At 48.0% G+C, this 67,646-nt stretch overlaps 14 protein-coding genes across 14 annotated transcripts; 8 read left to right on the forward strand and 6 right to left on the reverse strand.

The window, feature by feature from the left end:
• The first annotated feature begins 1,027 nt into the window (after positions 1–1,027).
• Positions 1,028–4,320, forward strand: F4813DRAFT_177232 (AAA ATPase). Its single transcript, XM_049239275.1, has 5 exons — positions 1,028–1,348; positions 1,412–1,495; positions 1,550–1,799; positions 1,859–3,350; positions 3,406–4,320. The coding sequence occupies exons 1-5, from the start codon at positions 1,308–1,310 to the stop codon at positions 3,990–3,992; spliced, it is 2,454 nt and encodes an 817-aa protein (XP_049103902.1). The 5' UTR covers positions 1,028–1,307; the 3' UTR covers positions 3,993–4,320.
• A 749-nt stretch (positions 4,321–5,069) lies between these two features.
• F4813DRAFT_177273 (uncharacterized protein) lies at positions 5,070–6,186 on the reverse strand. The gene is made up of 3 exons (XM_049239276.1): positions 6,177–6,186; positions 5,729–6,123; positions 5,070–5,582 (listed from the first exon to the last, which is right to left on the reverse strand). Exons 2-3 carry the CDS (start codon positions 5,845–5,847, stop codon positions 5,183–5,185), a joined length of 519 nt encoding a protein of 172 aa, XP_049103903.1. The 5' UTR covers positions 5,848–6,123; positions 6,177–6,186; the 3' UTR covers positions 5,070–5,182.
• A 10,774-nt stretch (positions 6,187–16,960) lies between these two features.
• F4813DRAFT_378799 (uncharacterized protein) lies at positions 16,961–19,625 on the forward strand (the record flags this gene model as incomplete). The annotated part of the gene is made up of 2 exons (XM_049245375.1): positions 16,961–17,350; positions 17,448–19,625. The coding sequence occupies 2 exons, from the start codon at positions 16,961–16,963 to the stop codon at positions 19,623–19,625; spliced, it is 2,568 nt and encodes an 855-aa protein (XP_049103904.1).
• A 2,193-nt stretch (positions 19,626–21,818) lies between these two features.
• Positions 21,819–22,495, forward strand: F4813DRAFT_177514 (uncharacterized protein). Its single transcript, XM_049239277.1, has one exon. The coding sequence runs from the start codon at positions 22,052–22,054 to the stop codon at positions 22,448–22,450; it is 399 nt and encodes a 132-aa protein (XP_049103905.1). The 5' UTR covers positions 21,819–22,051; the 3' UTR covers positions 22,451–22,495.
• A 301-nt stretch (positions 22,496–22,796) lies between these two features.
• On the reverse strand, positions 22,797–25,702 carry F4813DRAFT_346312 (longevity assurance proteins LAG1/LAC1). Its single transcript, XM_049241836.1, has 3 exons — positions 25,423–25,702; positions 24,057–25,314; positions 22,797–23,984 (listed from the first exon to the last, which is right to left on the reverse strand). Exons 2-3 carry the CDS (start codon positions 24,990–24,992, stop codon positions 23,508–23,510), a joined length of 1,413 nt encoding a protein of 470 aa, XP_049103906.1. The 5' UTR covers positions 24,993–25,314; positions 25,423–25,702; the 3' UTR covers positions 22,797–23,507.
• Positions 25,703–25,927: 225 nt separating this feature from the next.
• Positions 25,928–29,167, reverse strand: F4813DRAFT_346313 (pH-response regulator protein palH/rim-21). The gene has a single exon (XM_049241837.1). The coding sequence runs from the start codon at positions 28,656–28,658 to the stop codon at positions 26,376–26,378; it is 2,283 nt and encodes a 760-aa protein (XP_049103907.1). The 5' UTR covers positions 28,659–29,167; the 3' UTR covers positions 25,928–26,375.
• Positions 29,168–32,992: 3,825 nt separating this feature from the next.
• On the reverse strand, positions 32,993–35,781 carry F4813DRAFT_398395 (uncharacterized protein; the record flags this gene model as incomplete). The annotated part of the gene is made up of 2 exons (XM_049248046.1): positions 32,993–35,649; positions 35,739–35,781. 2 exons carry the CDS (start codon positions 35,779–35,781, stop codon positions 32,993–32,995), a joined length of 2,700 nt encoding a protein of 899 aa, XP_049103908.1.
• A 316-nt stretch (positions 35,782–36,097) lies between these two features.
• Positions 36,098–37,428, reverse strand: F4813DRAFT_346321 (ATP synthase delta chain). Its single transcript, XM_049241838.1, has 5 exons — positions 37,054–37,428; positions 36,964–36,993; positions 36,691–36,844; positions 36,454–36,632; positions 36,098–36,383 (listed from the first exon to the last, which is right to left on the reverse strand). Exons 1-5 carry the CDS (start codon positions 37,162–37,164, stop codon positions 36,351–36,353), a joined length of 507 nt encoding a protein of 168 aa, XP_049103909.1. The 5' UTR covers positions 37,165–37,428; the 3' UTR covers positions 36,098–36,350.
• Positions 37,429–41,996: 4,568 nt separating this feature from the next.
• Positions 41,997–44,826, forward strand: F4813DRAFT_177596 (uncharacterized protein). Its single transcript, XM_049239278.1, has 2 exons — positions 41,997–42,269; positions 42,330–44,826. The coding sequence occupies exon 2, from the start codon at positions 42,392–42,394 to the stop codon at positions 44,666–44,668; it is 2,277 nt and encodes a 758-aa protein (XP_049103910.1). The 5' UTR covers positions 41,997–42,269; positions 42,330–42,391; the 3' UTR covers positions 44,669–44,826.
• A 956-nt stretch (positions 44,827–45,782) lies between these two features.
• On the forward strand, positions 45,783–47,161 carry F4813DRAFT_398398 (GTP-binding protein-like protein; the record flags this gene model as incomplete). The annotated part of the gene is made up of 6 exons (XM_049248047.1): positions 45,783–45,801; positions 45,893–45,996; positions 46,137–46,176; positions 46,242–46,307; positions 46,369–46,668; positions 46,730–47,161. The coding sequence occupies 6 exons, from the start codon at positions 45,783–45,785 to the stop codon at positions 46,768–46,770; spliced, it is 570 nt and encodes a 189-aa protein (XP_049103911.1). The 3' UTR covers positions 46,771–47,161.
• An 831-nt stretch (positions 47,162–47,992) lies between these two features.
• F4813DRAFT_346341 (patatin-like phospholipase domain-containing protein) lies at positions 47,993–51,210 on the forward strand. Its single transcript, XM_049241839.1, has 3 exons — positions 47,993–48,060; positions 48,134–49,477; positions 49,556–51,210. The coding sequence occupies exons 2-3, from the start codon at positions 48,481–48,483 to the stop codon at positions 50,869–50,871; spliced, it is 2,313 nt and encodes a 770-aa protein (XP_049103912.1). The 5' UTR covers positions 47,993–48,060; positions 48,134–48,480; the 3' UTR covers positions 50,872–51,210.
• Positions 51,211–52,254: 1,044 nt separating this feature from the next.
• F4813DRAFT_385619 (aromatic compound dioxygenase) lies at positions 52,255–53,237 on the forward strand (the record flags this gene model as incomplete). Its single annotated transcript, XM_049246280.1, has 2 exons — positions 52,255–52,464; positions 52,521–53,237. 2 exons carry the CDS (start codon positions 52,255–52,257, stop codon positions 53,235–53,237), a joined length of 927 nt encoding a protein of 308 aa, XP_049103913.1.
• A 539-nt stretch (positions 53,238–53,776) lies between these two features.
• On the forward strand, positions 53,777–56,177 carry F4813DRAFT_177666 (uncharacterized protein). The gene is made up of 2 exons (XM_049239279.1): positions 53,777–54,207; positions 54,276–56,177. Exons 1-2 carry the CDS (start codon positions 54,070–54,072, stop codon positions 55,941–55,943), a joined length of 1,806 nt encoding a protein of 601 aa, XP_049103914.1. The 5' UTR covers positions 53,777–54,069; the 3' UTR covers positions 55,944–56,177.
• Positions 56,178–57,256: 1,079 nt separating this feature from the next.
• On the reverse strand, positions 57,257–58,822 carry F4813DRAFT_398403 (uncharacterized protein; the record flags this gene model as incomplete). Its single annotated transcript, XM_049248048.1, has 1 exon — positions 57,257–58,822. The coding sequence occupies exon 1, from the start codon at positions 58,283–58,285 to the stop codon at positions 57,257–57,259; it is 1,029 nt and encodes a 342-aa protein (XP_049103915.1). The 5' UTR covers positions 58,286–58,822.
• Between the last annotated feature and the right edge of the window lie 8,824 nt (positions 58,823–67,646).

Raw genomic sequence — 67,646 nt, forward strand, 5'->3', positions numbered from 1 at the left:
TTTCCGGTGTCACTAAATACTAGCGTTGATCTGAGGGCTTATTAACTAACGTAAGGGGGTATTTGCAACTCGACTAACATATACCTTTCAAGTGTCGATCGGTCGTCCTCGTTTCTATTGACGAGTATTAGCGTCTAACGGGCTGAACGTGCTCTATTGTGCTTTACGAGGCTCTTTGATATCCATGCATAGCACTTTGGTAAATAGACATCTTAAGCGTTTGAGAGACTTATATTGAAACAATTAACTATATAAATGGACCATACTACTCCAAGATGATTCAACCATGTATAGATGGCGGAACACTGGTTGGCTCGAATATGTCTGTGGTCGACTGCCCCTCTTAGACAATGCTGCGTTCTGTTGTGTTCCAACTTATAGTCTTATATATACATAAGCTGAAAAGGCTACGTTATCCGTTGAAAATTTGATCAGTACATAGTCATCCTGCTCCTCCGAGAGGCGAAAGATGTATGTACTATATACGAAGGTAAGACGAGGGGGGAACTTTTACCGAAAGGATAGGACTTGTGAGGCTCTACTATGTTAGGTACCTAATGCAAGGAAAAGAGTTACAAGCCTTGCAAAATACTTTGCATTTTTGAGAATACCAACCTCGCGTGGCTTGAATGAAGAATGCATGCACATTCTTTATTTAGGTGTTTACAATTAGGTTGTCTTATACAATTAAGTATACATTAGTAAATAACTATGCAAATCAAAAATCCATGCTGGAATATTCTACAGTTAGGATGTACATGTAACTACCTAGGAGAACTCCTAAAAAGCCGTGAATTAAGTGAATTAGGTAAGTCAAAAAGACCTCTAAGGTCGCCCACGTATGCAGGTACAGTGCCTGATTGCTTGATTGCGTAGCGAGTTGTCTGCCTGTCGATAAGTTATCAGTTAGTAAGCCCCAGGCAAGCAATCTGGCTTGTTCAACAAGTCAGGCTGTGGAAGTGATTGGAAGATGTGGCGGCCCTAGGTTATGCCCCACTTGGTCCGAGCTCCTTCCACCTCTCGTCATCACCAGCTCAAACAACAACTACGACCGTAAGAACATCCAAACTCCGAACTTGATCATCTTCTTCTATTTTCACCATCTCAGGTCATCTCGTAACCCTTTTCCAACTTAGAGATAGCTACCATCTCTAATAATTCTCGCTAAGGATCGAGTTTCCTCTGCGAATTTCTCTGCATAAAAAACCCCCCACTACCTTTCTTTCCGTTTGGTTCTTCCCACAACTTCCTCCAACCCACCCGAATCCCGACCTTTACCAAATACCTTCATTTGTTCATCAAACATCATGGCACCCGAGCCTGAGCACAAGAAAAAGGCCAACTTGGCGTAAGTGTTCCAACAATGAGAAAAATCACCGCAAACTGGTATCTAAACTAACTTTACTACTAGCGACGTCTCCGGCGCCGAGCCTAAAGAGGAGAATGACACCTCGACGGCTATCCTCAAGAAGAAGAAGAAGCCCAACCAGCTGATGTATGTATTCCCCAACTGAATAGTCTAGCTAGTACTATTAACTAATTTGTCTAGGGTTACTGATGCCGTCAACGATGACAACTCTATCATCGCACTTTCGAACAACACTATGGAACAACTCCAACTGTTCCGTGGAGATACAGTCCTCGTTCGAGGCAAGAAGAGAAAAGACACCGTCTTGATCGTCCTTGCCGATGATGACCTTGATGATGGCAATGCCAGACTCAACCGAGTTGTCCGTCACAACTTGCGGGTGAAGCACAGCGATATTGTCACTATCCACGCGTGTCCTGACATCAAATATGTGCGTAGCTTGTGCCCGATGAAATCCTGATCAGATAACCAATTACTGACGATCAATAGGCCAAGAGAATTGCGGTGCTTCCTATCGCCGACACAGTTGAAGGTCTGACTGGTTCGCTCTTCGACGTCTTCCTTGCCCCATACTTCCGAGAAGCCTACCGACCCGTTCGTCAAGGCGACCTGTTCATCGTCCGAGGTGGTATGAGACAGGTGGAGTTCAAGGTAGTTGAGGTTGATCCTCCTGAGTATGGAATTGTTGCGCAAGATACTGTGATTCATTGCGAGGGTGAACCTATTCAGCGAGAAGAGGAAGAAAACAATCTCAACGAAGTTGGCTACGATGACATTGGTGGCTGCCGCAAGCAGATGGCTCAGATCCGAGAGATGGTTGAGCTGCCGCTGCGTCATCCTCAGCTCTTCAAGTCTATCGGTATTAAGCCACCTCGTGGTGTCCTGCTTTACGGTCCCCCAGGTACTGGTAAAACCCTCATGGCTCGTGCCGTCGCCAACGAGACCGGTGCCTTTTTCTTCCTGATCAATGGTCCCGAGATCATGTCCAAGATGGCCGGTGAATCGGAGTCGAATCTTCGAAAAGCATTTGAGGAAGCGGAGAAGAATTCCCCAGCTATCATTTTCATCGACGAGATCGACTCTATCGCTCCTAAGCGAGATAAGACAAACGGTGAGGTTGAGCGACGTGTGGTTTCTCAGCTCCTTACCCTCATGGACGGCATGAAGGCTCGATCCAACGTTGTCGTCATGGCAGCCACCAACCGACCTAACTCTATTGACCCTGCCTTGAGACGTTTCGGCCGTTTCGATCGCGAAGTCGACATCGGCATTCCCGACCCCACTGGTCGTCTTGAGATTCTCCAGATTCACACCAAGAACATGAAGCTCGGCGACGACGTCGATCTCGAGCAGATTGCAGCGGAAACTCACGGTTACGTTGGTTCGGATGTTGCTGCCCTTTGCTCCGAGGCCGCTATGCAGCAAATCCGAGAGAAGATGGATCTCATCGATCTTGACGAGGATACTATCGATGCCGAAGTATTGGATTCTCTAGGCGTCACTATGGAGAACTTCAGATTCGCCTTGGGTGTGTCGAACCCGTCTGCCCTCCGCGAAGTCGCAGTTGTCGAGGTTCCCAATGTCCGCTGGGAAGACATTGGAGGTCTGGAGGAGGTCAAGCAGGATCTCAAGGAAAGCGTCCAGTACCCTGTCGACCACCCCGAAAAATTCCTCAAGTTTGGTCTTTCTCCGTCCCGTGGTGTCCTATTTTACGGCCCGCCCGGTACGGGTAAAACCATGTTGGCTAAGGCCGTTGCCAATGAATGTGCGGCCAATTTCATCTCAGTGAAGGGTCCCGAGTTACTGAGCATGTGGTTTGGTGAATCCGAAAGCAACATCCGAGATATTTTCGACAAGGCTCGTGCGGCTGCTCCTTGTGTCGTCTTCCTGGATGAGTTGGATTCGATTGCCAAGGCTCGTGGTGGATCTGTTGGTGACGCTGGCGGTGCTTCGGACCGTGTTGTCAACCAACTTCTAACAGGTAAGCTTCCCTAAAAGGTTTCTTTAAAAGTTGTACTGCTAACATCAACAAATAGAAATGGATGGTATGACCTCGAAGAAGAACGTCTTCGTCATCGGAGCTACGAACAGACCTGAGCAATTAGATCCGGCCTTGTGCCGTCCAGGTCGTCTCGACTCGCTAATCTATGTACCGTTGCCCGACGAGGCTGGTCGTCTCAGCATCCTCACGGCCCAGCTTCGCAAGACCCCGGTGGCTGCCGATGTCGACCTCAACTATATCGCATCCAAGACCCACGGGTTCTCTGGTGCTGATCTCGGATTTATTACCCAGCGAGCAGTCAAGATTGCCATCAAGGAATCCATCACTATCGACATTGAGCGACAACGTGCTCGCGAGGCTGAAGGAGCCGGTGACATGGACGTCGATGAAGATGTTGAGGACCCTGTTCCTGAGTTGACGAAACGCCACTTCGAGGAGGCTATGCAAATGGCCCGAAGATCTGTCAACGACGTCGAGATCCGCCGATACGAGGCTTTTGCGCAACAGATGAAGAATGCCGGACCCGGTGCCTTCTTCCAGTTCCCTGCTGCCAATGCTGGTGCCACGGGCTCTGGAGATAACTTCGGCCAGGCTGGTGACGATGATGGTCTTTACGACTAAGTCGTCGGCTATCCAGTGGTTGGATACCATCTCCTCATACCGACCCTGTACTCTAATTCCTTTGCTTGCGATGCGTCTCAACATTAATGACAACACAACGCAACACTAAGGATGTCGACTTCAAACCGATATCACTTTGATTGTTCGTTGAAGGAATTCGCATATCTGATAGATTTAATCCCGTCAGAGTGCTAGTAACGGGATGCGGCTGCTTTTCTTTGCGCGATCAGAAGCATGGCTTTTTTGTCTCTTGCTTTGCTAGAGATGCTTCATTCCGGCTGGGATGAAACATAGTAGCCATACGCATACCGCGCTGCGGTAAGCAGATTAGTTTTACGATAGATCCACAAATTGATTTTGCACTGCCCTCAATTGGCCCTTGGTTGTGCCTATACTCTTAAATAATAGTGTAAATATGTGTTTAACTATATGACATGATGAGACCTCAAGGTCCATAGCAGCAACCATGACTCAGGAGTTTCTATTCGATGGTTATAAGCCAGTTCTTTAACTTGGCTCGTACGCGAATAATAGCTACATTAATGGCACAGCATTCACAACACGTAATTCTCGCTAAAGCGCTGGGCAAGTACAGGAAGAGGTCTGGTTAAAAATGGTTGAGTAGTAACTATCATTGCTGCGGATCAGAGCATCAAATGTGCCCCAGATATGCCTTGCTCCCCTCCTTCGTACACTTGATTATAAACCAAACCCGAGTTGCTAACGCCAATGCTCCCTTTCCGGCCCCCCCATGCCCTGTTCTGATAAATTTGCAAAGTAATAGACGTGTAGCAAGAAGAAAATCACCCCTCCCCTATCCCCCCTACTCCTACTCTTACTCCGACCCCTGGGATCTTTCTATTCGGACACGCATATGGACACGGCCTCGGGGCGAGGAGTGTGTGTGTGTGTATGTATATGTGTGCGTATGTGTATATTACAGCTCCTTCGTACTAAGCGGGTAGTACAACGATACGGTACGATGCGATACGATACCTCCACCCCCATTGACTACCGAGGTTATCAGGCATCGATCAAGGTATCGGGGGCGTCGTTATTCATTCGCCTGTTTATTTATTTATTTATTTTTGGCTCGTTCTTTTCGTTCGTCCCATGGCGGCTTCCATCGCCGTCGCCGCCGCTACTACCTTCCTAGACTCGGCGCACGTCCTCGATCGCAGCCGCGTCTCCTAGCCGGCTGTCGACCCGTCGTCGACTTCGCACACGGTATCGAGGCACTCGCGGGCGACTTTGAGGACGGCGTCGACGACGGCTTGGGGTATGGCTAGGGTGCCGTCGGTGGTGTTGGTGTTGGTGGTGCTTGCGCCGTTGGTCTTGCTGCTCCCGTTGGTGGTGGTGGTGGTGGTGGTGGTGCTGCTGTTGTTGCTGGAGTTGGAGTTGGTAGTGGTGGTAGGGGTGCCGTCGCTAGCCGCGGCGGTGTCGTGCCGCACGTCCTCGAGAACCCGCCGGACGAGCGCGGGGAACGTCGTCACGTCGCCGCTGCGCAGGAGGGCCAGCGCGTGCGACTGTACGGCCGACGGCCAGTTGGAGGGGTGCGCGTTGAGGGAGTGCAGGAAGTGCTCTTGGATTCTGCGGGTGGGCGAGGTGCCGTCTGTTAGCGAGCTAGTTTCCTCGTTTATTTGCGGCGGGGGAGGGGAAGGGAAGGGAAGGGAGAAAGAGAGAGTGAGAGTGAAGATCGGGGGCGGGTGAGCGGGCGAGCAGGCGGGCGTGCGTACTTGTTTATGTGGCCTTCCCGTATGAGGAGCGCGTTGATTTGCGATCGCAGGTCTTGGTCCTGCGTAGCAGGCGTGTATGCAGCCGCCGACGCGGGAACCTTTACGGGCGTCTGCGACATGGTTGCGTATGTGCGTATGTGTGTGTGTGTATATATGTCTGCCTATCTGTGTGTCCGAGTGGGCGGGGCGGAAAAGGGCCTTTTGTAGATAGTTTCCCCTTTGAGGTAACCAGCAGGCAGGAGTTCCGAAAGAGGAAAGACGACAGGTAAATAAATAAGGCGTCGGGGTCGCTCGGACATGCGATACCTAATACGACGGTTCCCGAAGCTTTGTGGCGGTTTCTTTTTTTTTTTTTTTTTTTTTTGGAGGGATGGACAGACGGACGGGTCGAGGCGCTGCGGCGTATGTGAGTGAGTAGTTCTGTATAACGTATAGTTAGAGCTCCTACGTCGTGCCGTCTTTAGCAGCGCTGGTGCGGGCCGACGAGGTATGGTATACGGTATGCAGGAATTCGTCGCGAGGGACTGATACCTGGTTGGAATTGGAAGATCGAATGGCGAGGCTGACAATTATCCGGAAAGTTTGTTTGCCTGGGCGAGGCTGAATGAAATATGTACATACATAGCTTCGTAAATAAGTGGATAGCTCTAAAGGTATGTGGGGCGCTAGACTTGGTTTGCCAGGGACCTCCCCGTTGTAAGCCGGGGTAAGACTCGCCGTTGGTTGGTCAGTCTATTCGAAGAGATGTGGCTGGTGCGTTACTATCTAGGGCTAGAAGCCGCCTTACATAGTAGAGCCTCCTCGATTATATTCGAATCCGGTATTGATCGGAACCTTAGTCTTAACTTTAAAACTCGTGCTTATATTGGTAGATCTATTGTTACTGTTTGCGGTTTTAAGGCTTTGTTGAAGTTTAAACATAAATGTTATAGGTTAACTACTTAGTTGGCTAGAAATAATCAACCACCTACCTACCTATATACAGTTGCTTAAACAAGTAGTTGGTCTTTATTTACAAGTAACTACTAGGTTAACTACTACCTAGGTTAGTTACTTATACTAAGCTGACGCTATACTACCTATAATATTTAACTTGGGCTTATGTACTCATATTCAGTACATATTTCACCCCTATTATGACACATATTTATGTTGCTATCCTTTAATATTTAGTTGTAGGCAACGCAGCGACGGCGGTAGAAGAAATTTTTATTTGGTTTTGATACCTACCATTGTGAAGCCTAATTGATACATTGCTAGTCTGCGTTAGTCTGTGTTGAAATGAGAGATATGAGATTGTTCTATGCGAGTTTAATTTAACCAGAGTGAGCCTACCCTCTTCTTGATCAGGCCGAGACGATATTTCGATCGATCAAACCGATTTGTCTATTTCTATCTACGCGCGATTTCCGAATCAAGAATATGTACGTATTTGGAAATGATGAAATAGGCAAGGTGAGCGCAGGCCGCGCTTGTGCCAAGGTCCTTTCTTGTCCTTGACACTTTCAGTGACTTCGATTGACTTCGATCCCAAGTACCATCAATGTATTCGAATAATACCAAGAAAATATCTCAGCTGCATGCGAGGCCGACTCAACGTTCAGTGCCGTAGTGCCCAACGGTGTTGCGACGTTATAAAACGCATTCGGGTGCAGATTCGCCGGTATGTTGGCATGCCGGTCGGTATATAAGCGATATAAGTGATATATTGTGATGAACAAATCCCACAGTAACAGCTCATATCCACCATCTACTTGAATCTCAAATCCCGAGGCTTCAGGTTGGGTCGCCGTTCAGGCTGGAGTCAGCAAACTCGAAATGAACATGTCGCAATTACTCATGAGTTACTCATGGCCAATTCGATTTTGTTGGCATCGAGTCAACGAATGCTTTCGGGACGTGGCCTCGATTTTGAGCTGGTAGATAATCTTCTACACCGACTATTACCTGTGTTGTCTATTATACGATGCAGTGCAAATATCCTTGCATCTACTCGGTGTATGGGCAGCGAATCAGAACAAGCCGGATCAGCCGCGAGTTCGATGTTATTCGCTAATCTTGCTTGAGATAGGTTTCTCGCCGTGGCCACGCTAAGGGGGGCGTGGGGAAGCTCAAATGACCGATTCCCTGCCGCGTTGGGCTCAATCCCCGTAAAAAATGATAAGTGATCTAGGTAGCGTACCTGTCCATCCTAGTCAACATGCCGGTTTTGTGATGCGCGCCATCAACGACGCGCCGGTAGATGGCAGGATGGTCGACATCAATACTGGAACAGTCGGTCTAGGCACTCCTAGCGACTGCGGTTACAGTTGTATATGGCCTTCTGGGATATCTCGAAGACGATTGGTCGTCCAGATAGGCTCCTCGCAGCCCCATCGATTTCTGTGATCTGCGCTAATCCATTAGTGTATCCATCCTACCGTTGTTACGACAAACGTTTCCAAGTATAATGGCCTTCCTATCTAAGACACGCATAGACCTGAGGAACTCGACGTACCTTACTATGTATTATTACCGTCTCATCGGACTGGGGCCGCTTACTCTCGACGATGAGAGGTTCATAGTCCGTTTCGCTTCGTCTTTCGCCATACATGACTCTCTTATTTTTTGGAACTCTCCCCGACGCACTAGAAGAGAGCCAGGTGTTCGAATGTCACTAAATGACGTCTGTTTTAGAAGGCTACCCGCGGATTAGAGCACCGGCTAACGGCGCCTAGCAGCGACCTCAACTCTGGTCCACCTTTATTCTGGGGTCTTGTCGTAGGTCTGTCTAGCATGGTGAACAATCGCCAACTGACCCCGAAGTATCTTCCAAGTACCAACTCGGTACGTACCAGTGATCACTGTCATCCATCGGGATTATAATCTTGTATAGTCGATACACATACGCCTGTGGCCTTCGACATTCTCGTATTTTGCTCTTGTGATTCTCGCTAAACGCAAACGCGGCTCGGGTAACTGCGTAGACTTGAGTTGGGTTATGGCCTGCTGAAGTAGTTCAGATGTGAAAGACTACCTCGAACCGTCCTCTCGCCCCGACAGGCTGCTGTTTGATAGGCAAACGCGGAACGCATGGTCAGATGGTGCCGAATAGTCATATCATAAGATGCCGGGCTTAGGTACGAGACAGTTATCCCAAGTAACACAACTTGCACAACCAGTAGGACAGGGGCGGATCCGATCTGTCACGCGCAGCCGTCTTCGAATCTGACAGCGAAGGTACGATTGGGTGCTGCAGGCGTACGGCCAATTATATGCGGAGGTGGCATCTCCAGATTCTAGTGGTAAGCATTGTCGGATAGGGGGTATCGTGGCAGCTCCTTAAAAAGGTAGTATTTGGTCCTAAGCACTGGGACGCTGACAAGCCCGATCTAGCAGCAGTGGTGCCCCCCACGATTATATTATCCGATCTTAGCCTGGCAGATGCCCCCGCGTCAGGTTGTCGTCTTCTGAGCTCCTGAGTGGACTGGGCCAGATGCAAAACGCATGGCCCAGGGTCCTACCCAAGATCTGGGGGGTTGCAATATGCAAGTGTCGGTATGGATGTGGCGCCGGCTGGTCCCGGAGGTTGCAGGGAATTTGAGCTAGGGGCTGTAGGGGGTCAGCCACACAAAGGTACGAGAAAGGCAACATGACTAGCTAGGGCCGCATAGGGGGCTACCAGGTTGCCGGGAAATCGAGAGATAGACTTAGTAGGGCGGCCCGCATCTGCAACAGGCTCAATAAGGAAGTAAGAGACGTCACGGCCGTTAGGGGTGGCAAAGAGCTAGCTCGGCTGCGTCTAGCTGCAGTACCTATACTTGGATAGAGAGAAGTACGAAGCCGGAGTGTCCATTGTTGGTTAGTATTAGGGGTAAAGCAGCTAGTTTGATGTTATTGGATACTTACTAGGTTAGGTATATGCAGTTAGAATGTTAAATGGTAACTCATAGTCGACTTATTGTTTCTATATATATAATATACACGTGATAGAATGACACCAGGAGGATAGGCAATAATAACAGGTAGGTTAGCCTTTGTAAATTGTATATAAGGAGATAGCATAAACAATTAGAATGCTGTTGACACTTTGTAAGATTTGTGTAAGTGTAAGTGTAGGTGTAAGTGTAGGTGTAAGTGTAAGTGCAAGTATAAGTCATCTGCTAGTTGAAGTTTAATAAAGTTTAAAAATGCATGTATAGGTACTTGTGATACTCAACGCCGAGGGCTGCATATTCCGTAGCTCTTACCAACGTAGGTACTAGGGTGGCCCTTCCTTCCTGCTCTATACTTTTTTTGATGCTGCCGTCAGTGTAGGTACCTATCCTCCAATGAACAGCCTAGCCGACTTTCTCACCGGTTGCTATACCGGTTCGCCACACGGGCAGCCGACATGCTTAGGTAACTAAGTGCCTTCCTACATTATATCGGTTGATAAATAAGGAAGCAAGTAGGCGGGAGCTACTGCGCGTAAGAGGCGGCAGCTGCCTGCTAGCCACATGTATATTCCGCATATTCCGCATAGGTATTCAAACGTGACGAATCGTGCCAAGCTTTGGTGCATCCACTACCTATCAGCATCAGTGTCAACTTCACATAGATTATTGGTATAGGACTACCACAGCATTGCCGCGTATCAAATATGTCGACGACGTGCCTCAAGTAAAAATATATGTAGGCAGTCTGCATACATACATGCATACATACATACCTCATACATATATGTAGGTATGTATGTAGAGAATAAATAATGCGAGGCAATAAGCAAGGAACAGCACGCACCCCTGAATGCCACTTGAAGAAGGAGGTTGACTAATTTAGGGACCTAAGCAAGCTACATGTCAGTTTCGGAGTTGTTACCAGTTTTAAAAAGGAGTTGCACTATTAATCAACCTGGTGTCTAAGCTGACTATCAGGCTGACTTCCTGATCTTCCTGATCTTCTTGATCTTCCCCGATCTGTACGCTGCTCACTTCCCCGTGCTGCAAGTATCTATACCCGACATCCCTTAAAAAGCACGGGTTGGAGGGTTGGAGGATCAGCCGTGGTGGCGTCGAATATCTGCTACGATAGATTAGGCACCACGGACAGGTAGGTGGGTGTGAACCCCTTAAATTCAAAACCTGTCTAGAAGGCGGGCGGCACATTATTCTTTACTCGACGCCCAGTATCCAATCTCTAATGCAGTCCCAACGTCGTCCAATGTTTTCTCTTTTAGTTTTATACTCCCGGCTCCACTAAGTATGTGGGACGGCATCTTTCCATTCAATCATCAGATTCATCACTTACAACGGTAACATGCCGAGGAGAAACATGATGCAACCAGGCCCATTCATGCTCACTCGTACGCATAGGAGCCGTTCCGTGTCCATGGCACGCATCATGCTGACCGCTGCCACGTCTCTTTCTTACTCGCGAGCCTAACTACCGCACACGAGATCTGGCATCCATTCAATAGACCTCGTGACCATGCTCTCCGTCCCCGGAACCTGGTAGTTTTGAGAAGGCAAATAATGACCAGGTCTGTAAGTATGCAGTCCTTACACGTGCCTATACACGTGGACTGATATCTCCCACGAAGGTCCGTTTAACTGCTGCAGAATGTCGTCACTAACGAAGAGGCCCAAAAATAGAGGGTCAGAGAGTAGCAACAGAGCGTCGCAAGACCAAGACGTTAGCATGCGCCTAGAGCCTCAGCCGTAGCAACCCTTACCTAACTGCAAGCTTCAGATTTGGGACGTGCCTATGCTTCAGGGACAAGCCACTCGCAGGGTTTGTATCACCTGCAGATCCGTTTATGTCTTGGGCTCACCGATTAGTGGCGGTTATTCTTAGAGGCATGAACCAAAACCTGGTTAACAATACAATATCCAGCTCATCTCGCCAAATAAGGAGATAGGGCGTTTGGTATCCTTTTCTCGCCCCTTCACTAGAAGGTCCGCAACTTTGCCCGAACTCAGATCCTGCTGCATTACCGCTTGCAGTAGTTACTGCGTCACACCATGGAGACAAGTGTCTTAAAAACGTTGTTCCAATACAGCAAGTTTTCAGAGTTAGCGAGACTCCTTCTATGCTTATTATGAGTGACGTGGGGATTAGAGCCGCCCAGGTCTTGTAAGCTGGCTCCGGTTTTCTTGAATGCTGGCTTTATGGCGCCTGAAGGCTCCCGACGCCTTCGCTGGAAGACTAGTACGGTCTTCCCCGTAGAGGGCCTTGATGATTCAAAGTAGAAGGCGGCGCAATAGGTGGGCGTGTGCCAAGTTGCCCCAGGTAGTCTCAGCCTTGTGAGACATGGCTTCTGCCGCTCTCTGTCTAGGTGAACGTGCAGGGATGTCCAACAAGAATACCGAGAAGACGAATCTATGTTCAAGCTGCAGAACATAGTGTACTATGGTAGACATATCGAGAAGCCTAGCCGAAGTGGCCCGTGAAGCGGACCGCGCCTACTTCCTTCTAAGCTGCAAGTAATGCCTGTCTAACCCACGCGGCAGAAATCCCCAGCGGCCCTTTATCATCCCGGTTGCGGTTGCGGATAGGCATAGCTAGAGTCCCCCCCCCCCGTGAGCTATCAGCTATCACACGGCCTTCGCAGCCGTAATCCGAAAAGTAAGAGTCAGCGTACCAACTTAGACTGCATCTGTACCCAACATCTCTTGGTCGGCGGGAAATAGTGTTTCAATGGTGATGGGCACTATATACCCGCCAATTCGTTGTGATAGCATGGCACCAAAGACGGAGTGTGTGGGGGGCGCTACTGTCATTCATGTCATCTCAAATTTGCCAATGCCCTACTGCGATTTGCCGGTGGCTTGCTGTAGGCTGCTGTATGACACGTTGCGAAGTTGGAATGCATGGCGGAGCAGAACGAGAAGTGCGGAATTGCAGGATACAGGAATCAGGAATCGGTCCCTAACTACCCTTCAGCGGAGGATACCACACTTATTATTACACGGACACGGAGCCGAACTCCGCAAAAGGAAAGACTGATAGGCATGGTTGAATACATATGGGATTCTAATCGGCAGGCATGTTTTGTCGATTTTCAGAATCTGACTGCATGAAAAGGTATCCACATCCAGACCGGTCGCCAGGATAGGATCTTATCGTGCCTTATCGAACCAGTCGGTCAGGAGAACAACCAGTAAGGATGGGCGCCAAGAGGTTGTGACCCAGCTTTGACAGACTTCGGGACAGACAAGCGAGCTGCAGGGAAGCTGAGGTGCAGAAATAGCTTTCGAGTCTCTGGTGGGATGAGCTGGGTTTCCCGGCCGGTTGAAGTCGATGTTCATACTCGTGAAAGCCATGGGATGCCGAAGTTGGGGAGTAAGACGGTCGGTGAACTCGCGGGCCATCTGCCGTCCCGGTTTCTTTCCTTCCTCTCTCCTTCGATATCTTATTTCCTTATTTCCCTATTTCCCTCCCCCCTTCCCTTTGCTATATTGGGCACTGGAGCATGTTCTTCAGGATACCAAGTGAGGCGAAAGGGAGTACGGTACCTTCAGGAGGGAAGGGTAGGTTGCTTTCCTTAATAAGGCTCGCTTACAAGGGCTTTTCTCATATTTCTCGGAGGGAAGAATCTACCTCTCTTATTTCCTCCGCGCCTTATAGGAAGTACCAAGAGCACTAGACTTACCTTACCAGCCCAACGGTACAAAGGTACCCACGCGAGAGTAGACACCGATCCTATACTCGTCTAGCCTCTCGTCTGGACCTGCATCTAGCAAGTGCTTTTACGTACAACTATACAACAGTTGGGACTCTACCCGGACTAAGCCGCGACAGTTGGCTCATATCCATCATGTTAAGCTTTACTGGCCATCGAGTATCAGATGATCTAGTTGATCAGCTCTTGTCTACTCAGGTATACGGTAGATACAATCCTATGATGTTCCCTAGAATATGGGGAGAGGGAGAGAGGGGGAGAGGGGGGTTTGTTTCTAAGTATTCGAAGTACATGCGGATTACTTCTCCATGTACGAAGTACCTATCCTTGTGTCTTCTGCGCACCCCATGCTTCTTGGTAGCTCTTGGGTAACAGGAAAGCATCGAAACAAGCATTTGAGGCAAGATACCACCCATATACTTGCCCTATAGGTATTACTTTGTCACACGCCAATACAAGGCATGTCGCACAAAGGTGCGGGAACACATATTGCCTTTACCTTTTCGGCTGCAGAGATAGGTACAACGCACAAAAAAAGGCCTCCAGCCTAATGGGCGATGAAGACAAATGCGGCTGCTTAGGGAAGCTGTTAGTTGTTACACTGGCGAGCGAGAAGAAGAAAAGTCGTCATGGGGAGCACGAGTCACAGATGGATATAGAAAGCTCCAAGCTCTTCCTATAACCTAGTGACGCGTTGCTAATCTATAAATGAGGGATCGTCCCATCTCCCTTATCCACTCTGGTTTATGGTCTGTCGGCTCACCATAAGGTTGCAGTTGTCAAAAAGGCTATTATCATCTTCTCCCACAGGCGAGGTTTCTATCTGGAACGCGATTCCCTCCTCATAAGCTCTTGGGTTTCTTGGGGGTTGTCTATTGTCTATTTGAGGGTTACTACAAGCTAGAAGAAGTCTTTTGTATGGCCTTGTACGACTACGAAGCTATAATATATCCTTTCCCTTCATCCCCATAAAGCTTCATTCCACTTATTATTATTACCACCACTATTTTATATAAGGTATATATACATTTTTACCATTACCACTATTACCTACTATACAGCTGTACGTTGCTGTGCATCACCATACAGCACAACTACCGCCGCCTACAGCCACAGCAAAGCAAAGACCACACGCAACCACACACCTGGGGGGAGTTAACACAGAACACGGACCACATACCACATACTACATACCACAAATCACAAACCACAGGCATAACCCCACCACACCTTTTTCTCTTCCGAAAGAACCCACCATCAAGTACAGCTTTATTATTATTATTATTATTATTATTATATTATATTATTATTATTATTACCTATTATTCATTAGGCTAGCCCAGAGCCGTCTAGAGCACCGCCCGTACCCCCCCCCCCCTCCTGGTTAAAACGAACAAAGCCCAAGACTTCATGCATGCATGCTTGCTGCAATCACAACCTCGACCCTCACTAAGTGCAGAGCTAGATGCAAGGCGGTGAGGAGGCTACAAGCCGTTTGGTTAACTTGTGTAAGCCTCTCCGACAAACCACATGTCCCTATTCGACATTATCAGCATAAGCTAGGAAGATTTTGGGCTTTTACGGCTGCGTCTAATAATTTGGTCCTATTGCCCTATTATCCTTCCGCGGCCTTTGGTCCATTTTTATGTCAACCGTACACATGTCTGGTGTTAGTTATTTTGTTTTTTGTTCTTGTTTCGGTCCTCTAACAGTTAGATGTCCTAGAATAGCTTTATTGTCCGCTAGATAGCCCGATAACCCTAGCAGCCCTAGAGCGTTCCAGTATCAAACCTGTACCTAACTTACACCTACCACTTACCACTTACCACCTATCACCTACCACCTACCATCTACCATCTACCATCTACCACCTATCACCTATCAACTCGGTACTTGGTACCTTTAAAGACGATTGCAGAACTTGGAAAGAACATCCAAGATACTCGGCCGTCAGGTCACAATACAACTAAACTAGGGAAATCCTCCATCTTTCCTGCCACGGCGACTCCCACCGCGACTACCGACAGGCTACAGCTCATCATTGTTTCTTGTCGAGCTTTCTCCATCAACCTGCATCTACCAGTTCGGGTCTAGAAGCCCGGTCTACCATCCTATCCACCCCCATTGTCGCTCTTGCTCGCACCACCTTTCTTTACCAACTAATCACCACAACCAACCGCTGTTACTTACTACCTATTATTATTTTACCACTTTACCACTTTACCACCACATTGAAAGAAGTGTGTATGATCGTGCGTGTGCGTATGTGTGTATCTTGTTTGTTGTTGTTATTATTGTTATTATTGTCATAATCACCATCATAGTCACCACCAAAGTCATCATCATCATCATCATCGTCACGACTCCTTCATACACCATCCTCCCATTTCCTATTTCTTATTTCTAGCCATTCAGTCCCGTCCCTTGTGTTCTTGCTCAAACAACGCTAGCCCTTACTAGTTTTACAATATTGTATCCATTCCAGTCTCTACCGCCCTACCTTTTTTTTTTTTTTTTTTTTTTTACAAGGATCTATCAACATCTTACCCTGGGTTCGGGTTACCTGATCTGAATTTGGGACAATTTGGGTGCTCAAGAACAGGCACATCCCACCTTTTTTCCTGTCCCTGTTACTACCTTGCCCCGTTCATACGGATCCCTTGTCACCTTGTCAACTTCTGCTTTTACATAGTACGCACTTCACTTTGGTTTTCTTGTGCGACAGTATTGCCGCTTGAGAAGAGCAGATCCTCCGACCTTTCTAACCAATATTTTTTTCTTCTTATTTTATTATTTTCCCAATAAGAACAGACGCTCGTTTGCAATTGACTTTTCACATTTTACCCCCCGTCAAACCGTCAAAGCATAGAGTTACCCACTTCATTGTACCCCGTCCCTAGACAGCAACACAAGCCGAGCCTATCGTGCTCGCCGTTGTTATTTGGATACCTAATAAAATCGTGCCATCAAAAGGGTCAGTTTATAACCCCCCCCTGGCGCAGATCCTGGTTAGAACCGAGCAACGCCTCTTAGTTGCTTGCCTGCTTCTCCCTCTCATAGACGGACCAGCCAGCTTGGACCAGAGAGAGAGAGAGAGAGAGAGAGAGAGAGAGAGGGAGACAGACAGACAGACAGACAGAGAGAGGAGACCCTTAATTCTTTCCCCCTTCCTTTCTTTATCAGGTACGCTAGTCTCGAGTCAGTCTGCTTCAGAGCGTGGCTTTCGCCACTAACACCGTCTGGTGACCTGCCCCACCAGAACATGGACTCGGGATTCCACTAACTTGGGCCGAGCTTAGGAACACTTGACCTTCAGTTTCTTGTTGATTTTCCTGAAAAATCACGGCTGCCGTAGGCAAGCAATCTAGGCATCGCAGTCAAGCAGTTGCGGGCTCTACTGCTTGAAGCAATTGGGGGTCGTGATCTTTTGCAGCTGCGGCAATGACCCAGTGCAAGCATTGTCGTCAGTAATATGTACGTCAAGCACGCCTTGCAGCATGCAGTGCAATGCTCGAGTCCGATTTGATTTGTACACTTTTCTTACGCATCCATGAACATTATATGCTGACCTGCACGTTTCACAGAGCAAGATGGCGGAAGTCATCATCAACCCTCCCGACTCCCCGGCGGAGAGGGTTCGAGACGTTACTCAGTACCTTTACCCGGATATTCTCCTGCTGGTTTTTATCGTCATCGGCGCCACACACTCCGTCTACACTGCTATGCGTAAGGACGATGTAGTCGTGCCTACTATCCGAGGTCCAGGCGGCAAGCCGCTTCCCGTCACCAAGAGAAGATTGTCCGACGACGACGCATCGGACCCTAATGATTTCAGTCCACATGCCAGGAGGTTTTTCCAGTTTTCCATGGTTATAGCAACCTTGACCTTTCTTGCTGCGGGCGGCGCAATTGCTGCCCGTGCTCTGATTCATAGGAGCGCAGACGGTGAACATGGCTGGTGGTGCGGCGAACCGAAAACCGTAAGTAATTTTTCGGTTTGCTTTGCTCTAATTTTCCGTCCTACAGGTAAAATTCATTATATTGAGACATTTTTTTTTGACTTTGTGAAAATTATAGGTCTTCGTCCTTGGATCGGCATTTCTTTATGTGTATTTGACTTTGACCATGTTTGACTGGAAAAGCAGCCCGAGCCTGGTCCATATCCTTACTTGGAGCTTTGCTCTCGTTGGGGAAATCATCATCTTCGTTTGCGATGCGGTCGTCTTATCCCGCCCCCACAAAGTCATGGTTAACCTCAGTCGCGAAAAGTACGTGATTGTAGTTGGCATCGACAAGTGGGATATGATTGACCTCGGCTTATCCCTCGGAAGAATCGCCACCCTTATCGGCATGATCCTAGTTTATTATACCATTATCCTTCTAAGAAACCGGGCGCAGCCAGAGAAATACGAACAGGGACATGAATATGATTACGAGGCTGACGAATCCACACCCCTCCTAAATGGCGATGCCAATGGCTACCGTACCAATGGGCACGCTTCCCGCCCGGGCGCAAACGGTGCCGCAAACGGTAACGCCAATGGCAATGCCGATGCGAGCCACCCCATGGTTGACGAAGACGCTGGATTCTACCGCCCGGAAAAGCTACCGCATACAACTTGGTTTGAATATCTCCGGGGTTATTCCGTCTTTTTCCCGTACATGTGGCCTACCAAGCAGCTGCGGCTTCAGATTATCGTGGTAGTATGCTTTGTCCTGCTAGTTCTTCAGCGGATGGTGAACATTATGGTTCCTTACCAGATCGGTGCCGTCACGAATCAGCTTTCCGGCGACGATCTCAAGGAGGGCGAGAAGCACACTATGCCGTGGCTCTCGCTCGGTTTACTTATTGTGTATAAGCTACTGCAGGGTCCGTCTGGGCTTTTGGGGTCTTTAAGATCTCTGCTATGGATTCCTGTTTCCCAGCACACCTACCGAGCTCTTACCACGTCGGCATTCGAGCACGTGCATTCCCTGAGCCTTGATTTCCATCTAGGCAAGAGGACCGGCGAGGTTTTATCCGCATTGAACAAGGGCTCTTCGGTCAATTCCTTTCTCGAACAAGTCACATTCCAGGTCTTTCCGATGCTCATCGACTTGTTTGTAGCTATAAGCTACTTCTACGTCAAGTTTGATGCCGTCTACGCCGTCATCGTTTGCGCAATAACATTCTATTATTTGTTTTTGACCATACGAATGGCGTCCAAGACTGCCGACCAGAGGCGAGCAATGTCCAACGCGGATAGGGAAGAAGAAGCAGTCAAGAATGACTCCATCATCTCGTACGAGACGGTCAAGTATTTCAACGCAGAAGACTTCGAGTTTAATCGGTACAGAGAGGCCATAAATAATTTCCAAGTCGCCGAGGCCAAGGTCACGTGGAGTATAAGTACCATGAATATCTGCCAGTCCTTGGTCTTCATGATAGGGATGTTGGTTACCATGATGCTTGGAGCGTACCAGGTTACAATGGGTAGCCGAAAAGTGGGTGACTTTGTTACATTGATGATCTATCTGGGCCAGCTCCAGGGTCCGCTCAACTTCTTCGGCACATTCTACCGTACCGTCCAGCAAGCCATGATCTCCGGGGAACGCCTTCTAGAGCTCTTCAAGCAGCGCCCGACAGTGGTTAATCGTCCCGGCGCCGTTGACGTCACTTCGTGTGAGGGGCGTGTCGAATTTTCTAAGGTCAAATTCGCATACGACAAGAGGAAGCCTGCGCTAAGGAACCTCACCTTCACATGCGAGCCCGGCACGACCACGGCCCTCGTCGGCGAATCGGGCGGCGGCAAATCTACCCTCTTCCGACTGATGTATCGCTACTTCAATTGCCAGGAGGGTAACATTAGGATAGACGGCCGTGATATTAAGGATGTCACGATCGACTCTGTTCGACGCTACATAGGAGTAGTGCCGCAAGATACGGTATTATTTAACGACACCCTCATGTACAATCTGAGATACGCCAACCAGCATGCGACCGACGACGATATTTTTGCCGCATGCCAAGCCGCCAGCATACACGAGAGGATCATGTCTTTCCCCGACGGCTATAACACCAAGGTCGGAGAACGAGGTCTTCGCTTAAGTGGCGGTGAGAAGCAGCGGGTTGCCATCGCCCGAACCCTGCTTAAGAATCCTAAGATCATCATGCTGGATGAGGCTACCTCGGCTCTTGATAGCCACACAGAGCAGCAGATTCAATCCCGACTAGCCACCATCGGTCGCGGCCGTACATTGCTAATCATTGCGTAAGTTCCATTGCCACCAGTATAATATATAATATATAATATATAATATGTGATAAAACTAGATCAGCTAACCGGGTTTAGACATCGTCTGTCTACTATCACCCACGCAGACCAGATTCTTGTGCTGCATCAAGGAACTATCGTCGAGAGAGGTTCGCACGAGAAGCTTCTTGAGCTCAATGGTCGGTACGCATCCATGTGGAATCGCCAAGCAAAGGCCGAAAAAGCAGCCGAGGACGCCCGTAATGCGACGCGGAAAGCTGAAAAGCTTTTGCGAAAGGCTAATATCCCTGCAGCCTCGGGAGACCATCACAGCCGAAACGAGCACTCTAACAACAACGACGACTCGAGCAGCTCGTCCGACGAATCGGTTACGCCTGGACGACACGGCGGCCAGTCGGAATCTACGACGCTGGTTGAAGGCTCCCCTCGATCGACCCACTAATCATAATGTCCACTAACTTGGGCTCGACTCATGTCCATATTCCCATTTCCCGCGATATATAGTTTTTATTGCCTAATAAGCTTCTCACGCCCCGGACTGCCGGGTATTGCATTAAACATGGCGTTGGTGGCATATACAGAAAAAGACGCCTCTACATAGGAGGCTGTCGGCGGCTTTGCATTTCCGGTTATCACGATTCTTCGCAACGATACCAAAAAGACTTATGTGGTTCTGTCTTATTTTAATTCACTATCGTTGTTCGCACAGCAGACGATCAGTCATGGCCCTTTGCATGAAAAAGAAAAAAAAAGGTCGGGCAAAGACGGGATGGAACAGGAAGGAACGGAACGGAAACCTACCAATGTCGGGAGGGGGAGGAAGGGCTTCTGCTTTTTTTTTTTACGCATCCTTTTATTATTATTTTCTCTTTTTTTTTTTGGTACGGATCAAGTCAGTCGGGTTGCTATTGGCTTTTGAACGGTGGGCGGAGTACCACCTTAATGTGATGACGATGAAGAGATGAGGAATGTATTTGAGATTACTCTAGACCCTTAGGTGGTTTTACTCGATTGTAGATGGCCCGACTGTTAATACCGGAAGCTTTCTCTGAGTTTTACGAACGACGGGGTAGCGACCCGATTCCGTCCCGTTGCTTACTACTTGGTAGATTATACGCGTGTATGAAATGGCGTGAGAGGTTTAAGTGAGGCTGAAGATTTCTTACTTGGGTTGCGTGGCAGTTTGATGTTACAGTCTTGCAACCCATAGAATTCCAAATCACTTCCCGTCACCCCCAAACCCCAAACCCCAAACTGGTTCCAAAGCAAAGCAACCCTCCCTCCCCCGGTCCGGGGTACGGTGTTTCGCTCGCGTGCGGCTCGCGTTTCTTCATGCCGGCAAAGCGGGAGATCTGCCATGATGGCTAATATAAATCTGAACCCCTATCTCTACCTCCCGGGCAGCGTTGCATTTTCATTCTTATTTTTTTTTCTCTCCCCTGGGATAGGTAGGATTATATGCCTTCTCCATTCTTACCTTGTCTTGCTCTTAGTAAGTGCAGTGCGATGTGACATACATAGGTAGGTAGGTAGGTAGGTAGGCCGGCAGGTGTAAAGTGTATGCGTGCGCGTACCTGCAGTGAATGGCACTTGCAACGTTGCTTGTCTTGTTTGCTGCTACCTCATACCTCCTACCGGGAGGAGGAGGACGGGAGGACGGGAGGACGGGGGGACGGGGGCAAGGTGGAGGGAGGGGAATAGCATGGAAATGGAAATTGAGCTGGGCTGGATGTGGAAGATGGAAGACGGGAAAATGCTCTACTACTTACTTACTTGCTTGGTTACTTCGTATACTGACCTACCTACTATACGAAGACGTGAGACGGGATTAGATAGAAAAACAAATAAAAAGAAGCTCGGCTCGGCTCGGACCCTCACGGTAGGTATGCCATGCTATGAATTTTTTTTTTCTTCTAGGGGTCCCTGCTTCGTGCCCTGATCGACCGCGGTCTCGTGCGGTATATACTTCCACACATACCATACCATACCATACCATACCTAGGTACCTAATATATTTATTTCCACGAGGTCAGGTCTATTACATACATAGGTAGTTTGGGTACATGGGCGGTACTTGGAAGCCATGTAATAGGAAAGTCACGAAGCGGTGGCAGCGGTGGCGGCGGCAGCGGCATTCCTTTTTTTTTTCTTCTTTTCTTGTTTTTTGTTTCTTTTGTTTCTTTTCCACATTTGTTATAGCTAGTTAGTAGAAGGATTCCTAGTTGGTTATACTATACTATACTATACTATACTATACTATACTATACTATACTATACTACAGCTGTAACCTACCTAGGTATTTCTGGGGGCTTATAGCATGACATAGCAAGCATAGCAAGCATAGCATAGCATGGAATATACCACACTAGCAAGAGGGACCTTGTCTGTCTAGCTTCCTTGCGCTAGTTTCGGTATCGTTCGTAATTATGGAATCCTTCCACTTGCTCACCGCAAGCCCGCCGCCGCACTATCACCACCACCACCTCCACCACCACTACCGCCCGCCCGCGCTACCCTACCCTACGCCACGCCAACCACGTGTACGTGCTCCGTCCTCGGAACCGGGGACCAACGGACCGACTACCAAAAGCGTGCTGGATTTCCCGCCTGACCGCGTGTTTTACTTATGTACTATCTCCCACCTCCTACCCATCTTCTCCGCCTCGGTACACGTGTCTATCCAGCTCCATATATACCCAACTTACATATGTACCTTAGGTATGTATGTATGTATGTATGTTGGTATGTATGTATGTATGTATGTATGTATGTCACTACACACCACATACACATACACATACACATACACATACACCCTAAACTAAACTAAGCCCAGCCCAGCCAAGCCCCAAACGTGCCGGCCACCAGGGCCTCGGGCCCCAGCCAAGAAGAAGCATCTATGTACGTACCGTGCTCTAATGTAGGTACGAAACACAAATAACGGTCTGCGATACTACATACCTCCTCTTATACATATAGCCTATACATACCAAGGCGTATGTATGTATTCTAGGGACGCCAGCTTCCGGAATGTTCTGTGACCCTCTCAGAATTTTCTTTAGTGTCTGTGCATAATACATAGTAAAATTCCCCTACGACTCCAGCTCGGCCGAGAAGTCCCGCACGGACTCTCGCTCTCAAAACGCAAGCTAAGGCAAAGGAAACCGAGCAGACGCGTCATACCAAGGGTCTCGGTACGGCTTAGACGAGGCGCGTCTTTCCTTACTATGGCAAGACATCATCTTTTATTAAGAATTATATATATGTATGTTTGGGGGGAGGAGGGGCTGGTTATGGGTTTTCAACTATCGTACGTAAGAAGGGGTAGTAGAAAAAAGACAAAAGCAAAACAAGAACGGACAAATGCTCTTTTCTCATCATGCTATGCTCGTCGTTGGTCAAAAGTCGTTGGTCCATCCCTCCGTCATTAGTACATAAATCAGCAAGCAAGCAATAGCAAGCAAGCAACAGCAGGCAAGCAACAGCAGGCAAGCTTGTATAGGCTGAGTGCCCCAGGCAGATTGGTCCCAACGTGTTCCCTGGCCCGCCGCAAACCAACGACTCCCTTCATCCCTGGGCAACATTACCCAAGCAACCAAGAATCTCCCCATATGCGCCGTTCCCATGACCCGTGAGCGAATGGCTTGGAATGCTAAACCCGTTCTCTGAACGCCTATGATCGTTGAGACAGGCCATCAGGGAACATACAAGCATCTGTTTTCAAAGGAAATGCGTTATATAGCAATTCCCGCGAATACCAATTGTCTCGTCTACGCCCGCCGTTTATGCTGAAATCCTGTATCGTGTTGTACATGCAAGCCCCCTACTGGTTAAAATTTACAAGCGAATGTCATGAATCGAAGGCAAGAAGCGGCCAACGTTCTATCGAGCCGCCTTCTTTTTCGACGCCGACGCCGACCCGTTCGTGTGGGTCTTGATGCCGTTAGCATTGCCGTTAAGTAACGGCGTCGCTTCGGTGCTCTCCTTGATCGCTTTTGGTGTCTCTGCCTTCTCGTTCTCTGGCTCGTTAATATCGGAATCTTCAGCCTCAGAACGGTCGTCGTCTGCTTCCTTATAGACGATGAAGCGGTAGGCAATCCTCACGATGAAGAAGAACCAGAATAGGTTAAGGGCCTGCAGAGACGAGAGGAGGGTGAGAGTGATAACGAAAGCAAGTTCGCATTTATACTGTCCGGTTTCCCAGTTTAGCTCGTAAGGGCCGACAGTCCTGAATTCGGTGAATAGTGAATAGATAATGCGGAGGTTTAGATAATGGCGTAGGTAGGCCCATGAGGTCATAAATATGAAGAAATAAGGTCCCACTAGAGGGTGGTCAATGTAATTGAGAGTTTTGGATGTCTGTTCAAATCTATTAGTATTACACGTGGCAACTCAAGACTTGAGGTACCCGAGGGCACGGATCAGACTTACCGCAAGGAAGAAGTCGCTAATGTCGTGGGTAATGTAGACGGCCAGACCGATGTACGTGAAATGAAAGCGGTAGCTCAACCCGATAAGCGTCAGACTGACGATATGGTGGCCAACGAGCTCCTTGTAATCCTTCCGCGGCTTCTCTATGCCAAGCAAGAGGACAATAGCCTGTTGGGCCCAATAGGCGGCCTGGAATAGGTAGTAAAATTTGAACATGGCCTCGTGCGTCTTATGAGGGAAGTTCTCATACATGCCGCGGGTGTTGAAATACCAAACAGGGGTTCGGCTCATGACGTACATACCGGTCGGCCCCAAGAACCCGAAATAGATGGCGGTATACATCTGCTCTAGGAAACGCGCCTGTTTGGCACGCGACTTTAGACCGGCTCTCCTGGCGAGCGGGCGGAGAAGTTCTTGCATGATAAACTCGCGCGTAAAGGAGAGGACGACGGTATAGAAAGATACGAAGGCGATATCCCACGGCCCCTTGCCATATTGGACAGGCGCTTCGGAATCAGCACCGGCCTCAAGCGGGAGCTTGTACGAGAGGAAGATGAAGTGATGAACAGGGTTCGATTCAGACGGGTTAATGGCGTACACGGACAGGAAGATGACCAAGACGACTAGGGGTAAGACCCAGGTGTGCTTGAGGGCGTAGTGTTTGCAGCGACGCAAAAAAGAGCGAGCTTTGCGACGCTTTGAACCTCGTTTAGACACTTCCTTGCCATCCGGTGTTGATGGCTTTTGCGTATGTCCATTTGTATCCTGAAAGGTCGCAAGACTCGCCTGCAAACTAGGCGCACCCGTGTCTCCCAGCCTGATGTCTGCACCAAGCACGCTCGACTTCCTACGCCGACGCGCATTCCCCTGATCAGCCGCCGAGTGTAATTGGTCGGCCGAGCTATTGAGGATGGGAAATGGTTCCTGGGGTGCCATTGTCACAGAGGGTCGACCTTGTCGCAGAAACCTAGGTAAGACGAAAGGGAGCTGCGAAGATAGACACGCAGCAGATGACGTGAGGACGTCTACTAATAGACGGTATGAGCAACTGGAATACCCGGCTTTGACGGTCCCGGCTACCTAGTCGATCCCAGAATGCTTAAGGAGTGAAAGCAATCCAGACTTCTAGTATCGATAGGCGGGAGAAGAAAAAAGAATTGAGGTGGCTGTTGGAGAGAAAAAGGGAAGAGGAGGTAAAAAGTTACGGTAGTAGTGCCAGTGGTCGGTGGTGCATGAGATTTGATAAGATTTGATAGGTCTGATAGGCAGATTAGCATTAATGGACTAGTACTAAGCCCCGTTAAGAATTCATATTTATGCTTTTAAGTGTTGTAGGTAAGATTGTGCAATAAAACTTTTACTATACCTATGTAGTAATAAGTTGGTCCCTTTCTGCCAGCAGCCAAAAGCACATAGCGGGGCAAGCATATGATTTCCGCAATCACTAACTTTAATTAGTACTAAGGGTCCCCAGCTCGCTTTTATCGGGTTTGATTGGTCACTTTCTCTTTGCCAAGATTTAATATTGCTTGCTGTCAGGCTATATGCCGGCTCCACCTACTTATACACCTTCACATTTCGACCGAGGCATATAAAGTAGCAATTTTGCTTTAGCACAACTTTTGCATTCTCTCAATGCGGTGGTGAGTGTTAAATATGCATAGAGTTTGATGGGGATTCTATGTACATATGCTAACTACTCCATTCTTGCACATATGCAACAACGGCTTACGTCCTCCCGTATGTATGAGTTAAAATAACTCACCGCTAAACTGAGCACAGACACTAAGGGCGAGTTATGAGTTATGACCATACATATCACCGTCGGCTATGAGACACAAGTCACCTCGGCACAAATATGATATGAAAGTTGCCAAATGATAATTGCTTCATATTTATGACCCAAATACCGCATAGCAAGTTAGGGTTATGGTATAAACCAACACCATTCGATAAAGGCTTTTTGACTAAGAGCCTCTCTCTATTCAATCCGCTCTTAATTCAAATATGCCGTCAATGCTCATACTCTCAACCCGAGTGGCACTGCTAAAGACCTATATGTATACAGCGGCCGATGCCGCTTATCAAGTACGCCGGTTATACTCGTTATATTCGCATAACAGTACTCCATCATCAATGCAGATATACATTGCAACATAACAGCCCAGTAGCATACCGTAATAAATGGGCGGAATATCGCTATTCCTTTCCCTTTTTGAACCCAATGCGCCATATGATGCAGCCAAAGAAACAAAGCACCCCAAGCGCCGCGCTGCCATTAGATCACAGGAATATTCTATAGAAATGGGCCGGAAATCACTACACAGGTGATGACGCGTCATCCCATAATACGTCGTCCACTGGTCGCCTTTCGCTGGTCGTTCTTTCTCGTTGATCTCCACTTCTATGGGTATGAGTCGGAGTGTTCAACGAGTTAGTATCCTGCGTATTAGGCGGCCTATTAACGTATGTGCTATTCCTTTCCACCGGACCTGGAGTTGGCCTAGGCGCGGTTGATGCCGTGCTGTTATTTCTAGTAACATGATGCGATTGTGGCGTGTGACCGGCTGCGGCGCTTGTACTTCTCCGTGCTGGTGGCGAAGAGGAAGATATCGGTGGTTCGTGTGGCTGTTCATGTGACTCTATTTGCAATTCTTCTTCTTCCAGTAGTTGAGCCAGCGCCGCACCGCGCCGTGGAGGGGCAGGTATAACGGTAACCGGTAGGCTATCCGTATCCGGAGTCGGCCGAACCCTTTCTAGGATTCTCTCTGCCTGGGTGGCAGCAAAGATCTCTACCCGTTCCCTGAGGTCCCATCTACCGACGCTTTCGTAATCGCGTCGTTTTGGTTGTTTGGGTATTGTGTGTGGAAGGACTTCCGCCGGAGGTTCCTTCGCAGTACGGTAGAATGGATTCAGATAGTTCCAGCGGCTCGAATTTCCTCCCTCGCCGTTGCTTCTTTCCGTAGCGCGCGCTGACGAGGGTTGTCGCGATGGCGGCGTGCTCCCAGATTGTTCATTGCTCTCTGCTATAGGACTTGATGCCGAGGAGGTTGCACTATTGCTTCTAGACAAGGGTCGGCCATGCCTATCATCTGTAGTCCTCGAAGTCGTCTCCGTAAGAGGCTGATATCGTACCGCGTAAACGGTGCTATCAGCACTTGCAGTATCCGTTCTACTTACCGGTGTAACTGCCGGGGGTGGCCGGGAAGGCCATAGTGGAGGTTGTAAGAACCGTGCTGCTGACCTGCCCGTCGTAGCGGCTTGTTGTCTCCTATCCGGGCTACTCTCCGTCCTCGACCTATACCGGCTGGCAATAGATGACATAGCTGGCCACATATTGCTCCGACCACCCGATAACGAACTGTTACCACTCTCTCCCCCATCATCACCGTCCTCGCTCTTTCGTTTATTCTTCCGCCGCTTAGACCATGAGAGGTCCGAGGGAAATACCTCCATCATTTCATCGCCATCAAAGACCTCCCTTCCTAAAACTCCATCTTTCTTCTCTTCACGTTCTAACGCTTCAATCCGCTCAACCCACTCCCATACTACAACACTTGCCGCCGCGGCACCGACCCATCTAACATAATCCCCCCATCCGGTAAAGTCGGGTTTTGCTATGTCGAGAACAAAAAAGATAACTGGGACAAGAATCGATATTATAGAAAGAGCTGCCATGAGGCAGATATTCTTCATAAGGGGATGGTAGAAAGCATATCGTTTCTTCATGAGTGAATAATAGAGCACCCATGCAGCATATAATAAACCTAAAGACAGTTGAAATAGATAACTAAGCGCCGGCACAGCGTCCGTAAAACTGCGCGGCCTAGTATTGCCCTGTTTGGTGTAATGGAAGCTATTGAGGGCACCGAAAATAACGTCCAACGTAATAAGCGAGAAAGCCGTCCATTTGATGATGACCTTCTCGCGCTGCCGAGGAAATAGCCGTATAAGGGTCTGGGCTTGGGCCAGCCAAAGAAACGTATCGGAGATGAGCTGAATGACCTTCAGTTGGGTTCCTCCCAGCACATCCTCCTGAAGTTGTTGTGCATTCTGAATTCCTAACGCGTACTGTTTTTCAGCTACGCGGAAAGTATCCGCCGTAGCAATAGATAAAGATATAGCAACGGTTAAAGCCGCAACCTTTTGCAGCCACGGACGACCACCAATACTAATACCATTCGAAGGGCCATTCGTGAATCCACGCCGGCCTAAAACAACAACCCCACCGTCAAGAAACGATCGAGGCGCAATAACAAGCATAATGAGAAGCAAATAAGCAAGAACCGTCGTAGCAGCTAGAGCATAACATTGCGGGAAGATCGAAGCGTAAAAGGGGTCGCGGAAGTCGGAGAATTGAGGACCAGAATCCGATGATGTTTGGTCCAAATCGAAGGCTCCATTCGCGATGATGGCGGGCTGGGGCATGGGAGTAGGCGTGCAAAGAGGCGAATAGATGGCGTTGGCCGTTAAAAACGTCGGGTCGGCTCCAGGAATGTGTAATAAACCGCTCGAAGGGATGGTATAAGGCGTGCAGGAAGCATCGAGAGACAATGTTGTCGTAGCAGCCACCCTGGGCTGCCGGAAGTAGTGCGAACTCATCGTAGAGGGACGAACAAGCGGCCAGTCGCTAAGCGACGATGTTCAGGCACTTGCGATGCTACCGCGAGGCATTCGCCATGGAATAGGGATAGCCTACGAGGGCTTAGAGAACGCGACGAGCCCGTGTTACGTGGTCGAGTCGAGTCGGTCGGTCGAGTACGGTGTGTGCGCGGTATAAACTCGCATCGCCCAAGATGGACGGTTCTCGCGACAATAATGGATCCACCAATTGATTCTTTTCGTCAATTCAATTACTTTATTTTTTATTTTTTTGAAAAACGCCGAATAAAACAATTAATTCGTTCGAGTTCGCTAGCGGGGATGATTTTCGTCGGTTCTTGATATTCGATGTTGATGTCTGGGCGCCCAGAAGTCTTGGGGTGTAAAAGAGACGGGAGATGGGAAGCCAACAAGAAGCCAACAAGAAGCCAACAGACGGTTGGTTCGGGGGTGGGCAAAAAGCTGCAAAAGGTCAGACTTCGCTTGCTTCAATGCCCATCGCATTCAATCCCTGCTAAGTGGGGAAAAGGGAAAAGGGAAAAGGTAGTCGAGATGGCCCATGGGGGCTTCTAGCCTGCCTCTAGCCTGCCGGGGTCCGACGGGATTGGTTGGCAGAAAGGCAATTAATTAGTGGACCGACCTCCCTTAAGAAGAACCTGATGTATTGTACCCGTCTCAGAAGGTGTTTAGGGTGCATTGGTGCATTGGTGCATTAGTGGGTAAGATTAGTGGTAGAAGGGTATGTACATACGACCTAGAAAAAAAGAGAGGTCAGTCCACACTGTGCGACATACACGCCACCTGAATGTGACAGTGGTGCGATTGCAGTACACTTGCAGTGCAATAATACCACTGTCTGGTAGCTCAGCACTAGCATTAGCGTATCCATCAATCTCCAACACTGTGCTATGTACAATTCCTTTCCTCCATTTGATTTTGTTGTTAGTTAACCTAGTTAGTTATTTTAATTCCACACTTGGAAAGTGTCTTCACACCTCTAACATCGATAACCGAGATGCTCGTAAACACCAGTACAACCAACTCGGCATTTCTCGGATAAAGCTCAATCAAATTTAGAAACCAGACGTTCTAAGGATCAAGTGCCGTGCATCACATCCAGCAGACACGGGGTTTTCGTCCGCTTTAGCGCTGCGGTCGTGGAGTTGTAATAAACTTGCACGTTATGAGGTTGGACGCGATGGTCTTGCAGTCCTGCAGCTTAGGTCACCCGGACAGATGAGAGAAAGCCACATCGAGTAGTTTTGATTACCTACCCGGAACGGCAACTAAGGCGAAAGCAACTCTGTACGTTTTGTTCAGCCGGAATAGAGAAGCCGTACGTAGGGTGGCACCGCGTGATAGTCCACCACTCGGCCATTCTTCGCTAATTGCAAGACATGATAACATATATGATGGTCCCGCGACGAGGAATGCAGCAAGTTCGTGGGGACCGAGAACTTGACACCGTAAGGTTATTATGGGTTATTATTAATGTTTAGACATCCAGTCAAGACATCCAGTTAAGTCGGACACTCTCATCCGCCGTAAACTATTGGAGCGCATATAAACCGATGAAAACACGACGAGGTATTTTTATCTTACTATTAGATATGTAAGAATCGATCCGCCCTTTGATGTTTGATATTCTCCAGCAGACATATTTTCTCGAGGCGTGATGCAACGATATACGATATACATAAAGACGACACGCCCCTGACCTGTCTGTCTGTTCTGTCTGTGTGGCGCGCAAATCATAAAGCTTAGCCACATCAAAACATTCCGAAAAGCAAATGCAAATCTGAAATCTCAAATCTCAAATCTCATAGGTATTCGAATCTAAGAAGAAGGAGAAAAGGAAAAATAGCTACCCCGCGGTCTTTGCTGTTCTCGGCTCTCATCGCCAAGGATCCCAAGAATTGCTTACTTCCCGCCTCCGATGGACACGATCTTGGCAACTTGGCAAAGCTTATTGCTCGTGGACGTCGTCTTGGCATTATCAAAGATGATCTACCGTCCAGTATTTCTGATCCAAACTTTTGTCTCCCGCATTAGCAAGCAGACTATAACGTAAATTCGACATGATTCTTACCCACTGGACGGTAAAGACTTGGCGGTAAAGCTTACTTTAGACACATTAAGCGTGCGAGGATCAGGCTGTCAGGCTCGCATGATGCCTGATTGTCCTAACGCCACAATTTTAGATCTCGTCTTATGCATGTCCGAAAGTGAGACGAGTCGACCATCCACCATCACTTCTAACCCGACTCTGCTTATACCTATCTTCACGTCTCCTTCGAGTCGGGTATTTTAGGGAGCTGAGGTGTGATTCGTGTCGATGCTGTTGATGCTTCTTTAATCGCCCGATCTCTTAGATGGGTTGATCTTTAACATGAAATCGCATTCGGGAATAGATCGTCTGCGTGGCTACCGAAACAACCTCCTGTCTCAGTACCACCCAACGCTGTAGGTTTCTCGCAATCACTTGCCGTGATCTGTTTAGAGGACCGTGTCTCTAGCTTCCGGACGATCACAGATTGTACCGCGCTCTAGGCTTCTAGTAGTGTTCTTGTACTTACTAACCCATTCCATTGTACCGCATATGTAGAGTTACCTACTATGCGGTAACATACCAAAGTAAGTAAGTATCTCAGTTACGGGGAGATTCTCTCAAGATATACAGCAATCAGTGTTCAAACAAGCAAGCTACCAAAAGCTAAATATAATAGATAATCTACTACATTCCTCTCATGATGAGTACAATGACTGACACTAAACGGCATGACACCATACCCATTACACAATACACTTACGAAGCACGCCCATCAAGGCTAAACCCAGAATATTATAAGACACGGGAAGTACGGTGATAGTGACACTAGACCGGTTTGCTTCGTACCAACTGCACGGGGAATCGGTCTAGACCAGAAAATGCAAAGGCATTCCGGGTAACCAGAGCAAACTCGCTTAAGAGCACGGGTCCCTGCTTTTCGTAGAACATTGGGATTGGCACAAGGGATATTGAGGCTTTTTTTTCTCGGGACGAATCTAAATCTATACGAACCCACAGACCGTCATGGCTTTAGCTACGTCAGTGGACTTGGAGCCTGTACGACGTGTATTATGCCATCATTATACGTCACTCGAAGTGGTTGAAGTATGTATCCGGGTCCCAAGCCACCTAAGATCTGGCTAGGTACGATATTAAGAAAAGGTCGGTGACATACTTTATATAAATCAACCAGAGGGTTAATACGTGAACGGATCTAGTATCTACTATAGATCCACGTGTACCTACCTACCTACCTAACTTAACCTAACATCTTCGGCTCTGTACGGAAAACATAGGTAGGTAGGTAGCTATGGCCTAGCTAGCAACAATGTGATTATGTTAGGCATTATATAGCTCCGTCTAAGACGACATTCATTGCAGACAGAAGGGAAACCCTACCAGAGGCAGTTCAAGTGCATGAATCGAGTGTGTATATCGTCCCCTATGATACAGGTAGAACCAACCAGCTTCCACCATCCTCACCTTCCACAGCACAACAACCCCCATATCCCACCTCCCATCCCATCCCGTTTCTTCAGCCCCATCTCCCCGTAGAACTCTAGATCGAGACTCCAAGCCTGCGTCCGGCATACATCCACATCACATACCTACCTAGGTACCTAGGTTAGTACCTACCTACACTGTACCAATACCCCCTAATCCGTATCCGACGCACGGCCATAACACCTCCTCCCAAGAGCGCCATCCCCCTATATATAAACAGAATATTAAATAACCACACACTGTCTAATCCGAAAGTATCGTCTCGGCAGAAGGATGTAAATGAAAGAACGAGAATTGAAAAATTGCTTGGCTATCATAGGCCGTTCTATATATAGGGACGTAATACTGTAGCTGGCCGTAAGAAGAACTCGATACATGGGCAGTAGGATTCGATGAACATTAGGACGAAAAACTAAGCAACATAGGTGTCACTAGGTAAAGTAGGAGAAGCTGGAGCTACGAAACTACGACCTCATTAGGGCAATGATCTTGCAACAAGGCTTGAAGTAAAACTGCTTAATTCTGTAGTCGAAATTAACAGTCCTGGTCCCCGGGCAAGAACCACTAGACATTATTAATTCCTGTTGATTAAAGGTTGTATCGGACCCAAATACTGGTCTAAAGATGATGGCTGACGATTGACCTAAAGGCTACTGAGTGGTAACTTGTATACCACTATGGCCTCGTCTTCGTCAATGAGACGGCATAGTACATTAACCCCGTTCTCTCCCACCCTACCCTCCCCTGAACGCCACTAGGTGTTCAGCCTCAAAATGCTTCATCATTCGACTGCTCGGGTTAAGTCCGTATTAATAACCAAGTCATCCCTACCCTTCAAGTGCATAACAATCGTGACCCCCTCGATCCCCAGGTCATCCTCTTCATTCGCGACGTTCTCGTCGGCCCGTCTTGCATAATCAACATCTGCCCCCCTAAGGGAAGCCCTAGTAGACAGCTCTGCTTTCAGTAAGCGGATCTCAGCTGTCAGTGCTAGATAGCGGCTCTTCCAGCTGCAATCGTGGTTTGGAGGCGGAATGGGACTAGGCCGGTGAACTTCGAACTCCGCAGTTGTATTAGTGATTGTGATAGACGATTTTCTATCTTCAGGTTCCAGTATCACACTCCTGCTTCCAAACATTCCGTGCTCGCCCATATCACGTAGGATATGTCGTGGCTGCAGAGGCGAGTGGCTGGCATGAGCCGTAGTACTCAATGGAGTACGTCCATTCCCGCGTACTGTGCGGGTGTCGTCTCGGGGATAAACGCGTCCATTTTCAGGATCGTTAGATTTAATCTGAGGTTGTTCATGCACGAAGCTGTGAGGGCGTTTGGAACCCTCTAGACTATGCTGCGAATGGGAGATATCCGAACGAGCGAGTGGGGAGCTACGATATGTATTTCGTGAGTATCTAGTATCTTCGACCTGAAGGTGCGTTGGACGACGTCTGTCGTGTGAGGATGCCTGTCGATTTTCTGCTGACGAAGTTTTTGTACGGGTATGTACGTCAAAGCTTGCTCTGGACGACAAATGTTGAGATGAATGATCCTGCTGGGACTCTGGTCTTTGGTGTTGCGTGACATGCAAAGCTGTTAGAGGCGAAGGGGCAGAAACCCGTAAGAAATCGTTACTCGAGCTGGCTAACATGCTGGACGAATCCTTTTCGGGGGCCGGCCCATGAACCAGGCTCTGTGAATGATTTACACTTTCTCCCTCTAGGTTCATTACATCAACGTGCAACGGACGCCCGTGGTTTCCGACGTCGATATGATGCAGTCTAGACCGGGCGTCGCCTACTTCTTTACTCGGTGCTTGTAACCATGATGGTGGACTGAACACACGGCTCTTGGGTAAAGATTTTCTACCTCGGGCGTCATGTCCAATCCCTTTCGCCGTGTTTGCTGTATAATCTCTACTAACAGCCTCGACCCTAGTCGAGGCATGGTTGTCTGCAATATCGTGGCTATTCTCATATCCTCGATCGGTGTAGGAGGCACATTCGGTTTCGGTAGATTTGAACTCTTGGCGTTGGCCTGTGATACCATATCCAGCCTCATCGACAGCTTTACCCGAGCGATTACTGTTTAGGTGCCGAATCCCGTAGTTAGCGCCACTGGTAATATGTTCTGCAACATGATAGGGCGTATGGAGACCTGCAAAATGATGCCGATGAATTGTATCATATGGGGGTCGCAACGTATCTTTCCTAGACTGTAAGCTCAGCGGATGAGCGGAAGGGTTATCTGATACCAGCAATTCTCTGGGTGGCCCCCCATGCTTTTCGACCTCTTCACTTCGGTGCAAAGCACAAGTGATGCTATGTCGGTACGGGTAATGCCCGGCATGTGTCGCTCTACACATGGGATTATCACATTCTACATGGCTATTAGCTACTTCATGATCCCTACCACCTATCTGCGGCTGGGGCCTGTAGCAATGATAATGTTGGATAGATAATGGCTCAGGAATGTGGGATTTCGTAGTCGATTCTACCCTCTCCTTGTCACCGACCACAAAAGGATTCTGCTTCACTGAGCGAACAGGCAAGCCCCGTGGTGAGTCTGGCCTCCCTGATACAAGACTTGCAGTAGGTAGTGCTGCAGGTTGTGTTGGTTTCTCGGTGCCTATATTTTTCGAAGTCACTGGCCGTAATTTAGGGGTGGCATTTTCTTGATAGTGTGCATAAGATGGCTGATGTAAGGCCGTACGCTGAGCGGATCGGTTATTGCTAGCCCTGTTAAACGATCGCGATACTTTCCGTGCTAATTGCACAGGTTCCGGGGTTGATAAGGCTGGCTTAGTATACTGTGCTTTATCCTGCCTGGTAGAATGATAATTGTGGTTGTGCGAAAATGTTTTATGCTCCTTTTCGGTGCTCTTAGGGACCTCACATAGGCATTTTTCGCATAAACGATGCCGACAAGATAAGCAATGAGTTTGCGACCAAGTTCGTGTAGAACAGACGTGGCAGATTCTGCAGAAGCGTCGGGGGCCGGCAGTCCTATCGCCTAAGAGAGATAGATCTTCATCATCAGAAAACCAACCGGTTGGCCTCCTGATACCATGCTGCTTAAACAGTTCGCGGGCAGATTGGCGTTGCTTGGCTTCAGTAGCTAGAAATGAAGTTTGAGATATTGTCGACACACTCGAGGCCCTTGATGCTAAGGGGGTATATTGTGGCGTCTCTAGGGATCGGATCGCCGATGGAGGGGGTCCGAAATTCGAATACGAAACCAAGTCGTCAAATTCCGAGGGGTGGTACAGTCGGGTATTCGAACCTGTGATATCATACTTTGGACTACTAAGTGCGAAGTCGCTGGTGTAATTCGGATGATAATGCTGACCCGATTTTGCAGGCCTCTGAACATTCTCAGTCAAGTTAGAGGTGCTGACTGTAATGATAGGGCCTTGATCATGGCCACTCCGGTCACGCTCTAATCCTGTAAGTGAATATGTAAGAGGGCCAAGCCATGGTCTCGCAACATGAAAATATGAACCCGAATGCTGTCCCTAGCCAATCAGTACATACTTTCGTTCCCGGGCTGTAAATTCGGAGTCCTCTGGCAGGCCATGATGGGACTGACTAAGGCGATGAAGCCGGCGTATCCGCGATGAAACAGTTCCTTTCGGAATGATTCTTTGGGCCAACGATGCTGGTTCGTAGGCAACGGATACGTCTGCACTCGCCAGAGGGTCACTCCATGAGCAGGTCGACATGTTTAACAGCTAAGATGTTAATCTTAAATCTATGACTGATAGCAAGAGTCGGCCACGACAGTGGGTTGCCACTATAATAAAATAACCAATATTCGATATACTCGTGGTGGTTGATAGGAAGATGGTTTTGGTTGACCACAGGCATAAGTTAGATGCAGATACCTACTTGCGTCCTCCTAAGGTAGACTTAAATTGTAATATAGAAATAGCAAGATTTTAACTTTAGACCCTAGCAAAGAAAAGGCAGGGAAGCTGCAGGAAGAAGTAAGGTAAGCACTGATGCGAATAGCGGAAAGCACTATAACGTTTAGTAAACCTTAAGCATGTTCAATTCGTGCTATTAGGCGGGTTTGTGATATGAAGCATGTTTGTGATATACAGGTTGCCATTTAAGTTTCTCTCCCCTTTTCCTCTAATGTATGATCTATTTGAGAACAGCTTGCAAGCTCTCCAGAACCTGTGGGTATATTAGCAATCATTTGATCGTGATTCGAATAGTTGTGCATGAATATATATCTATAACATACCTCTAGCTCAATCTTGGCTTCCGCAATGTCCTGCTCACTTCCGCTACCGTTCGCAACTTTTTGTGCTTCGGCGATCTGTGCCTTAACAGCATCTGCGCTGAAATCTTCAAGGGGGTATCCCTCGACAGCGTTGATGCTTAGAACCGAGTTGGGCTGCACGACGGCAAAGCCACCGGAGACTGTTATAGGGTCAGGTTTAAAGCCGTATTTTGATACCGTATTCCTCGTGTTACGTACGGAAGAATTGCTTGCTGCTACCAGTCTCCTCTACGACCTCGATCAGACCTGGCTTCAATTGCTCAATCGAAGGCACGTGGTTGGCTAGAACACCCATTTCTCCAGACTCGGCGGGGATGTTGACTTGGACAACATCTTGGGATTTGTATATAGACTATTGCGGGAATTAGCTAGCTATACTATATTGTATTGTAGCGTGCGCTAATTAGGATTATGTGTTCTTGACAGTGATATTTCGAGGATGATATGGTACGGCGGGGTCAGATCTCATACCTGATGAGGTAGGGACAAGCTCAGCTTGATCTGGGACGAGAGTTAGCAATAGACTTAGCACAAGAATTGATACCGGCTGAGAAGACAAACCTTGTCGGATGCGGCTTCAGCGTAGGTCCTTCGCTGAAGGGGCTGAATAGGGAGTCGCATAGCTGCGGGACGAGCCCTAAGGGCTGCGCGAGCGACACGGAGAGTATTCATGATGACTAGTGCTGCCAATTGAGGAATACGCGACAGGGCAAGCTCACGATGAACGTTGGCTTGAAGCAATTTCGAAGTTGTCGGGCTTTCGGTAGAGAGTTGAGTCTAGCCTCATTTGGTATGGTTAAAGCACGTGATTTCAAGACATCCGACCTTGACAGAGTGACAGAGTCGGCAAAATAGTAAATCACATGATTAAGTGGGCCACCTTAGTCATCAGACCACCCTTAAGCTGCTCCGGGAGTGCGGCACCTGAGTGATCACTTACATAGTCAGATAGTACATACAACAAACAGATGGCATGATTTTATAAATCTCGGTATTATAAATCTCGGTATATTCAAAAGCTACCTACTAGGTCAACCTACTTCTCTTACCTACCTCTTTTTTCATGGTATGCTCCGGAAATAACCCAACAGTGTACGATAGAATTCATGGTTAAGATATCTACACCGGTTAATTATTGCCGGTTGTTCTACGCTCGAAACATTAGGTAGTAATAGTAAATGGCCTCGTTGTCAAAACGTGGCGGGTTGGGTTTTGAACAAAGATGTAGTCTCAATATGCCTAAATACGTAGCTAGGTCGGCTGCTAGGCTGCTTACCTACATCTTAGGTATGTATGTACATAGGCAGATAGGCTAGGAGAAATAATGCATTCTTATTAGCGCGCCAATTTGTTGGAAGGCGGCATCAATTGAAACTCCATCTATTGCATCATTGCATCATTGCTTGATTTGTGGTCCATCATGCTTCCGAATCTAATTCTAGCATCTTATTTAGTGCTACTCAACTAGGCCGAGACCCCCAAATCGTCGCTAGACTAAATGATGACCCTCAAACTGCGGATTCGAGCAGAGACCCTGGAGGATCACACATACATACCTCATACGTACATGTAAGCGGATGTCATACATATATCAAACATCACGAGTGAGGGGATACACTACAAATAGTAGTATACCAGCAAGGATTTGGACCCTGCCATGCCTCACCCATGTGTATGTACATACACTACAGCAGGAATATGTAAAGACGCGACACGCCAACGGAGAATTAGCCATGCTAGGTTTAGTATTTTTCACCCACGCGCTGATACCGCCTTTAGTACCACGAACAAGCTTGATGGGCGGTTTTCGATGCGGGGTCCTCGAAGCTAGTATCTGCATACATAGGGTACTACTATGGAGATCTAACATGCTAGGCTGAATGTGGGAGGGGAGGGGGAAGGGGGAAGGGGGAAGGGGAGGGGGATTCGATCCTCCTTACCGTACATAGCAGGAAGGGCAAGATCACAAGTACGAATTTCACTAGGCATCGCCCGCCGCTACTGTATGATCACCAAGTGACCAGAGCGATAATAGCAACGATGGACGGGGACGGTTGCAGCTTGGGCAGCGCTTCAACTCATCAGATAATCTTGGGAAGAGCGAATAGACTATCGCAAGATACAGTCAGGCTACCCCTCAAGCCAGTAAGCCGATGAAGAGCGTGCGTCAAACCGTATGTTAAAGCAGATTAACCCCCTTTCGTTCTCAAAAGAGGGTTCCTTGGGGTTTATATCCGCCTTATACGCCGTACGATGTGCCCAACGACACACCGTCCATTGGAGGAACTGTCGATGGGATTTGGAGAAACACACAAGGATTGCCACTCTCCGTCACGTCGACTACCAAAAAGTTTCACATGTCCCAGCAGCGCAAAACCAACACGTGTCCTGCGAGAGATGCACTCCAATTTCTTTCTGAGATCAACGACGACATAATGAGGTGAAACTCTAGTGGTGGTCCAACACTTCTTTTCTGATGTCAGAGAGCATGATGGTGTGAGCGATAGAGTTACATATGAGGCAAGCGAAGAAACCCACATGTCACTGACGATATACTTCTATTGTCCCGAGTACCCGCGGGTGTGGCCCGAATTAGGTTGCGTGCTGCAGCTTGCAGACGTGCTGCGTAACGGTACCAAATGTCATGCTGGACGCAGGAGGGCAATGTCGAATCGATACTCGACGAATCACAAAGCTGCGTTGAGCCGGGGCAACGGATCTGGTATGTACCATACTGTCCTGCACTGTACGACATATTCCTCTGCTGGGTCAGTCAGTTGTCATGGCTGTGACAAACTATTTCGTCCTCGTAGGGCTTATTATCTTACGTCTTACGTTTCCCAGGATCTGTTTACTTTGGTTTGGGAAGAGTCGGGGCGAGACTTGCTAGAATAACTTTAAGACCTCGTGTAATCCGTAAAGCCCTGAGAGTTCACCGCCTGTCCGAAGCGGACCAACCCTTTTTTCTATATAGGGGGTTATGCAATGATACGATACACATAAGCGTCAAGGTTTGGCGTACCTACATTTTACCTACATTAGTATGTAGTTAGTCGGTAGGAGATAGCTGAGAGTATCATTACACAACTTTCGGCATAAGCGAAAGGGTGGTGGGTTAGACAACAGGCTCATGTACGGTTGCATCCGGATTCTTTATCTGCATCTGCATCTTGATTAAAGAGTCTTCTAGATATCAATAGTAAGAAGCACTTTGGAAAAAGGATGTCGTAAGAATCCGGTAATCCATTCATTAAAAGAATGCTTAGGTACAACCATTCACACACACATACAAATAAACAAAACGAGAAACAAGTTATTATTCAGATTAATTCATTATATATAATGAATAGGCTGTTAATAGGGGCTTGGCTACGGACACTGTGAACTTAAACAATATGAGCGGTTTATGGAAAAAGGGGATGAAGCTATTACCTATTCTTCCCCAACAGACCAACAAAGAAAAAGTTTTTCTAGCCTGCAATTAAGAAATTTGCATTATTTTAGATCAACTAGACTGTTAATGTAAATAGCCGACGAGTTTCACTATCTAATTCGAGCAACGTGATGCGCGAAATTAAGAAGAAAAGAAAAAGAAAATTGCTAGTTCAAAAAGTGGTTCAGTGCCCGGCGATCGAGTAGAACATACGGATCTATAGATATTCAGCCCGGCGTTCATGTACCCTATGTACAGCTTAACGAAATAAGGGAGATTACTTGCAGGTCCAGATGCGCCCGGACAATTTTTTTTTTTTTTTTTCAAGAGCGGCCTCGGCCCCTTGTACTACTACGCACAACCTCCCACGCTTTCCTTGTTATGCCATGATATGTTATGTACAATGTATTGCAATTGTCCAGCAATAGCCCGAGTCGTAATGCATATGTACATACATTTAGATAGGCACTAGATGAGAAAAAGCAAAATCGGCATTCTATGTATTCCCATTGTGCTGGGAAAGACAATGCTACCGTAGAAATCAGGATGTAAACGGCCTACTCATCCGGCATAGTTCTAGGTTAGGTGGTCGTCAACTCATTTATTTCGCAATAATCAAATCATCTACAAAGGCGAGTAATATGTATATATGTACGTACATTAAATAGGTACATAGTTACATTAATATATTGATGTACATGCATACATCTACATATACCTACATATACATATACACATCGTATGGACCCTAGGTGGTAATTATTCAATACATGTACATACATGGGCTGTATGTAAGTCAGAGGCATGTAAGCAAGTACCGTCGACACACGTTACCTGCCTCTAGTGTACCGCCTACGACCGCCTCATCTTGTCGTCTCGACCGGGGGTTTCTCGGTGATGAATGGCTGCCGGGCTGGCGCTGATGCTGCATCGATAAAAAAAGACTGAATTGAAAGGCAAAAGAACAGGGGAGTACCCAGTCCTCGTAGATCCCCGCCCGTAATCCACGTTCAAAGCCAAGATTCCAAGCCTTCATTATCCGCTATTAGCAGCAATCATTCCCACAGTGTCGTCACGCACGGAGTACGGGGTCACGGTACGTGCTAAAGGTAGGTACATGTATGTACGTAGCCTCGGGTGAGTCCTACATGTGGGCTTTATTTTTTGCTAGGTTCAATGTTCGCTAGGTTAGGTATGTGGTTTGTTCGTTAGCTCTGACTAAACTCAAATGACAGGTGCTGTACTACTTAGGTACATGTACCCAGGTACCACATCTTAGTACGACCGTGAGCGTCTGATAGGGAAGTCGCCATTTACCTTTTTCTCATTATGTACAATATGTTAAGTACAATTAGAACCAGTTAAGTTGCGCATACCGCTTATTTCTAATGCTTGGTTCGCTGTTTCCCAGTCGTTTCCTTTTCCCACCGCTCCAAAGTGACGCTGTGTGGTGATCCAAATTCTTTTTTACTTACCTAGTACATACCTGTTTTCTACTTATTCTACCTAGTGTAGTATCCCACACTTCCTAGAAAGTATCCACATGCAAACAAACCATCAAGAACGCAGAACCAGATCCCGTAGCCTTTGGTTCCTCCTCATAGGGTCTTCCCCTCCCCATTCCCGATTCCTAAATTCTCAGTTTCCAGTTTTCGGTTTCCATTTCTATCGCCTCCTTCTCCCACCTTCTGCTGAGAATCTTTATCTCCCAAGTAGCCCGTCGTTGAGTCCTTAGGGTTCAGGGTCGGGACTCACTGCCTCTCAGACATTCGCGATCCAACTTTGGTACTACGCTCAACCAATATTCATCTACGTCTCGTCTCCCTTAGTACACAACACACGGCAAACGGCAACGCCTCGACGTCATATCTTAGTGACGGCCAAGAGTTTCCAAGACCCCTAAGCCTCTATGCTCAGCTGAGCCAATTTAATTCTGCCGCTCGAGGGAGAATCTTTTTTATTGCTGACGGACTATCGTTTACTCTGTCTCGGAGTCACAACGCAATACTTCGACTTAACACAATTGCCACCCACTTAAGACTTCGCCGACTGCCACCCTCTACCTTCTACCTTCTACCTGGTTAGCTTCCTTAGGAGCATATACGAAATAGCCCTTCACCCTTTCAAAACCTTCGTCAAATCTTCGAATGCTATTCGCGACATCATGGGACGGCAATTATAGCGAAACGGTCCCTAGGGACAAATACCACAAATCTTCTTGTTGGGGACTTGGTCTGCATTCTGTAGCCTCCGAAATATTCGACGAAAACATTAAACAAAATTCTTTAAACTAGCCACATTTCCACCATAAATACCGCATTTTACGAAATTAAGACAGCAAGCTGTAAGGGATTGTAGAAGGCGTACTTTGGAGACATACCAATTGACCGACGGTACATCCAAGGATTTCGAACCGCGCAAAGTTCCTATCGTATATACGAAACTACAGTTGCTATCACCATCAGTATGGCGAACGATTTAGTTCACGACTCGACCGGCGCGAATATGCTGGCTTTCGCCGCGCGTGGGGCGGGCATGCAACATGTACCGGAAGACGAGGCTGCGGCTGAAGTCGACGAACCTCCCGATAATAGACGTTCACGTCCGGAGACCCAATTTAAGCGGAGTGTCATACGAAAAACAACGGACAATTCCGAATCTCTTCTAACGAAAGCCCTTCATTCAGAGGAGGACACTATTAATTTGAGTTTCGACTCATCACGGCGACGTTCAATGAATAGCAACGTCAGCCTTGCATCTACTGCCGACCTTACCAGCGACACTGGCTTTACAAGCCCCGCGCGCACAAACACACCAAGTCCGCCGCCACCTGTAATATCATTTCCACGGTTGAACACGGACCTATATTTCGATGCGAAATCCAAATTTACTCCACATCGCAACCCCCAACAACCCATGCACGTGGCCGCTTTGAGTAAGCCAGTGGGAAGCAATGGGTTGCCAAAGGATCCTACAGTAGAAGCTTTGACCAAAAAGCGCTGCATTTCATTCGCGTGTGGACAGAAATCTGATACTACGAAGCCACCATCTCTGCAGTCAGTTGAGTCTAAGCCACCAGTAAACGAGAAGCCGCAGAGGAAATCTTGCATAAAATTTGCATGTCCTGCAAAGCTAGCTCCTCGGACACCGCCGACGCAAGATACGCAGCAGTCCGTACTCACGTCAGCCATTGCATCATTGAAGGAAAGCAATGGCTCTCCTGTTACTGTGCGTAAGCTTCGGTCGTCTTCCGCTACACGCGGGCGGTCGCTTAGGTCATTAACCCCGCGACCGTCATCACGAAGCCCAATGCCGGTTCCGTCAGCCAAGTATTTGACTGCGAACCCAAATGATTTGAATAGCGAGTCTTCTCGTTTTCATGAGTTTGCTAGTGACGAGCCGCAAGAGGAGGATTGGATCCGCCTGAATCTTCCGCCACCTGGCCGTCGATTAACTATTGACGATACACTTAAGAAGGAAAATGAGATTCGGCGGTTAGGAAAAGAAGCCGAAGAGGAAGAATTGGAAGAGGAGGAAGATGAAGAGGCGGATGAGCTAAACGATGACGAGGATGAAGAGGATGAAGTCGACCTTCCGGATGAGATCATGGAGGAAGATGAGATAGACGACGGATACGAGGTCGACAACCAGTCGGGCTATGGATCTGATGATGACGACTTTTCGGATGGTTACAATACCGATAACGAAATCGGATTTGCTGATTCAGATGATGATGATGATGATGATGGCGGGAATCTGGATTTGTGGACTCCTAGTCGTGGTCCGGTTCAAAACTCTGGAAATACGCCTATCTTCCGGCGATTATCTATCTCAGGTAACCGGTCTGATTCATCATCGTCTTCCGATATGCCCAATCCCCTGACCAGGACACGAGAGAAGCCTCGTCGGATTAAGATGCGACCTGGTACACCAGAGTTGCCCGATAGTACCGATTTCGTTTGTGGTACGCTAGATGAGGACCGTCCGTTAGAGGATGCTTACATCTCGTGTATAGCCGCGAGGCGACGCGAGAAGCTTCATCCAATCCCTCAAGATATCGACCCAAGCTTCCCAACGTCCGAGCCGGAAGACGAAGATATTGAACTCGATATCCCTGTCCGCGAGAGTGATGGTCACCTATCTGAGGACCCGTATGACATTGAGAATGGTGCTGAGCGACGAAGAAAGAAGATCGACCAGATATCGCCTCGACGATATCATTCTCCTCCCCCTAAGCGTCACCACTCACCCCCAAAGCCACGAGGCCGATCGCCCAAGCGTCTTTTCGACGGGTGTTCACCTCGTCGACTCGTCTCGCCGGCTCCAGGCCCTGTAGTACAATCCCCTCCGTCATCGCTAGTTCACGATGCGAACGGTGGAAGGCATGAATTCAAGAGTCTTGCTTTTCGGCCTGGATTGACGCATACCAAGTCACTCCCACGAGCTCCTGCAATGTTCCCGCATCATCTCAAGGGCCATCGTCGACCGGGCAAGTCTTCGGGCACTACAACGAAACGTCACGTACGAGGTGCGATTGACATTGTCAAAGGCCTCGAGCAGAAGCGCCAGCGCCGGAAAGAGAAATTTAAGGAGAAGTATTTCCAGAAACACTGCAACAAGGCGCGAAAAGGTCAGGTTATTGAGAAGAAGCCTCAGCCTGGCCAAGGCGCCGAGAGGATGCGAGAGATCGGATTACTCATGGCTGGGAAGTTAGGCCCGGACCAGTTCGTCCTGTCCATCTAGTGGAGGCTTTGTTACGGCTACTGAGTGCAGGATTGCATTATTCACTATAATCCTTCATTGCATCTATTTTTCTTTTATAGACGGAATTGGTATCATCAGTACTGAGACCGTTATTGTACATAGTTTTTATTTTTCTCTCGTTCTCCATCAACTTTGGCGGGTCGATATTCTCGCAGGACAATGCATACTTCGCATTTCACGGCACAGGGGCGGGCAGCATTGGTCATTCATGATACCACTTGGGAACGGCACATCGAGCATTAACGGCGGCGGCGATCTGGCTATATACTTGAAATTGAACATATTTGTTGACACATGATATATGATTGCCTGTTTGATCGTGCATTTGGACATGAAATGGATGAAATAGTTTATGATGATGATAATGATAATTATCTGATGGGATGGCAATTCAATATAGTATACATTGCTCTGCTCATACTGTCTACATTAAATACGATCTTGCGCGCAATAGTACATAGATTTGTGAAATGATGCCAAAGCCCGATGGGTTTCTACAATTTGCATGCTGCATCTGCATGCAGTTTTCATTCGGGATGTTGTTCGTTGTTAGCGAGTATCGGTGTCACCGGTATTCGTGATAAGCACCTGCTCAATCATGACTTTTACTAGTGCTCATACATTATGTACATGTAAACTTGCGATGTACTGGGTCACGAGAAGGACACTACATAAGTTTTGATTGGGCTTATCTCATGTTATTATTTTGGTGATGTCAGGTGGTTTTTGTCAGAATATTTTCCGAGTCTTGTTGGAATTTGATATGTGGCTCCATAAATCCGCATGGCGGGTACGTACACGTTGTCAGCTATATTGAGGTACCTAGGTACATACATGCCCTAGGTATGTATATTTAGATACTTAGCCACCTGTGGCTAGCGGGTGTGGCTTACTGGCCGCAAGTACTTCCAGGTTGTCCTTAACATCATTCAATTTTCTTGGGGACGGCCTCGGACTCTATATCATTCACCTATCGTCCGCCCATCTCCGCGAACATCCTACGAAGACAGCACACCTTCGATTCAAGAGTGCACTCTTACGTCTACCAAACTCGACTATTTTTGTCTAATCACAGCTACCGAATACTGTCAAGATGTGGATTGTCCAGTGGTGTTAGTTCCCTTCGTAGCTCGCGAGTCGAGTCTTATCAAACCGATCCGATCCTTTGTAATGGATGGCCATGGCTGACGTTTTTGTCCGCAGTCTACGATGTCCTCTCGTCGCTCGGCTTGATGAACAAGCATGCTAAGCTGCTGTTCCTCGGCCTCGACAATGCGGGAAAGACGACTCTACTACACATGCTGAAGGTTCGTTGGTGGTTCTTTTTCTCCCCGCGCCCCGAGTCGGTGTCCTATATCGTACCCGGACAACTTCTCGAGTCTGCTGCTGGAGCTTGCGTTTATTTTATTTTATCATGGATGGGAAGGCTAACGAGATGTAATTATAGAATGACCGAGTTGCCATCCTACAGCCCACCCTACATCCCAGTATGTCGCTTACAGCTATACGATAATCGTTGAGCGCACGTGTCAGTCTACTAACATCACGCTAGCATCCGAAGAACTTGCAATTGGAAACGTGCGCTTCACCACCTTCGATCTAGGTGGTCACCAGCAAGGTATGCTTTATGGCGCTGCTATGACACGTTGAATTTCAACTGATAGGATGATGTCGTCTAGCCCGTCGGTTGTGGAAGGATTACTTCCCGGAAGTCAACGGAATTGTTTTCCTAGTCGACGCCATGGATCACGAGCGTCTCCCCGAGTCCAAGGCCGAACTCGACGCCCTTCTGTCCATGGAGGAGCTTGCCAAGGTGCCTTTCGTCATCCTCGGAAACAAGATCGACCACCCCAATGCCGTGTCCGAGGACCAGCTCCGCCACGAATTGGGCTTGTATCAGACGACTGGAAAGGGCAAGGTCCCATTGGAGGGAATCCGGCCCATTGAGGTCTTCATGTGCTCTGTGGTGATGAGACAAGGTTCGTCGCACCAGACTCACTTCCGACGTAGTTCCAAGAGGTCAAAACTAACATCTGATAGGATACGGTGAGGGTATAAGATGGCTTTCTCAGTACGTCTAGACGGTAATCAAAAGGAAGGAGAGTAGCGTGTGACGATATATGAGACGAGATCAGAGGACGAGACGAGCATGCGAATTAAGACGATGCGATGGCCGTCTGGGAAACAAACGGAATTCTTTGACAGCATGCTACCTTACTACCATACCGAAGTTCGATGTTTTCCGGGATATTTCATTGGAGTCAATGGCTAGAGGCATTTGCCAGATCGCAATAATGAATTGAGCATTACCCACTTCTCACCACCCGAGTGCCGTCAGTTGTTCTTGGGGTATTTTGCACATCTATGAATGAGAAGTCTTCTACTGTTATTTTGTTTTTATATATAGCGATGTGTTCAGACAATCGAGTTAACCCGTATTACTACACTGTTTCTCGCATTGACGATCTATCGGCTTTGGTTTTATTAGTCGCCTATCAACATGATCTCTGGGCTTGTTAGAGCTGCTAATCCGGCATTGACGGCTTAAGCATAGGTAAATCGGCTTTACCTAAACTTAGATGGCGCCGAGGTCCCGATAGTCTTCCTAGTATGTAGATTAGCCTGCTTAAGAGATATCTCCTTACAGGGTCCAATCACCAAACTGAAAACGATAGACATGCACTGGGGTTTCCGAGTAGCCGGTGTCCAATGCGGCTCGGTGAGGCTCATTCAGTACCCAAGCCCCCGGGAAATTAGCTGACGGCAACTCGGATAGCTCGAAGGTAAAGGGGCTGATCATCTTCAGCATTTGGCCGTATTCACGGAATATGGGCCAAGTTAATAAATCAAAGCAAATTGGACCCTGATATGGGGTCTGAATACATACATACATAGCCTCAGAGATATTCAAGTTCCACTAAACCCACGGAAAGTTAACTTTGGTTGACCGGAATAAGCGAATGTCGTTTATTAATGGGCCAATCAGATTAATTAGGGGGGTTTATGATTAACCTATTCCGTACATAGGTAGGTACTTATGTACCTACACCACGGCTACCCACATTGTATGTATGTCCCAGAGTGCTCAGAATTCTTCTTATTTCTACATAGTATTGTCGACGTCGCACGACATAAATAGTATCGGTGCAGAGTATGGACATACATACATTACCTATGCATTACATGTGGGTGCATATGGCACGACCAAACCTCGGCGTGGCCAGAAACCGCGGGTTATCGGGATTCTTCTAGAATATACAATAGGTATCTAGATACATATAATATAACGTTGCTGCAGCGTGGAGCGGATGTCTCCGCGCTTTCAGCTCAACAATTTTCTAAAGTACCCGAGTACCTTACCTAACCTACATGTATGTATGCCCTACATTCAACATTGAAGTGTGGATGCATTTGACCTAAAGCAAACGGCGCTCGGACCAATAGAAATCATTTGTACAAGCGCGGCGCGGGACGGGCTTCGACGTCATTTCGCCCAAGTTACACATGTCATTCGACCCCAGATGCTGCGACTGGAGGTATTCGTTTTTTCCCGTGGTTTTTGAGGTGCCACAGGTTGTAACTCGCGAGATTAATTGATGTATTGGGCAGTGGCTGTACAAAGCTCCGTTACCTACATGTTATTTCTAAGCCGAGGTACACACCTACCTTCTCTTTCTCTCCCCCTAATCCCGCTAGGATCGCCGCTGCATACATACATATTATACATTACATATATACACTCTTAATCATTATAATCATGTCCCTTGGCATTGCACGTCAAGACGGCGAGCATGGCATGTGAATCTCCCTCTTCCTCTTCCTCTTCCTCTAAACCTAGGGTGACCTTCCTTACTGGTCGGCGCCATCACAACTATGGCTTTCCTCCCGAGGCTTTTGATTACACGACACTACCTGACGCCGATCGCGAGTTTCTCCCGCCCGAACACCTCGCCGCTTTCGCCGCCGCCCTGAGCGCTCCCGAACCAGCAAATAGCACAACCGACGATACCGCGTCGTTGAAAAGCCCTACTATAAGAAGCCCGGGTAGTCTGGAGCTAACACGGTCCGGCTCAGTAGCATCTGTCGATGCCATAGCCCCCTTTTCCGAGGGCGCTGCGACCCAGAATGGCTCCCAGAGCGGCATGTTCATCACAGCGCAGAACGATTGGGCTCCGGTGAATGAAAAAGTACCTAAACACGGTCGCAGAAAGAAGAAGAAAAAGACGACGCTAGGTCGTCGCACCGTAGACGAGACTCGAGAAGGTTACCTATACGGGCTGCTAAAATGGCCGTTCCTCTTCTTCGTGGGCATGTGGATTATAGGATTAGCCGCATCGTATCTATGGACGCGGTTCTACATCTTCGTATACGAATACTTCGTCGCCTGGAGAGGGAAACGAGAAAAGCTGCGCCAGAACATGAGAGCCGCTGGCAGTTACCGGGAATGGGTCGAGGCGGCTAAAGAGCTGGATTCGTTCCTAGGAAATTCGCAATGGAAGGAAGAAAACGAGTTTGCGTACTACGACTCCAAGACGGTCCGGCGCGTCTGGGAGCAACTCCGCAAACATCGGAGAGCTGCCGAAGCGCAGGAAGCAAAACTGACGGGTGCGCCTGGGTATGAAAATGGGAACGTGTCTGGGAAGAGTGAACATCGCAAAACCATCGAGGAGCTGAAGGCTTTGACGGAAGCCTGCGTGAAGAATAACTTTGTTGGAGTAGAGAATCCCAGGCTGTATAGCCAGACATACTACGGGACTAAAAACTTGGTTCAAAACTTCGTGGATGAAGGTTCGCTAGGCCCCCTTTTTGAAGCTCATAACCAGTAACACGTTGATATAGCAAAACTAACATAACTACTTAACCTAGTGGAGAAGAGCACACGCTTCCTGGTCCATACCAAGCAGCTGTCGTTTGAAGAAAAGCGAGCAATATTCAAACGCATGCACGCAAACTTCGGACGCACTGCATTATGTCTATCCGGCGGTGCCTCTTTCGCATACTACCACTTCGGCGTTATCAAAGCGCTACTCGACGCAGACTTATTACCAGACGTCATCACGGGCACGAGCGGCGGTGCTTTAGTAGCATCCCTCGTTGCGACACGGACTAACGACGAGTTGAAACAGCTATTAGTGCCCGCGCTGTCGCATAAGATCAAAGCTTGCTCGGAGCCGATCAGCACCTGGTTCCCGCGATGGTGGAAGACGGGCGCGCGATTCGATTCCGTCGATTGGGCGCACAAGAGTAGTTGGTGGTCCCGCGGGTCGACGACGTTTAGGGAGGCGTACCAGCGCACGGGAAGGATCCTCAATGTTAGCTGCATTCCGGCCGATCCACACTCGCCGACCATCCTCTGCAACTACCTCACGTCGCCCGACTGCGTCATCTGGTCTGCCGTCCTGGCATCTGCCGCCGTTCCCGGGATCCAGAATCCTGTAGTTCTCATGATGAAGAACCCAGATGGTTCGCTGGTCCCGTATTCGTTTGGTCACAAGTGGAAAGACGGCAGCTTGCGGACTGATATACCTATTAAGGCTCTTAACCTGCACTTCAACGTCAATTTCACTATCGTCAGCCAAGTCAACCCGCACATATCCCTATTCTTCTTCTCGTCCAGAGGCACGGTCGGGTCCCCCGTAACCCACCGCAAGGGCCGCGGCTGGCGTGGTGGATACCTAGGCTCCGCGACAGAGCAGTATGTAAAGCTAGACCTAGCAAAATGGCTCAAGGTCCTTAAGCACTTGGAACTCCTCCCTCGGCCCCTCGGTCAGGACTGGTCGCAAGTCTGGCTGCAACAATTCAGCGGCACCATTACGCTCTGGCCACGAACACAGGCCAGCGACTTCCTGCACATACTATCGGACCCCGACATGGACAGCCTAGCGCGCATGCTGCACGAGGGCCAGCAGAGCGCGTTCCCGAAGCTCAAGTTCATCGGGAATAGGCTGAAAGTTGAGCGGCTGATTGAGCAGGGCAGACGGGAGACGCTGGCGGGGATCAGGAGGGGCAGCATTGAGAGCATTATCGACGAGGAGGATTTAAGGGGCTTGCTGAGAGTGGGCAGTGGGACTACAGATGATGAGACGACCGAGGGGACGGAGGATGTGGACGAGGAAGCTGTTGAAGACGGGGACGCGGCGGTTATATTTGACAGTGTGGAGAAGAGTTTGAAGACGGAGTAGAAGAGATGATGCTGTGAACCGTGGTTTTGTGTTTTGAAATGTTTCTCTCGGTCAAGCGTGAGGTGCATGGTATAGGGTTATGTATACATAGGTAGGATGTATACATAGGTAGGAGTTAGTCGATGATTCCCCGGGGCCTCGGTTGAAGAAGTAGAAGAAGGGAGAGTGGCTCGGCATTAATTAGCATTAACCAGTTAGATTTAGCTGTGGTGGTTCTCTATCCTCTCGGATCTAGGTTGGAGACTTGGAATCATAGGAAGTATAACGAGTTCCAATACAATGAGTTCTCTCTAGGTAGGTAACTAGAAATATATTAGTTATGGTAGCTTAGACTGACCCATCATCTCCTCTATGTGATAATTTTTCCTTCACTCTAGATTCAGTGTTAGTTGCCCAGCTAGGCAGGCATATCTTGAAGTCCAGGCAAAACATTAGTGGGATTTGATCACGGCTATTACGGCATAAAGAATAAAAAGGAGTCGGATTACCATCGGCTCGGAATAGCGCACTTAAGGTCAGATGGTGCTTATCCGGATTACCACGGGTTCGGATAGCGGAGTCATATATAAAGAGGGCTTGAAGCCACCACGGTCCGTCTAAGACAGGGCTTCATTCTGTGGGAAGATGACGCCTGTCCAAGCAAGCCAAAGATCATGACATGGTTGATAATGCATTCAAGTGCCCATGTGAGCAGGTTATCAACATGGTGGGATGGTAACGACAAATCTAGTTGGCCGCCGTGCTTGGTTTCATATGTAGGATGGAGGTTGCTTTCGTCATTGACTACCTACATCCTAATACTCAGAATTCTCGCCCACATTTTTGTCCTGCATCCAGCCATACTCCATGTGTCTAGCCGCGGGTGATTATCTGCTCGCAAGTTTATTCTGCGGAAGTCGCCCTAATTCTTGGATATAGATTTGCGATGCCTTGATTCGACGGACACCTGTGATGTTGTGTCGTCATGATAGAAAAAAAAAAAAAGAAAGGGGGACATGGCGAAAATGGGGGGTGACCCTTGCTACCAAGCGTCAGTCCCCGGTTTCAACTCTTAGAAGAACAATACGTCTGCTCGTGTAGTGACACTCGGCCCTTCTCTTGTTCGCAGTATGTTTGGGAGTGCTAGTCCGTAGGTATAAATCCCCGTCCGCGGACGGTAAACGAAGTATACTCCAGACGTTCTAAATCTATCCAACCCCTAGATGTTTGCCCCCTTTCGGACCTACTTTCACTTTCATCTGGATTACGTAGTTCTCTATAGACCTCCTAGGTAAGTACAGAAAGCTTATTAGGTAGGATATATGATTGACTTACCGGCAAACAGCTATTACATATTTAGTAGATAGTCGGTGGGTTGACAAGTGGGATTGGTTCTGCCACAATATGGTGCTTACCAAGAAAGAAAACGAAACGGACGGGGCCGCCGCGAAAGCCAAATACGATCTGGAGCTCACAGACAATGTAATTGCCGCTACGGGTTCGAAGGCCCATCCTCGTCTAAAGGAGATCATGCCAAGCCTGATACGGCACCTACACGACTTTGCTCGGGACATAGACTTGACAATCGCGGAGTTGGCGGCTGGGATTGAACTAGTAAGCCAACTTGACGCCGGCTAGAAATCCAAGAGACTGTTGACATATCATCATAGATAAACGAGGCAGGTCGCATGTCTACCGACAAGCGTAAGGAGACAAGTATACTATCCGATATCCTCGGCCTAGAACCCCTCGTAGACAATATCACATCTAAATTGCCCCCCGACAGCAGCGAATCTGGAGTAGTTACGCCTTCGACCGCCACCGGGCCTTACTACCGCAAAGACGCGCCGCTTCTGCCTAATGGTAGCAGCATCATAAAAGCAGCGCCGGACTCATTCTGGTACCTGCAAGTCGAGAAGTTGCTAACACACCTGTCGGGGCGAGTGTTGAGCGCGTCGACAGGAAAACCAGCGCCAGGTGCCATCGTAGACCTCTGGCAAGCGGCCCCGAACGGGAAATACGAGCTGCAGGATCCAGAGCAGCCGGACATGAATCTACGAGGACGCTTCCAGACAGACGAGCTAGGCCGGTATGCGCTATACTGCGTGCGCCCGGGCTCATACAAGGTTACACCAGACGGGCCCGCCAGTCGCTTGCTCGAGCTGCTCGACCGCCACCCGTACCGGCCTGCGCACATACACTTCATGATAACGGCGCCGGGGTTCCGGACCTTGACCACGCAAGTGTTCGACCGTGATGACAAGTACGTTAAAGAAGATCCGGTCTTCGCCGCTAGGGATGAATTGCTGGCGAGTTTTGAGCCGTGCGAGGGAGACGGAAAGGCCCACTGGACGGTGAAGTATGATTTTGTACTGAGTGAGGCGTGAGAATAGATGGATTATATTAGTAGTTTGCTTTTATCCTATAGGTACGATGTCTACCCTCAAAGGGATAGCCATCACTCTTTAACTAGGTGTAGCTCATACAATGATAGTGTCAAGAGGTTCTCTTATTATGTGGTGAGAATTAAAGAGGCTAGTAAGGTTAGATATACTTATTAGTTGTTTGGTGTATACTGATTCGAATAGTCTTTATGTCATATATACCTAGGTAGACATACCCTTCTCAATCTCGTATAGGTGAGAGGCGATGATAGAATCCGGGCTCATAATGTTTCAATAAGTAGGTACCTATGAACATGTGACGTAAAAGGATGTTATATCGGTAAAGATTCTGATAACTCCACTCTCCCCTCCAAAATCTTAAATACTCTCTTATTTCATTGCACCTTCCTATAGACTAAATGAGAAGCAAGAAAGGTAGTTCCAAACTACCTAATACTATATGAACGGAAGGTGGAAAAAGGTACGTACCAGGTTTAAAACGTGGCAGAAGTTTGTTTGTTTGCGGTCACAGCTTCTCTCCAGCAGGGCTGCAGCTGTAACGGCTCTTGCCGCTAAAAATAAAATAAAAAGGGTTTCCCCTACCTGAAAAGTCCAGAGCAGGCTGGTACATAGCTACCCCGGCCTTGCCTTGCTTTTTTAGAACACTAAAAGACCTAAGAGACACCCATTCGTCATCAAAGCCAAAAACTTGTAACCTACCATAATTATTCTTATTCTCTTATTCATGATGCCCATTTAAACAATGTCGCGTAGTCTGCCAAGGTAACCAGGAGTCTATTTACTTCCACCAAGTCAATCAAACTTCGCTGCGACAATGGCGAAGCTCATCCCTACCGCGAAGATCACCCTCACCTATCCTCTCTATTCATGCGACTTCGACCCGACAGATCCTAACCAGCTCGTCGTCGCAGGTGGTGGCGGCCCGGGACGAAATGGTGTGGGGAATAAAATAGTAAGGAATCGCATACCATCATACTCTAGCTTTTTGTATTTCGATGGATTAACTAGGGGATATGTTAGACCGTTCTCAACACCTCTAACCCGGAAGAGCTATCGGAAGTCGCCGAGCTCGAACTTAGCAAAACCGAAGACAACGTCACGACACTCGCCATCGGTCCTCGAAGAGATAGATCCTTAACCGTATTTGCCGGCGTCAATTCAAGCCCGGAAGAGATTAAGAAGGGCAAGAATGACCATTTTCGTATTTTCGGTATTGACGAACCCGCTAAATCGGCCAAGACTAGCGGTGTAAGGGTTTCCATTTCCGAGGTCGCGCGCCATGCGCTGTTCGTGCATAAGGATACAAGCGCCTACCAAAGACTCCTCCGACTGTCCCACCCGTACGAAAACCTCTCACAGTTAGGTGCCGCCGCCACAGGACTGTCCAAGCAGCCCGAGATTGCGCTTTTCGATGTACCATGCGAAGGAGGCGGGAGGTGGAAACCGAGGGGTAGGCTGGATATCCCTAAAGAAGCAATGGACCTAGACGTCGTTCAGACAGGGCCCGACACATACCAACTGGCATATTGCAATGACCACGAAATCTTTACCGTCGAAGTATCCAAGGAGGAAATATCGGAGCCCAAATGCGTATATACTATTACCCCGGATGAGGGTGACACGGCTAAGGCGTCGTTCAAATCTTTGCGCTACCTGACACCTGGCTTTTTAATCACGGTAGTCAACAAGGCTAACTCCCAGGGAGTTGCGCTACATGGTTACCGCCTGCCCGCGAAAGAGCAAGACAATGCTCGTCTAACGATCAAGGCTAGGCTCCCAAAGGGTGTCTCTAAGGCAACAGGCCTTGCAGTGAGGAATCTATCACCGACTTCGTCCCCGACGGATGAGACGGGCGAGACCCAATTCGTAGTCGCGGTTGCAGGGAACGATGCTTCAATATCGCTCTTCACGTTAGAACATAAATCCGCTGCTAGGGTAGTCCTCCTCGCCGACCTGGCGCCGTTCCAAGTGCTCAAAGGTGTTCATCCTTCAAATATAACCGGGCTCTCGTTTTCCCCATTTTTGCCGCCAAAATCAGCGTCGAAAGAGACGGCCGATCTCACCGTCAAGCTGGCCAGCGTCGGTGTCGGTTTCACGACAGTAGTACACAGCATACCGCTTAAAAAGCACGTTGATAAGTCTACCGCGAAAGAAAACGGAGGGCCTTCAAGCCCGTCGCGCTACGTAGTTGCGCTGAAATCTAAGGGCCAATCGCCGGTCACACCTATCGCACTTTGTACAATTGTGATACTTCTCATCGCTTTAATCGGGCAGGTCTTCCTCGAGGCGAAAGATATCGGCAGTCCCGTCCTCGGGATTAGGCCTTATCTGCCTACGTCGTGGACGCAGCCCTTGCGCAAAGTCCCCACGACCAACGAAAAGTCGATCAAGGATTTACTATCGGACGCTAACGCACATCATACCCAGCCGCTCGTGATTCGACATGACGAAACCGGGGAAGCGGACCCTCGGGGTCTGCCCCCTCTGCACGTTGGTATCCACGACGAAGAGGTCCACGGCCCCGCCACATCGTGGGAAAACCTAAGCCCGGACGAACAGCAACTCTGGAAAGATCGCCTGAAGAAGACGGGCCATTGGTTCGAGGACATGGGCGAGTCCATCTTCAAGGGCGTGTTTTTCGGCGAGATAGGCGGGGCTATCGGAAATATAATCGGAGAGGCCCTATAGCGGTTTCTTTAATTTGTTACGCTACTACGTCGCCACGTGGAAAATGGAACGAGAGAAGAAGGACATGTCATGCCATGAATCTTCCTCGAGATGATTGTTATGCTACGAAGAATGCAGGATGTATAATGTGATCTGTATAAAAGTATAGTACCTGGGAAATATCAATAATTACGTTCACCCCTTGTGTGCAATAGGAATGTGTATGAGCTTGGCGGTCTACTTTATTACGAGAGAGGAATAAGATGGCAAGCTCCAATGCTGTCGTATCATACGGAGGGAACTTATATAACTTGGATGCCGCTTCATAGCAGGTACTCTTGATCTTAAGCAAGAGCGAACAGTTCTTTGTCGTCGTGAGATGTCCTAACCTGACGATTATCTTGAAGGTCCTGGACTTGGGAAGACGGCATAAAGCATTCTCAGTCGGGTCTGGGGAATTCACAGAATATTAGACATGATAGCCATTCTTAAACGAACACGTCACCGTCATCTGAGTGGAGCTGGTGGGTCGGTATATGGATACAGATTCGTTTACTCGCGAAGATTGGCTGGTTATAAGGCGTCAAAATTGTTATTGCTGCGATGGAATGCAGAGGGAGTTTACTCTTGTTTTGAGTAAAGGTATTATTATTGCACAGGGTGAGAGCCATGGGTTTAATTTATAATATAGCGGTGTATTAGTGACTATATTGACCCATGCACCCCTATGTAAGAATAGGGGGGAGGTATACCCTTCTTATATAGACCTCATATCTAGCGCCTACCCTACAAGATAATCTTATATATATATATATATTATATATATACCCTGACGATATAGTAAACCTTCTGACCAGCTTCAATTGCTTCTCATCTATCAGAGCCTCCTTTAACAGTATATTATCTCAGCCACGCTGTTGGCTTAGGTACTTGAATAAATCAGAAGAGCCCTCGGGGGTGGTAAGCTTGTTGTCTTAAAGATCGACTATCGTAGTAAAACTTACCCCTGGCTTAGCAACGCTTGCTCTTACAACGAACACCCCCCCGGAAGCATTTGACGAATTCTCGGATACGGACGTGATAATAAATTGCATGCAAGCTAGGAAATACATTAAACATTATTATTGGACGGAAACTATGGAAAGTATCTATTCTGGTCGCCGCCAGATTGGACACCTCATACAGCATATGATGCTGTGTAATATATCTAGGTCCCTCGAGTAGCTTATCGCAAATTCTTCCTCCAGGATATACGTGAATTGCTGAAGATGAGTGAGTTATAAATAGTCTCCAGTTTGATAGGTCGAATTTGATCGACGATCCATCTTCCCAGATCAACAGTGAAGCTTCAGCGCCCGGCTCATGAGATCCGGTGTCGTCTTGTCGATTTCCTCCAAGTAGAGGTCAAGCGTCTGCGACGGGAAAGGCGGGCTCAAAACCGCCCTGATGTCGACGTCCATGCTGAACCAGATCTGGAGCATGACAAACAACCACTCGGTGTTGTCCTCGTCCAGGAGCTCCATCGCTCTCGCGTATCGCAGCTTCATCCGGACGAACTGCATCGGCCTGTTCTCGTCGAAGGCGACGTCCCGGAGACGCAGCTTGCCGTGCTCGAACTTGACCGCCGCCACCGCCGGGGTGAGGCGGAACCGGCGCTCCAGGTCCACCAGGATCTCGGACAGGCCCGCGAGTCGCAGGGCGCGCCGGTCGACGCGCGTTAGCTCGTGGCTCCACCACATGGCTGCCGGGCCGTTGAGCAGGGCCTCGAGCCACTGCAGGATTTGCCTCTCGTTGGCTGCGGCTGCGAGAGGGTCTTGCAGGAAGGATTCGATGTGCTCGACGAAGAGGTCCACGTCGGTGAAGACCAAGGTGCAGCCATCGGTCACCATGCCCGCGCCCCGCTCGTCGAGGTGACTAGGGTTGAACCGGCCAACATCACCTCGTTTGAGCTGTGAGATTGCTGGGGTTCTGGGGGTAGACTGAAGGGCCTGTTCGACGGGGCTTGGTTTTCCTGCTTGCTGAAGAGGTTGTGTGGCTGGACTGTGTGCACCGACGGGCTTCTGTAGATGCAGCAGTATATCGGCTGCCTGCTTCGTGAGATCGGCCATCTGGTCTTTGAGGTTGTCCTTTTCTTGGGACAGATGGAGGATCTGAGTAGCGAAGTATCGAGTCATATCGAGAACCATGTTGTGACCAGAAAGAGGTTCTAGCATGCATAAGAAAGAGCCGGAATCAGTTTGCTCTTCGGTAGCCTTAGTCTTTTGACATGTCGTCGTTAGCTGAGGCTGAGGCTGTTTGACAGCTTGGTCATTGGCTGATTGATTGGCGAGCCCGTCAATGTCTTTCTTGGTGGATTGAGCCATCGCGGTCGAACCAACGTAGTAGACTTATTGAAGATGTGAAGAGTCAAGACCTGGTTTGAGTTTTTACAAAGCTGCATGTATGAAAAAGGCGAATTCAAATACAAGGTAGCCCTGAGGTAAGTGACTAAGTTGTTTGCTCAGCTTATTTGTTGCTGAGATAGCTATTGAGGCTATAACCACGTCAGGTATCCATGCCAGGTGTTGGCGGTCGTCTAGCGACAGCGACCTGGTGATAGGCTAACTTGAAACAGAAGCATCACACTTGGAGGCTTCGTTGTCGTTGAATACGACTGACTCATGGTTATTTCATGATATTATAAGGGGCAACGCCAGTCATCTCTAAAGTTCAACGGCCGGGTACTACTGCGAGGGCCAAATAGACGATTTGGTGTGCTTTGACGAAGAAGATATCATCATAATATCTATATCGGGGAATATATAAAGGCGTGTCTGTCTCCATTGTGGTGCGTGAATGGTATAATGTTGAGTTGATAGCTCTAGAGACCCATGAGATTGATACGAAAGGACATCACGTACTTGCCCGGTTGAAGATGGGCTCAAAGCAATATTGATTTTATTCTATATATCCATATCTACCTGGGTAAGTACCTAGGTAGGTAGGTAGGTAGGTAGGTAGGCAGTCTACCTACACAGGCAATTCTTTGATATGCCCGAGTTAACTATACACCAGACTTAGAGCTTTCATCTTCAGCAAGTCTCTTGCAACGATATGTCTAACCAGCACATGGTCTTTAAGAAACTAACTACCTTGGAATACTATCCTTAACTACTATGTATTAAGGGTTAACTTTCTCCCGTATCTTTGCATAAGTAGGTAGCCAAAACTCGTAGCTATAAATAAGGATGAACATTTAACAGGTCGTCTAACACAATTACCAGGTGTAGCGGCACGGAAACCAAGCCAGCCGGTGACGTGACGCTTCTGTAAGCCATGCTGGTTGATCGTGTCATATGTAGGTCCGGAAACACTTTACCAGCATGTAGACGGCCTCCCCATCGTAAAAAAAAAAAAAGGGGGGGGGGGGGGGATTACATTCCTACATCGGATTTTGCTTTTGGCCGTGCTCTACTGAGAGAAAACATTGGTTGATGCTAATATATTATTGGACCTTTGATCGCACTAGAACTAGTTATAGACAAGAACCCGAACGGCTCAGAACCAAGGGGGTATCATCGGGGAGTATATATTGCTTGATAATGTGTCGATGACGTTGTCATAGTCTTAGATGCCGTAGCAATGGGCTGTTTATGTTTTGCTTGTTTTAGAGACACACGAGAGAGAGAGAGAGAGAGAAAGAAAGAGAGATAGATAGAGAGGGACAGAGTATAAGGACGTAGGAATAAGCATCATATGATTTGCCGTCTCTTCCCCCGTTGTGCATATGCGAGTTTGGACCTCAGGGTCTCCATGTGTCTTCTTCATGCTGCAGTAGTATGATACTGCTAGTATCATAGCAGCCAGCCCCATCGCGTGGATATTTCCCTAGGCGAGGTATAGCTGCAGCCGGTAAACGTACCTGGCTATGTATGTCGCAAGGCCGTATGGCTTAGTCCTGTAACTAAGCAGACCCCGACTCCTACATATCGGTCTCCATCGCCAGCTCCGCATTACCAATGATTACGACAGGCTGGAGAATAATATAGACAGACATATTCGTCAGCTACATGTGCATGCTGCATGCTACCATACGTACATATCTTAGCTGCCAGACATGCTACAGGTATCCCAAACTTGTAGCCACTCTCCACGCATCAACCCTTAGTCACGAAGTGGTGGCGGCGTAAGCCTGACCCTTCCGCCCCGCAGGCGTCGAGTTCTAGAAATCATCGATTCGATGCGTTATTGGCGACGGCGAAGTTGCTCAAATTGCTCGGGTTGTTCAAGAAAACTAGATTTATTACTACTCACATAGTTCCACTCGGAACTTACCAGCGTAGAGTGTCCAGCGTAGAGTGTCCAGCGTAGAGTGTCCAGCGTAGAGTGCCCAGCGTAGAGTGTCACTCACGACGGCGGCCAACAACCACGTCTCGTCACTCCGAGCCCGCGCAAACTCTTGCTGAGTAGAACAATCAGTCAATCAGTCAATCAGTCAATCAGTCAATCAGTCAATCAGTCAATCAGTCAATCAGTACGCCCGGTGCTCGTCCATCGACTGACAGCGAACAGCTTGCCTCCTTGAACCCGGCGTTTCTTGGTTCCGACCAATAAATGGTTGGCGGTCTAGGATCTTGCATGCATGCATGACCCTGCAATGCTGGCAGGTCGAGCCCGTTTCAACTCTTTGACTTTACATCAATTACAAGAGACTCCTTTTTGCTATGGTGGCGGCAATCTTCCGACCTGAGCTTGGCAGTCGAGATGGCGTCTAACGGCTTCTCTCCCGCGCTACACCGTGCCCAATGAAGGATTAAGCCTCCTGGCCTCCTGGCCTCCCGATGTTCGTAGCCCCTAGACCGCCTTGATTACTTCATCGATGCTGTAGGCTCTGTAGTGACTGCATACCGCTTAAAGCCTTAGGAGATCCGAAATTAGTAGCAATACGCCCTCGTCTCCATCGAAAGATTCCCGGGAAGCTTCTCACCGGCTGCGGTAGTCGCTGAATCGCCGAATCGCTGAGAGGCTCTGTCTGGAATGGACAGCCGGCGAGCTAGCTCCCCTAGTCCCGCGGCAGCCCTACGGACAGCATACCTAAACTGGTCAAGAAACCACGCCGTTACAGGAAGACGCGCGGCGTATGCGTTTGATACGTCACCTGTCACTTAAAGCTGTACCTACCTATCTCGGTAGTTATTGCTGTCGATTACATACTATGTAGTAATAGTAAGAGGGAGCTTTGGTAACGTCCCCCTTTTCTTTCTTTCCTTTCGTGCGTAAGATAAATCTCCTAGGGATTCGGTCTAACTTATTACATATCGGCATCTTACGATCCTTGGTGAGCCTCATTCGCATAATGGGGACGCAAGGCACTCGGTTCATTCCGTGCTAGCTACTAGCTAGCATGTGCTGTCCTCGTATCTTAATAAACGAGATAAGTTGTGCCTCGGAACTTGAAAAAGAACCTACTAACTACCCTACCGAGTAAGGGGATTGGGGTGAACGGCCCGCGAATGATTGATTTGATGGATCGCTCTAACGCCAAAAGCAGGGATCCGACCCATAAATGCTATATTTTCGGTTTGGTTCAGGCACCTCGTCATTCTGGATTGACATGCCCGTTTTTTTGTTCTGATCCACACGTGTTAGGACTGGGTCCCCCATACACACCCATACGCACTGGGAAATGCGTGGTAGTGTATTGTACATACCTACCTAAGGTATTGTACAATAATATAGGTAGGTATGTAGTTATGTAGATATCTACTAGGTATAGTACTATATACCAAATAGTATCTAAGATATCTATAAGATATCCGATCGAGGCGTCCAGGTTGCTTTGCCTTGTTTATTAAAAGCTCAAGCTATCCATCAATAAAAGCCAAGGAATATAATGGGATTACTCATCTTAGACCTCCTGAACAGTACACTAACAAGTGGGAAGTGGGAACCTCGGACTTGAGACCTTGCACGCGGACGAAAAGCCCTATCTTCGCGAACTCGATGGGAGAATACTACTTAGTACTGTATCCTAATGTACAGTAGCAATGATCTTGGTCGCAACCGGAGGCTTGGCCTTTGGGGGTCGAAAGGCGCAGGGTTCTTTACGCGGGGCCGGGAAGCGTTAAGTATGTAATCTAGTTAATAATAAGCGAGAATAAGGAGGACAGGCTTGACAGTTGACAGGGCAGCAGGGGGGGTATGGCCGACTTCTGACAGGGAATATGATCCTGAGATGCGATTTGGTCGTCAGATATGTGACAACCAGGACCCCCTGCAAATACCATCCCATGATTCCCATTTCCCGTTCCAAGGATTTTCAGTTGACAGACGCTCGGACCCCTATTAGCAGATGCTTCTAGGTTAAACAAGTACTTGCGGTTTCAATAATTGGACTGAGCGATCCGACCTGCCTTGACGTCGGCTTTGCTTCTCGATTTGGGCTTACCGGGCCTATAGTACATTAGTCCGCCCCAGCGAGTTAGTTTTTAAGCATTTTGTTGATCGTTATCTTCAGTTGGGTCCCTAGGGGATCGTCGATGTGTTTTTGACCTGTCGTTGTTGTCGCTTCGTACGAAACGTACCAAGCATGTACTCTTCCATGTGTTGCCCATCCCCGGGCTAAGAACCGGAATGGGAGCACCGGCCCTTTCATCTGTCAGATCCTTGATGACATCCCAGCATCCCTCCGCTCGAGATCTGATGCCAACAAGATGCTATTAACTAGTTACATAGTATAATTCTACACTTATGTATGGGGGCCATGCCACGCTCTCGGTTCTCGCTCGCGGCATTACCTCCAACTAGTGTCCTATTCAAGAAAAGCCATCCGCACATATATCGGTCCTTTTGGGAAGTTGTTAGATGCTAGCCTGTGCTGAAGACTGTGCCAACTACCCGATTTAGAATCGTCTTATAGCCGATTCTAGCCTAGTTCGAAACTAGATAATAAATATTATACTGTACTGGCTACAAGGGAATAGGTTGAGCCAACATCTGGAGAACTGTGGTTGAAGATTTGCTTGTTACAAACGAGTGGCATTTTCCGAATGACGCCCACATTGAAGGGCGTTATGCAAGCACATGGCCATAGTTCGAGTGGCCCTGAGGCGCTCACCGGTGTAGCTCTCACCGAAGACGATCGGGGATGTAGGTATACAACTTTTAATATACATGGTTTTACTCACCGAGTTTGCCTACGATAGGAGAGCAAACATCAACTGTTAGTTTTGTAGCAGTAATGCCACATGAATATTTCCCTACTACAATCAACCATCATAATTCATATATAGACGCATTACCAAAAGGGAGGGGTTTGGGGTGAACGAAGTCTTGATAATTAAGTGTCACCTGCAGCAGCCTTAAGACGTTGGCAGGCTTTCAAACCCAAGTAAGCTCAGGCCATTTTTTGACAGGCCGCGGCACAGTCAACGTAGTTCGGTCATTTGTGCCAGTGGTAAGTATACGATACGTTTCAAGACACGTTTATAGTGATGGCTAGATAATGTTGCTCCGGTGCATTGAGCACAGGTTCCTAAGCGTAGAATTTGCATATATTAGCTCTCAACGTTGCTTAAGCCGAGTTAGCGTTTTTAATTCCCCAAATCTAAGCCGTAGTATTCCAAACGACTGTATTTATAAGCATCGGGAAAGCGAATTTGGTGCCATTTCCCTAGACGAGGCTTGCTCAGAAGATGAGGTTTCATAGCCAGTAGTTAGGGGATGGTTGCCGTACTATAGTATGCGCGACTGATATGTCGAAGATAATTAGGCCAGCCTGTAGCCTGGTGAACTAACAATTGGTCAACGTTGAGGCAAGTGCTATATCTAACGATGTACTCGGCCAGAAGGGGCAACAGTTCTGCAGCCAGATGATGACTATTATGAGACATACAGTATGCATATTTCCGATACGCAGCCTCAGATCTCGAACTGGCAGCTTTAAATGACATGTCTCATCGTTTAATAAGACGAGACTCGCGTCGTGCTCAGACTACAAAGCTGCCTTGTAGTGAAAAGGAACCCAACGTGCTTAAAACGTGCTAATAAATCAGGAGGGCCACATAATTGCCTGGACTGGCAACGGGAGCTATTCGAGCTTGTGGATAGCCAAGCCATCCCCGCCAAGTTAAGTACCTAAATTACCTAACCTAGATGTTATGTATAGGACTGTAGTAGATGGTCAACTCGTCATGCTAGAGTAGGTAGAAGGTGTTTAACGGCTGACGTTCTCGCATTACCAAGATTGCTGGAAGCTGATTCTACTTCGTCAATCATGGTTTTTTACATTGGCGGATGGATGCTTTCTTGAACCACGGGCCCCGCTGAACTATGCAGAGAGCCGTTCGTACTGCGTGGACTGGCGGTGGAAATGCTGTTTAACGATATGATCTAGGCCAATGCAGTCCTTTGTCACTATCGAGGCACGGCTAGAGATAGGCGTGACCATTTAGTCGTCTAGAATAGTCAAGCTTTATACGATAGGTATATGCAAGGTTGGTAAGTATTTTGTAGCTTTGATATTGTAGTGGCACTGTGGATACTAGTGGCCGCCTGCGAGATTGGCGATGTTGTGCTAACGGTCTATGGATGTTTTATGCTCATAGATCATTAATCTCCACGGACAGTAAATAGAGCTGGAACGGATTGGCTGATGTCAGGGGTTTCACGAGACTAAACTTGCTCGCCTTATACCGTACCATCTATGTATCGTTGTGGATGAAAATCGTCATGGCACATATGTTGAAGCGTAGCCATTACCGTCTAGGTATCTAGTCGTCGTAAGCAGTTAGTATTCACCGTATCACCAAGGGTACGTAAATGTTCGGGTGAAACTCGGCATACAAGGTCGGGTTGTAGGCACGTTGTTCCAGAAGCAGAGGGAAGGAAGTCAGTGACAGGGTCTGTCAAGTATCAAGTAGACCCAAGGATGCGGATTCATCCCGGCTTTGTCCACCGCATCTTTGCCCGTTTTAGGGATTGTCGCGAATAGGATGGCCCATATAATCCACCGGAGCTGTGGATCAGTAAACTACATAGTCGATGGCAACGGGACTGGGGTCGGAAAGAGCTTTGACCGTGGAGTTGATTTTAGACCATGGATTATCTAGAGTTAATGAAGAGTTCTTTGATGATAATAAGATATGGTTATGTATGTCTCTCATTTTTGTATGTGGCAAATATGAGAAAAAAGAAATAAGGCAGCGGACTCGTGCTATGAAGAACGTGTGCTACACGAGGACACGAGGTTGGTTGCATACATATAAGACTATACTTATCTGTACCTACCTAAGGTATGTGGTATGTGGTATGTGGTATGTGGTATGTAGGGTTAAGCTATGCGGCCGCTTGTGGTGTTGCCGCATTAGTAGGCGTATCTGATCGATGTCAGCCAGACGGGAGTCTGTACTATTGGTTCGTAGACGGAAGGATAGGAACGTTCTAAGTAGGCTGTTGGGTAAGACATGTGGTTGTTGTGAAAGTGGCTTGGATGCAATAGGCCGTTATGTGGCAGGCGACAAATGATGGGGGGAAAAGAAATAGGCGTAATGATGCGTACAGTAACGGATTTATGGATTTTAACGCCAACGCCTTATTCAAGAGCTCATCTTATCGAGTAGGGTAAGGGTTTGTTAGAAAAGACGATGATACCTTTAAAGTTTATGGTGTGAAAATGATCGTGGGGGAATTGTGGGGGAGTTGAGGATTTGGATAGGATGACTGATCCAACTATGACTGATCCAACTAATGAAAAAGTATTCGTGCAGTCAAATATACTATTGTAAATACATTGGCGGGTAAATCACGGGAATCTACCTACTGTGTCTTTTATATCGCAGTTGCCTACATACATAGACCTATGTATCTACCTAGGTTAGGTACATACCTAAGGTACCTAAGGCATAACCTACCTAGGTACCTATCTATTTTGCTTTGCTTACCAGCCACAGCCCGGACTTCCGAGTTCTTGCCTCTTCCGATAATTTTTCTTCATATCCCCCGCACGTCCGCTATCGAACGAGCAAAGTAAAGTTCAGCGCATCCCCATAGGCTAAGTTTGTAACTTTACATAAGGTATGTATAGATGTAGATACGCCTTTACATGCCACAGTAGGGTTCATCATCACAACCACAACCGTCTTGATCCATCCATTCGATCCCGTTTGAAACAGGCGGAACTAAGGTCGCAATTTCGAATCTGAACAGCAACTAGACAAACGCTCATGTCTCTCGTCTATACCATAACTACCTACCTAACCTAGGGATACCTTAGGCTAGGTACCTAAGATATCTAAGATACCCAAGTGTTGCTTCGTGGCACTGATACTAAAAATCGCAAGAATAATTGAAACCCCAATGTAAGTGACATATGTAAGTGGCATATATAGGTGGCATATGTGAACACCAAGCTAGAAGCTAGAAAATAACCGGTCTACTCGTTTTGTATTTATCGGTAGCTTGAATGCGTCCCAACGGGATGGTGGTTACTATGTATGGTATGCACCGGGTCGAAAAGTTGGCAGGGTTGGGATGTGACAAGTGAGCGAGATCAACGTGACGGAACCCGGGAACCAGGTTTGTGGCCATGGATCCGGATTCATTAACCTGCAGCTGTTCCGCTGTCGTTGTCTCTCTTTTGTCCTCCCCGTAACGCAATTGGACCAGTTGCACACCACGCACACCACCACGCACACCACGTTACGAGCACAAGGCGCTTGGGCGGCGCACGGGATCGTTCTGTCACCACCCCAGCTTCTCGGGATTACGAAGATGGCCCTTGCTTCGATGGGGAAAGAGATCTGCGGCCCTTGGCAAAACTGCAAACTTCAGATCGTGCCTATTTTACACTTGGGACCAACCGGATCGAACTCTTAGCTGCCTAGACATTTTAAGAGCAACACTACAATAAAGTACCCATACCTACAGTTAAGTACCTACAATAAGAGGGTGGGACCTCTATGTCAAGTCTCCAACTAAGCCCACCAAGTGTCAGAAAATCTGCATTTGCTAGGTACCTACTACTTACATGTACCTATTTACGTATGTGTGTAAGTGTATGCGGTGAAAGTCCGCACACGTTGAATAGGAGGCTACATAGGTGGGGGGTACTTATAATAGGGTAGAGCGCAAAGGGCATCCATCCCTAGCGTTAGCATACATCAAAGCGGTACATACCAATGATAGCTCTTGAATGCCCCTAATAAATGTCATTGTGGTAACGTTATTGTCCCTCGGATAGTAAGCTTGCATTACATACTACCCAGGTGGGTAGGTTAGGTACCTACTCATATATACCTACACATATCAGCCGTGACTTGATGAAAAGTCTGCCTACGATGTTTTATACTAGGACAACAACTTGCATGAAGCTCGGTGTATAAAGTATTCATTGTCTTGTATGATTCCGTTAGCGACAACGTCTGTCTACCTAGTGCCAGCAACGTCTGGACGCTACCAAAGGCACCATTGCTACCACCATTATTAACGTCTCGCGGATAGATAACTGACTCGGATCCTCAACATCGCGGTATCCATACCACAGCATATGATAGCCCTTAGAAATAGAGTCTTACTACGAAATACGACTTGTAAGGTTAATATTGCCTTCTCCAAACTGTGCTACAGGAGGGCGAGCAACTTAGCGCGAGATTGACAGTTATTGAGGAGTGCATGGGGAACCAATCGCAACACACGGAGGGGTATGGAGGCCATATCACGGCTCGGCACCGATCTGTCTTGCAGCTT

The sequence above is a fragment of the Daldinia decipiens genome (assembly GCF_022478715.1).
Source record: "Daldinia decipiens strain CBS 113046 unplaced genomic scaffold F4813scaffold_3, whole genome shotgun sequence".
Classification (NCBI taxonomy): Eukaryota; Fungi; Ascomycota; class Sordariomycetes; order Xylariales; family Hypoxylaceae; genus Daldinia; species Daldinia decipiens.

What these genes read in the sequence shown, in the direction of transcription:
- F4813DRAFT_346312 (XM_049241836.1), bottom strand. Translation starts at nt 24,992, where the DNA reads ATGGCACCCCAGGAACCATTTCCCATCCTCAATAGCTCGGCCGACCAA. An exon ending in TTAGCGACTTCTTCCTTGCG is followed by an intron (nt 23,985 to 24,056) that starts GTAAGTCTGATC and finishes AGATTTGAACAG; the next exon opens with ACATCCAAAACTCTCAATTA.
- F4813DRAFT_177596 (XM_049239278.1), top strand. Translation starts at nt 42,392, where the DNA reads ATGGCGAACGATTTAGTTCACGACTCGACCGGCGCGAATATGCTGGCT.
- F4813DRAFT_346321 (XM_049241838.1), bottom strand. Translation starts at nt 37,164, where the DNA reads ATGAATACTCTCCGTGTCGCTCGCGCAGCCCTTAGGGCTCGTCCCGCA. An exon ending in CTGAAGCCGCATCCGACAAG is followed by an intron (nt 36,994 to 37,053) that starts GTTTGTCTTCTC and finishes CTCTCGTCCCAG; the next exon opens with ATCAAGCTGAGCTTGTCCCT. An exon ending in TAGCAGCAAGCAATTCTTCC is followed by an intron (nt 36,633 to 36,690) that starts GTACGTAACACG and finishes ACCCTATAACAG; the next exon opens with TCTCCGGTGGCTTTGCCGTC.
- F4813DRAFT_177666 (XM_049239279.1), top strand. Translation starts at nt 54,070, where the DNA reads ATGGCGAAGCTCATCCCTACCGCGAAGATCACCCTCACCTATCCTCTC. An exon ending in ATGGTGTGGGGAATAAAATA is followed by an intron (nt 54,208 to 54,275) that starts GTAAGGAATCGC and finishes GGGATATGTTAG; the next exon opens with ACCGTTCTCAACACCTCTAA.
- F4813DRAFT_177514 (XM_049239277.1), top strand. Translation starts at nt 22,052, where the DNA reads ATGGAATCCTTCCACTTGCTCACCGCAAGCCCGCCGCCGCACTATCAC.
- F4813DRAFT_346313 (XM_049241837.1), bottom strand. Translation starts at nt 28,658, where the DNA reads ATGAGTTCGCACTACTTCCGGCAGCCCAGGGTGGCTGCTACGACAACA.
- F4813DRAFT_346341 (XM_049241839.1), top strand. Translation starts at nt 48,481, where the DNA reads ATGGCATGTGAATCTCCCTCTTCCTCTTCCTCTTCCTCTAAACCTAGG. An exon ending in TCAAAACTTCGTGGATGAAG is followed by an intron (nt 49,478 to 49,555) that starts GTTCGCTAGGCC and finishes TACTTAACCTAG; the next exon opens with TGGAGAAGAGCACACGCTTC.
- F4813DRAFT_177232 (XM_049239275.1), top strand. Translation starts at nt 1,308, where the DNA reads ATGGCACCCGAGCCTGAGCACAAGAAAAAGGCCAACTTGGC. An exon ending in AAGAAAAAGGCCAACTTGGC is followed by an intron (nt 1,349 to 1,411) that starts GTAAGTGTTCCA and finishes CTTTACTACTAG; the next exon opens with CGACGTCTCCGGCGCCGAGC. An exon ending in CGTGTCCTGACATCAAATAT is followed by an intron (nt 1,800 to 1,858) that starts GTGCGTAGCTTG and finishes GACGATCAATAG; the next exon opens with GCCAAGAGAATTGCGGTGCT.
- F4813DRAFT_177273 (XM_049239276.1), bottom strand. Translation starts at nt 5,847, where the DNA reads ATGTCGCAGACGCCCGTAAAGGTTCCCGCGTCGGCGGCTGCATACACG. An exon ending in CGGGAAGGCCACATAAACAA is followed by an intron (nt 5,583 to 5,728) that starts GTACGCACGCCC and finishes GCCCACCCGCAG; the next exon opens with AATCCAAGAGCACTTCCTGC.